Raw genomic sequence first — 72,089 nt, forward strand, 5'->3', positions numbered from 1 at the left:
TATACTCTACACCATTTTCTTCTCAACAGCTTTTAACAGTGCTCAAGTCTGTCCCATTCAAAATATAATTCTCCTTAAACTAATCTCCCCTCCAACTTCCATCTCTCCCTCCTGTCTGTTTCAAAGAAAGAATTATTTACATTTGCCTCCATAGACGTTGGAGAGTCTCCAACTATTCAAGTGGTACTAGCATCCTGTTTTGAAGATCACAGACTTACCCATGCTAATTTGGTTTTCTTGACAACTTTACTGAAATTATTCTTATATCAGGAATGGCCTACTTGAGCACAAATCCAATAATTCTAATACCTCATAAAATATAATGCTGAATCTATATAATGCTGCACCTATATAATGCTGTTGACTGTTACTTCCTTCTTCAAATACTATCCTCCTTACACTTTTCTGAGTTTTCACTTCTTCAGATTCTCCTTTTTTGACTTCATTGCAGGTTCATTCACTTTTTATGAATCAGGAAATACAGTGGTCCGCAAGGCTCTAGCCTATTTCACTTTAGTCTTACTCAAGCTTTACACTCACAGTTTCAATAACTATCTACAAGTAAGTAACTCACAGAGTTTTAGCCCCACCTCAGGTCACCTCTCTGACCCCAAATCTAAATATGCAAGCATCTTCCTCCCTCTTTGTCTGCACACCTGAATATCTCCAAATCTCCTCAAATTCTAAAATCTTTGAGAATTTTGTCTTAGCCAAGTCAGTTAAATCAAATAATATACAGAAAAAGTAGAAGTGCCTAATCCTTCTCAGAGTACACTAAAACTTGCCTACAAAATATAGCATATGCTTTCAGGCAGATTACATACCAGCAATTATGGAAAATTGAACCGATATTAGCAGGATTGCTAAATTAATGTTAACAGGTTTCTTGGTAACAAGGAAGATGCCACTGACATCAAGTTTTGGAAATATCTCCATCAGGAGCATGGAAAAGTCCATGGAAATCTATGCAACCCTCCCTATGTTTTACCATTGCCAAGTTCAATAGCTTGCTCTACTTCCATCAGCTCACTGTTCCTCAGATGTACTGTATATAACTCACTTCTCTCAGTCACAAAAATTGAAGGACCCTGACTCACTCTTCAAGTTCCCACCATATCAACAAATCTAGAAGCAAAGAGGTCCACGATTCCTGCATTCCTTTCTGTTACTTATGGATGGTATTTCTCCTACTCTTATCTGTGGGAAACTCTCTGCTTGTTCACTGGGTGCCCATAATTTTCACTCTCTCTCCTGTATCCTACTTTTCCTTTCCTCTATTGAATTGTTCTCCTGAGTAGTCAAATGTGTTGTAATTTCTCCTACCTTAAACACCTTTCCTTGGTCCCATTTCTCCCTTCAGGTAGCCTTTCAGTTTTGTTCCCCTTTACAGCAAAACTTTGTAAAGAAATTGTCTACTCTTCCTTTATACTGCTTCCCGTTTCTCTTTTCTTTCTTGAACCATCAGAATTACACACTCGCCATCAGAACTGGAAACTGGTATTATAAAAGTCACCTCTAATGTAAAGTTTAGAAAGCAGAGCAACATCTAGCAAAGGGAAATTTTCGAAAAGGACATGCCAATGAAAGAGGAGAAAACCCAGGACCATGTTATGTCCTAAAAACCAAAGAAATATAGCAAATCAAAAGGAAGAAAACAATGACGATTCAACAGTTAGTGAGAGAGAGAAATGACCTTTGGATTGCACAACTTTGAAGTCATGGGGACTTTGACAAGAGTGGATTCCATAGAGACTGGAATGACAACCTTAATGGAGATGGCGTAAAAGAGAATGAGAAGTGAGGAGAGTGACAAAGAGTCCCCAAGACCACACCCGGGTTCAACAATTTGCTGAGAGTACTCACAGAACTCAGCACAGTTGTGCCCACATCTATAATTTATTGAAGTGAAAGGATACCAAAACTCAAAGAAGGAAAAAGGTGCAAGGGGTGAAGTCTGGGTGAAACCAGGCATGAGCTTCCAAGAGTCTTTTTCCAGTGGAGTCATAAAGAACATACTTAATTCCTCCAGCAACCAGTTGTGACATGGATAAAATTATACCAACCAGAGCAGCTCATTAGTGACTCAAAACCCAAGGTTTTTATTAGAGGCTGGTCATGTAGCAGTCTCTACTTGGCATGGCCCAAAATTCCAGATTCCCAGAGTAAAAGATGTTCAGCATGAACCATATTGTTTATGCAAAGTTTAGACACAGTCAGCCACAGTAACCCTCTAAAAACCAAACTTCCTTGTAAACAGGGCTTTTAAAGTTAGACCTGCGATTTTAACACTTTTCTTCACAAGAAGAAAGAGTAAGCAAGTAGAGACTGTTCTTTCCATGATTTTGCTGAAAAGAGGATAAGAGAAATCAGATGGCAGCTAGAAGGAACATAGGATATCAACGGTTTTTATTTTATCTTTAATAGGTGAGATTACTGGATGTTTGAATGATATGCTAAAGGGAATGATAAAGAGAGAAAATTTAATGATGCAGAAGAGAGAGGGATACTTAAGTGTGAAAAAAGAATGAGATTCAGTACAGAATTGAAACATAAGCCTTATAATGGAACATGGGAAGTTCACCCATCATATAATTATTTTTGTTGACTGACATAATATGTCTGTCTTAGTTATAAATTTTATTAACGAAAGAGTTCGGTATGATGACAATTTACATAATTAAATATACAAAATCAATAGCTGTCCTATTTTGGAAATTTAATAAAGAAAGCTATCATTCTCAGTACCAATAGGAAAAATACATATAGATAGAAATAGACACAATATATGAAGGACTTTTTGAAATACACTATAAAATGTTACTTAGGGGCATAAAAATAGATAAGAACTGAAGAGACACATCAATGATATTGGAAAGACTAAATATTATAATAGTACATTTTCTCCTCAACTTAATCAAATTTATCCACTCAAATCAAAACCAATTTCAGAAGGAATTTAAAAGAATAATTTTAAAACTTTTTACTAACTGAATTATTCTCAAGTTATCTGAATCAAATTAATTTTGATACACATTAAAACCTAATTGGATTTTATTGAAGTAAAAATTAAGTACTACATTTTTCCTAATAATGTTTATTTTTAAATTACACAAATAATACACAGCAGACCCTTGAACAGCATGGGGGTTAGGGGCACTGCCTCCAATGCAATTGAAAATCCGCATATAACTTTTGATTCCCTAAAACTTAAGTTGTACCTCAGTACCCTCATGGGGGTTGGTTCCAGCACCCCCTCTGGATACAAAAAAGTGCAGATGCTCAAGTCCCCTATAAAAAATGGGGTAGATCAATGCATACAGTAGGGCCTCTGCACCCACAGACTCTCAACCTCAGATCAAAAGCAGTACAGGTGTTTATCGAAAAAGACCTGTGTATAAGTGGACCCATGAAGTTCACACTCATGTTGTTTAAGGGTCAACTGTATAGCAATTACAGAAATATTCAGAATACACATAAGGACATATTTTTTAATAAAATAAAACCATCTGCAAATATAAGAGCCAGAGATAGCCACTCTTAATATTTTATTGCCTGCTCTTCAAAACTTTTTCTGTTTGCAATTCTTGATCTTCATGGTACTTATATGCAAAACTCTCAGCTACTATGTATCACTTAATAAATATGGTTCATATTTCACTTTCTATATTATATTAACATAGTATAGTAATTGCATAATGTACAAACTTTGCTTCTAGCTCTTTGGTCCACCAATCACTTTATGAAAAACAGCTATACATCATGATCAGCAACCAATGGTATTACAAACTCTGTCAGTGATTGGTCACTGCACATTTGTTATTCTATTCACACACAAGCTGCAAAGCTTGTAGCTGTGTTGCCTCCTTGTTCCCCAGTGATAAAACCAAGTGACATTTTAGAAAAATGAATAATTCAAAGAGGAAATTAGCCAACAAAATGAAAGTTCAGCAAACAAAAAAGTAATGTGAGAAGTAAAATTAAATAGCATGTAAATAAGTTTACAGAAGAAAGAGCTGACTTTTGCAATGTTGACACTGCTACCACTGAAGAGGATCCTACTGAAGGCAAACTTGTAGACATGAACAAGGGATGTAGTTGTGATGAAAGGATGAAGAGAAAGTGATGCCATCAAAAATCTTCCCATTAAAGTAACTCAGAGGTATTTTATGACTTTGGTGGTGTTAAGGATAAAACGTTAGAAGATAACCTAAATTTAAAAAGGAATATGACAGTTTGCTAAGGTATAGAAAAGAAGCTTACTCTATATCATAAGTTATACGACAAGAAGAAGGCAAGCACTATTCAAACTACTGTTGAAAATCTCTTTTTTAAGGTGAGGCAACCCTTGGTTGACCTCAGAGACTGCAAGGACCTTGTCAGCTCACAATCCCTTATTTTATTTATCTAGTTGTTTGTTTATTCATTCTTATGCCTACAGTACCTAGTCTTTCTAGGTGGTCTCCCATCCAAGTACTAACCCTGCTTAGCTTCCAAGATCAGACAGGATAGGGCTTGTTCAGGGTAGCATGGCCATAGACTGTTGAGAATTTTTTATTGAGAAATGAAACACTTTAATTCCCAATGCTTCTAATGTTTTATTTTAGAGTGCACTAAATAAATATTGATTTACTATTTTTTTCATTGTTGTACACACTTATAATAGATAGTAAGAAACAACTTGCATTCAGTTTTACAGTTCCATACTAGCATGTAAAGCAAGGGCTAACTGTATTTCTCTCTCTCTCGTTCATTCTCCTTTCCTTATCTCTTTAACATCATTTGCACTTTAACAAAAATGGTACCATAAGAGAAACATTGTTTTGAATCTTTTTTTGCTTCAAATATGACATATTATTTCCATGTCAACAAACATAAATATACATCATTCTGCATTTAGTGAATGCAAAATATTCCACTGACTGGCTGTATCAACATTTATACAATGATCTGTAATTAAAAAAACTTTTAAGTTGTTGATTTTACTTTATGGTTATGAACAATTCTACAATGCATTTCCTAACAGTAGAACTGCTAAATCAAAGAGCGGGTGTGTGAATTTTTTAATTTGGTAACATATTACCTAACTGAATATCTAAAGTTACAATTTACACTTCCTCCTAGAGTAAAGGAGAACTCAATACTCAAACTCCAAATCAAAAGTGACGATTTTTAATCTATCATTTGTTAATCCGATAACAAAATACTTCTTTGCATTTTTTATTAAATTGTTGAACTGAATTTAATTTGTATAGGCGTAAGATAAGAAGCAAATATCTATTTTATATTAGAAAGTATAAATTTCTTAGGTCAGAAAATTTAGAGATAATCATATCAAAAGAGGCTTTTTGTAGTTCTCCAAAGCTTTTAACTGTTTTGTTTTTTTTTTTATGGTAACCAATGTTACCTCCATCTTCATGGACTAGAAAATAGAGGTTTCATAGAATCAGAATACAAGTTTTAGATTCTGTTTATTGTTCTTTTCACTGGCCTATTGGCCACAGATGTTTAGATCTTCATAGAAGTTCACATGGACACCTCTGTATGTTAAGGGCGCTGCTAACATTGGCATCCCCAGAAAACAAAACAAAGCAGGGGTTAACAGATATCGGTTAAGGGATAAGTTTTATACCAAGAGTATAAACCTAACACTAAGAATGGACAGAGATGAGAAATAAAAATCAATATGTTAAAACTAAGCAATAAATCAATTTATTTCAATATCAAAAGGTTGATTATAAATTTTAATGTAATAACTTCAAAGTTAAGCAATAACTTCCTAGTTTATCCTGTTGAAAAATGTCCTTGCTATCCATGAAATTTGACTAACATATTTAATAACTGACATTTTAATACTGCAAGTGTTCAAAGTTCCAAGTTTTCTTGATCTTCAGAAGGTCTGATAACATAAAACCTTTCATTCCCACATGGTAACTATAGACAGGGACTGCTTCCTTTATAAAGGGGTAAATTTCATAGTCTCTAGCTCACCTTCTTTATTTGTTTACATTATCTGCCTACCTTTTGCTCAAGACAGTAAATCAAATCTTGAATTTCTCTATAAATTTATAGTAATAGGGAAAAGAAATGAAAACTTACAGGCTCTGATTAGCATATCAGTTGTACTTGAGAAGGACAGCAAATAAGTTTATCATTCTCTTTGGACATTTTATTTCAGGAAATAATTTTTTTTTCTTTAATAATGTTCTCTTAAGTTCTTTCTGACTACCTACCAACATGACCTAATGCTGAAATGCAACAGGTTAATACACCATGTAATGTAAATCAGTAAATTGCCACTGAATTTTCTGTGGTCCTAATGCAAGCACTAATCTGACTTGATTCCAGTATGATCTGTTTTGTAGCCAAAAAACCGAGTCCTTTCATTTATTTCTACCAATTCCAGTCTACCAGTCCACTTTTCTCTTTTTAAAAAAGTATGTAATCTGTCTGAAGTCACTCTCAGTATTTTGTGGGCAAATTTCAATGTCCTCTTAGAAGGGTTATGCTCTTCTACTCTTAATGACTTGCTTGAGAATTGACTTGGCTACAAAACTGTAAAAATATATGTTTTAGATAGATCCTTCAAAACAACCATCACCAAGCGAAGATGGGCACTGTGCTGGCTCAGTCGTTTCTGTGGAAAAAAAAAAAAAAATCTAGAACTCTACTTTTGAATCTTATACATTTTCAAACATTAGAAAGAATGAAAGGCATTTAGCTGGTTTTCCATTAAAGGAACAGAATTAATTATGGCAATGAATAGATATGGGAATAATCTAGTGTTAGAATGATACTTCTCATCTCGCTAAAATAAAAGCTGATTAATGGGGGTCATTCACCCCTTTCTTGACAGTCTCATAGCAAACTATTCCTTGATAAAAGCTCATTTTCTATTCTGTAACTGACTATAGCTTCTTGTTTAGTAATTGTCAAAAGGTCTGTATCTTCATCATCATTATAAATGAGCCACAGTGACTAGCTCTTTAGTCTGCCCAAAGCAAGCACTCAGTAAATGCTGATTTGTTGATTGACTCACACAGTGCCTGATGAATATTTTTCATGCTCCTATTGCGGGTAAGTTTATTTCTTTCATGTATCAAGTTGACCACAGTGTTTCATTAGCTTCAGCGACTTTATTACATCCACCTTTCTTTCTTCCTCCCTCCATCCATGGCCCAGGATCAGGGATGAGTCATCTCTCAATTGGACTCTTACATATCATCCCTATTGTCCTCCCTGATGCTGTGTCTAATACTAAAGTCTGAGCATGTCACTTTCCTTTAAACTCTCCAGTGCCCTCCCCTTCCTAATATGAAAAGCCCTTCAGGAACATTCTAACATCTGCCCACCTGTCTAACTTTACTTCCCATTACATCTATGATTTTATTATAAATTGCAGTGTCACCAAGCAGTGTCCAAACATGCCACCTCTTTCAGACTCTGTCTTTATATAAGGTGTTTCCTTGGCCTGGAATGTGCACCATGGCCCTGAGCAACTCCCTGTCATCCACCTCAGTTCCAAACAGCCTTCTGGGAGATCTTCCCTCACTTCTCTCTGAAAACTCACTTCTTCTGGCACATACCTCCTATAGAATACTCTTTGCATTGTAATAAAATTTTTTCTTGAAAAATTTAGCGTGTCCCCAGTGGCCAGGCTCATTCTGTGCCTTCTCCTTCCCTTTACTCCTAACTCTCCCTGTGCTCTGCTCTGCCATGCCCTCCCCTGAAGAGATACCTGCCATCTCCCCCAGCAAGCGGCACCGTATGGCTCTGCTTTATCTGGCTGTTGGAGCATGCCACTGCCCTGACCAAGGGGTCTGCACAGGCTGCAGGCTATAACCTATAGAGTGCCTATGATTACACAGTACCATCTACAGAGAAAATACTCATAAAAACTGACATCCAGATAGTTCTTCCTTCTGGGTGCTATGGAAGAGTAGCTCCATGTTCTGGCTTGGCTGCAAAACACTTCATAGATGCAGGAGCTGGTGTCGTAGATGAAGATTATAGAAGACATATTGGCATTGAACTCTTTAATGTTGGCAAAGTTTGAAGTCAAAAATGGTGACCAATTGCACAGCTCATTTGTGAATGAACTTTTCATCCAGAAATAGAAGTTCAAGTGTTAGATAACACTGAAAGGGGTTCAGGAGGTTTTGGTTCTACTGAAAAGAATTAAAATTTATGCTAAGAATAGAAAATAAAAAATTTTTGGAAGTATTTCTCACTCCTAAACTGTAAATTCTAGGAATTCTTACTTACATGCCTAGTAATTGTTACTAAAAGGTTGAGGGAGCTGTACACAGAGAAGGGACTCAAGTCATTTTTATTCAATGAAAGAAAGAACAGGCGTTGACTCGTCCATTTTTAAAAAACTTCATTTATCCAACATCCATTCAAATATGCATCCACTATTGGGTGCTTCCTAAAACTAGGTAGACCATTGTAATGGAAGCCTCTGGGAGGTTTAGCAAAAATGAGGCTGTTGTGGAAAAATCCCAAAAGCTCCAAAAATCAAACCAGTGAAAAACCAAGCAGCAACTCAGAAAAAAATCACAGTCCCAGATGCGCTAGTGCTCTGAAGATCTGGGCAGGGGCTCAGTTGAAACATCTCCTTATAGGAAAAATTTTATTTAACCCGATTGGTCAGTTTGAACATAAACTGTTACATACAGCAAGAGTTGCTTTGCAGATTTCAAGTAGTAACAAACAGAAGGGTGGGAGTTGCTATGGGTAACCAGTAAACACAAATTGTTAGAGGAAGTCGGAGCTGCTGGAGTACAATTGCATTTGTAAGTCAGTAAGGTGCAAGGGAGCTCTTGCATGCTGCAAACAGTTACAGAAAGCAAGCGTATTTACAAAAGCAGAAGGCTGATTAGTTTTTAATGAAAGCCCCCAAATTTCCTCATCATTCCCCCCTTTTGATGTCCATTTAAATTATTTTTAGGGTATTACCTTTCTGATCTCCTTCTTGATTTCCCTGGACTAGAAACTGATAATTACATAAAAATGTTTACCGTTTTTTTACCTGCCCCCCCCCATGGCCTTAAACATTTGTACATAAAAGATCTTCTCTTTGACTCTTGCTGTCTTATCTTTCACTCCTGATGATGACAGCCTATTCTTTAAATTTATTTAACATGTGTTATCTCAAATTCTTCTAAGCTGTGATCTGTATTTTCTCCCTTTTTCTCTTTTGTGTACACCTTTCTGAGGGAGTTTTCTTTATCTTATTTATATGCTTTCCTATACCTAGGTTCCCATTTGGGTGCTACTTGCTGTGTCCAGCAAGTGGTAAATCCTCCCATGTCCGGCATGGCTCTGTAAAATATACCCTTACTACCTCTAAGCTAGTGCATCACCTCCAAAAGTAAAGATCTAACCTTTAAAGAGGTTATCGAGGTACTATCTGTGTTATACCTATATGGGCATATGTGCTAGTTCTATTATCTGTTCAGTAAGGTCCCTAACTGCCTGGCCCTAGTCATATACCTGTATAGGATAGTTAATGAGACTGACTCTCATATACGTCTCCCTCTGCTGCTAATAGATACTCTAGTGCTAATCTATTCTGATAGGTGACATTTCTCATCTGAGTCTGCTGATGTGCAAGGAGGGTCAGGGCTTTCCTGGTTTCATCCTAAAACTGTTTATAGTTGGATAATTCAATTGAACAAATGGGGGTACAGTATCTTCAATACCTATCTTCTGCCTAAGTGGCAGGCCCACAGTACTGGATTATTCGTTCTGGGGGCTAAATATTATATACTATCTGGTGGTATTTCTTTAACTTGTCTTTTTACCTAAATCTTTATCTTGCCTTTTATCTTTGTCATTACTTCCAGAGCACAAACTTCCTGGCTTAATTTGTTATTTTTGCATCCTTTATTGGTGAGCCTAATAATTATATTTGGCCTTCGACACTTTTTCAGACTACTTCATTATAGTTTCCCCTATTTGAATTTCTCTTGTTACCTATTGTAAGAGTTGTGGGACCAGGTGATTAAGCTGTTCCCATTTTCAGAGGTAAGAGGATAAGATTTTATCATGCCATTTACATATTTTTCCTTTTTAATTCCTGGGGAGGCAGATCTAGGCTATGCTTCTACAAATCTAATAAAACTTATGTGGGACTGTTCAGTCTCAGACTCTGCCTGGGTTCTGCTATACCCTAATTAGCTCTGAAAATCTGGCTAACGAATTTCTTTTCTCTTTTACCTTTACCTTTTACTGCATGCTTCATTTATTTTGACCAACCTTGTGAGTTCTACCTGTAGCTAGGCCATATTGTTCTACATAATATGTCTTAAAATTTATCGATCATTACTAAAGGTAATGGGTGGGAATCAGTTTTGTAGTTTCCTAAGGCTACCTGCTCCTTACTAGAGTTCCCCCATATACATAGCAGGAAGTGACATTTAGGGAGTGAGCTATTCCTTCAACTATTCTCAGGAATGAATTTTTGTTTGGTTGTAACACTGGGGGCTGGGTCTGGTTATTTCTTTGAAAAAGACTTATGAACCTGGTAAACTTGAGTTATACCCTTCCACAGTAGACCTCTCCTGCAAATATGAATTTGAACATAGGGACCTGATCCTGTCCTGTCAATATCAAGCATTACTACTTCCCCAAAACTCCAAAGGGAATTATAGAGATCAGTTATTCTTAACTCTACTGGGTTACACATATGTATGGCGCAATTTGATAAGGCTACTCTTTTTCCTAGATACACCCCTTTCTTATTAGTGTTGTCCTCCTAAGTATTCCATAAAATACATGACCAATAGGCACTACTTCTTTTGCAAGAAGTGTTATGGGGATGTATACACTTCTCTTTTGTCATATAGCTTTCTTCCCAGCTGAGGGATCCACAAGATCCCCCTTCTTGCCCTTGGCCCTGGCTTATAGTAACACAAGCATCAAATTTTAGAGTTATCTGAATGTTTCCAAAATAAGGTGCCAGATACTAATTCAGTGTTAGTTGAGTTTTGATAATGTTCTTATAAATCTGTTTTAATATACTAATTCCTTTCCTATGTCCTCCCACCTTACACTTTCAAAACTTCGACTTTAGCCTTTTTTTTTTTTTTTTTTTTTTTAAAGAAAGAACTTATGTACTATAATGTGCCTTACAATCTGAAGTTTGGCCAAGCAAATCGTATGGGAAACTGAATTCTGACAGTACCCGAGTTTAAATATTTCCAAATGTACTTCAAAAGATTACCTGAAAATTTTCATTTCTATTTACAGACTATTCAATACTTTATTCCTGTATTTCCTTGATTGTTTCTTTTATTTGCCCTTTTCCTTTCCTACTTGGCAAGATTTGGCTTTGTGTCTAAGGATCCTTTCATGGTCTATGTCTGGCTTTAGTTTAGTAATAACTACCTTGCTGGGGTGAATGCCCACATGAACAGTTAAGTCATTAGCCTTCTCCCGTTGCACTGGTTCAATGTAGATGCTGTATTTCTTCCTGTAAACCTGAACTACCTTGCTAATTTGCTGCCCTGAACTTCATCACCTTTTCCAATGGGTAGGGATCGAACATTGTACTTCTGTCTCGGCTCTTTGGAAAGAGGAAAAGACATCATTGAGCTGCCCTGTGATTTAATTAAAACTCTAGAAGTTACCTATTTTATCAAGCAGACAAATCAAGAATTGCCCTTACATTTTTTTCCTAGATAAGAATTCGTATCTAATTTGGATTTTACTCTATTCTGGGATAATATAGTCCTGCCTGTCTATCCTCTCCTACGTTCCCTCAAGACTTCCCTTATTTCAGAACTGTTTTAAGTGAGGGAGGTTCATCTGAGTTATAACATACATAAGGCTGATTACCTATTGAGTCTAGTTATAGGTACAGGTCCCTTTTTGAGTTGACATTTATAGTGGCCATAGAAAATTCTCTGACCCCCCCCCCCCCCCCGCTTTTAGTGACATGAATACACAACTCACAGTTTTTTGCTCTAATTTCCCTCCTTCCCTAGTGTCCAATTATAAGGACTCCCATGATGAAATTCCTCAGGCTTTGGCCATGCATAGACCAGCCAGCTTCCAGTTTGTGGCTGAAGCAGGGTATGTGCCCTTACAGGAACCAGTGAAATCCATCTGTGCCGTCTATATAGGGTGTTTCCACAGGAGTCAGTGGTTGATGAGCATCTGAACAGTCCAGACGGCTGATCCTTACGCTTAACTACACTGACGAACCTGGCAAAACTGAGACTCTAACTGAATTAGTAGTATTTTAGTTGATTTTACAGACAAATGTACCTGAATTGATACAGCAGTACATAATTCGATGACAATTACCATATAGAATCTGTGTCACATTAGGCTAATAAACCCTATATAAAATTCAACAATCTTATATTCTAATGACACCTATTATGATAGACCACTGAACATTTCGGCTAAACCAAATTATGAAACACATTTGAGCAGCTATTTCGCACAGTATTTTCAGTTTCTGACCCTAGGTGGCTTTAATTTAGGGTAATACACTGAATTAAAATTTATAGTACTCTTTCTTGTTTCCAATATTTTTCAGCATAGGATTACCTGTATAGCTTGGTTGGAGTGGCTTCTTCTTTCAATCTTTAACCTGTACCTTTTCTTTTGGCTGACAGGGGTGTACGTAATTCCTCAAGAGGGTAGGGGCTCTTCCTCAAGTTTCTCTAGTGATGTGGCAGGGCATTTTCAAGGCTTACTATTAATCTAGGACTTTCTTTCTCCTAACTTCCTTACCCTTGGAGGTTTTTGTAGGCCCTTCTAAGATAGGATGACCTTGGTATCTTTACAGATAGACATAGAAACCCCTCCTTTAACTAATTTTCCTGCCTAATTCTTTTCTATGAGTTAACCCCTTGTTATTACTCATATGAATGTTGAGGGATCGGAGGTCTCTTCTTCCACATCTGCTTCTTGCTGAGAATGGTTGCAGTCTCTCCCTTTTCTGCCTTGACTAGGGTGGGGTCTGATAAAGCTAGCTATACTGGTTCCGTTAGTCTAGTTCATGTATTCAACTTTCCCTGAACTCCGCGAAGTATAGGCCCTGTGGAGCTTCCATTTGATTCCTAGAGCTTTGGACAAAGCCTAGACAATTTCAGACACAAAGGCAGGTCCATTGTCTGATCCTATAAAAAGGGGTAGCCCATATCTTGGCACAATTTCCTTCAGTAAGGCTCTGACTACTTGTGTCCATTTGGTGCATGTAGGAAAGGCTTCAACCCATCCAGACTAAGTGCAAACTAATACAAGCAAATAATGGTGGTCTCTACAGGGCTTGACCTCAGTAAAGTCTACTTTCAGGGCTTTGGACAGCATAGTTCCAATCGACTGCATCCCTGGACAAGGCCTTGGTCTCTGGCCAGTGTCATTTCGCGCACAAGTCACATACCTGGCACTGATTTCGGTGCATAGATGCGGGAGCTTACATATGAAGTAGTAGCAGCTTAACAAACTCTCTAGAGAAGTATTCCCAGGGGAAGTTAATTCATAGCATTGCTTTACCAGTTGAAAAGCCAGTGTGACTGAAACAAAGAGTCTCCAATCTGGAAGCTCCCATAAGACTTTCTTTCTCTTTATCCCCGTTCACTGGAAGCATATAGATTCTCCTCCTTAGTATATCTTGGGGTGAAAGGCAATTCTGGTGCTAGGAGAAACTTGGAGATTTGTTTAGAATCTGTCACAGTGCTCGATTGGTTGGCAGCATGTCTAGCTGCTTGATCTGCGAGGAGATTTCCTCTACTAACAGGGTCAGTTCTACCCTGGTGGCCCTTGCAATATATGACTGCTATTTAGAAGGCATCCATACTGCTCTAGCAGTTGGAGTATTTCTTCTTTATTTTTTATTTCTTTTCCTCCTGCAGTCAGTAAGCCTCTCTCTCTATAGATGGCCCTACGTATATGCAAGGTGGCAAAAGCATACCTTGAATCCATATAGAAATTAGCCCGCTTCCCCTCGGCCTTCTGGTTGCAGTTCTCCAGTACCTCATTCGCGACCTTTAGTGATTGGGTAAAGTTGTCTCGTTGTTGTTGAAGTTGGTGGCAGATGTCAGTGGAGGACTGGGCCACGAATGCTGTGTTGACTGTGTGCTGGCTGTCTTGTGCTTCGGGGTCAAAGGGAGTATACTTACTTTGCATAGTCTCTCATACAACTCTATGGGCGACTTCCCTAGCCAGTCTTTTACTGAAGGGAATGGGAACCATCCCAACCTGGCAGTTCTTTTTCCAGGCACTCCACCACTGTTCATTAGGCTTCTTTATTATCAGAATTTCACTCTTCTCAAAACACAGGTCATTAGCATCAATCCCAGAAAAATCGTAGAGTCTGTGCGTGTTCTAATGCACTTAGAAATCTGGGCACGACTCCATTAGGGTGGTGGTGTTCAGGCAGTGAGTTTTATAAAACTCCAACAGGGCTGGCAAGTAGTCAAATTCTAGGTCCTTGATCTTAAAACTATGGCTGGGCAGCGAATTGATGATGTACGGGAGAGTCACACATTCTTGGACACGGACACTACATAGTCCTCAGGACAGGTGGGGGAGTTGTGGACTAGGAACATGCTGTGGAGTCGGCCTTGGAGTCGGGTTTGTGCCTCCTCATGAGACACTGGCCCCAAGTGCATAGATCTAAGGAGTTGAACTTGAACCTGCTGGAGGATAGAGCGCCAGACTGGGTCTCTAGGGCGGGAAGGGGCAGCAAAGGCACTGATGGTAGAAGTTTGTCTGGCGATGAATAATAAAGTGGCCTTGAGACTGGCGGTGCTACTGGGGTGTACGGCTGTTGGAAGACAGTTTCTTCCTTGAGGCCCCCTTGGCAGATTGATTTTCCTCCTTGTCCTTTTGCTTAGCCGATTGGGCCATAAATTTCTTATTCTGTCCTTGCCTATTTGTGCCAAACCGAACCCACGATAGCACCATAATAGCAGTTTGCAACCATGGTAGCACCATAGTAGCAGTTTGCAACTACATGTCTATGTACGGCCACTGGTCTGGATATCCAGGGGTCCCTGTCACTACCTGATACACTGCCTTTACTGTGGGGAGGTCTAGAGTCCCTTCTGGGGGCCGCCCTACCCTGAATGTGGGCCATTTGAGTTCATAAAGAGTATGAAGCTTTTCTAGATACAGCCTGATCCCGTAATTTTCTGATAAACCTTCCTTAAATTTTTCCAACACACAGTCCAACACAGCTGGCTTAAAGTAAACACCCTAAATATTTTCAGGAAGCTCCCTTTGAAAACTGGGCACAAAGGCTAATGTTAACATGTTCCCTGAAGCTCCAGGGACCTGGATATGGCAACACAAAACAACAAAATTAATTTAACATACAGAATTCTAGTTCTCTATTCAGAAAACCTTTTCACAACATTTGCAGCAGAGTAACAGTCTTGGAAAAATTAAGTTAGCTTAATTACATAAAATTTCTCCTCAAGGTTTCTTCCAAAACCTTCCTCTACATCTCCTCCTCTCAGAAAATTTCTCTCAGAATTTCCCTTCGTAAACCTTCTACTTCCACAAACCACCTTCTTTTACACTTTTTTATTCCCTCAATTTGCCTCTTTCACTCTTTCAGCAACCACCTCTGAGGCAAATATTTTCTTTTACCTTCAAGTCAAGTCTTTATACTTTCTATTACCGATACTCTTCTTTCTACTTACTCAAACCTTCATTGTCATGCCTTTTTCCTTCAGAGATCTGACGTTCCTCCTGTTCTTCTCATGACAGACAACAATTGCGCCATGTGATGGTAAGGGGAGAGAGGGTCGGGGGAAATGGAGGGGATGTCACTTGCTTCACCCCCTCTCTGGCCCCTTTCTTCGTGGGAATTTAAGGTGCCTCTTAGCATTGATGTGTCGGTATAAAACCCCGACCCAGACCACTGGAGTAGACGCCTCACGGAGATCCTGTGGGGCCATCGTAAGCCATTTGAGGATCATCACAGAACCGCGGATGGGGGCTCAGCTCTTGCTTCATTGATGCGTCATGTCTCAGTCAGTCAACACTCACTTTTTTGCATACCTCCCACCATTCCTTAACATGTGTGTTAGTGAAAAAGCAGCTGCTTCTCCTTAATTTGTAGAGGGTGAATTCCCTCTTTTACTTAATGTCGATCCACTTATTCTGCCCTGCAACAGTGATGCAAAGACAAACAAAGGTGGGAAGCCCCCTCTAAAGAGGAGGCCATTCAAGTGCTCATCTGGTCGTGTCTCCTCTCAGGAAGCTTAGAACGCTTAGCCGTTGCGGACTCAGCTTTGTGACTCATGATCGGTCGCTAGTCCGATGCCGTCATAAACCATGTGCCGTTTACCCACGGACCTGCAGAATGAGCCCAAATAAACTCCGTGGCCTTCAGGGGACCTTAAGGGTGTCCAGCTCTGGTCAAGCCTCTCATTCACTCACCCAACCACACATCAGGTTAAAACATCACTCCTCCCCCACCAGTATACACACAGGTTTTACTGTAGGCTAGTGTGTCCGTGCCTTAACCTAACGCCTCTGGCAATAAGGAGACTCCTAGCCTCTGCCACTGTAGAGACTCCTGATGAACTTGGATATTAACCCTCAGGTTCTGAACCTGGCTATTATACTACAGGTTCCCTGAAAATAAGGTGTTCCTACTCCTCTTCCCTCTGACAGAGGGGTCTGATTTGGGGGCTGTCCCAGGATGTCAGACTGACATAGTGCTCTGACCTTACTCTCCTACCCTTTTCTCAGCCAGCTTATTCCCCTTAATATCAAATCTTACCTTGGTAACTTTTCTTTTTTTTGCGGCCGTTCCTGATGAGTTGGTCTTTCTCTCTTGTAAATCCAGTTGGTAGCTCAGCCGTTCCATGGAGTCAGGGCGCCAATCTGAAAGAGAGCCCACACACATCAAGTGGCGCGCCTCCTCTGTCAGCCCAGCTCTCCTCCGCATCACCCAGGCCAAGCCACCAGCCCAGTGGCTCAAGGGGCCTGCATGGTTGGAATGTCGCTGGGGCCTCCAAAAATATTGCAGAAAAATCCCAAAAGCTCCAAAAATCAGACCAGCGAAAAACCAAGCTGAAACTCAGAGAAAAAGAAAACTGTTTTATTATGCTACAATACCAGGGTGCCAGAAGAACTAGTGCTCTGAAGATCTGGGCAGTGGGCGCAGTTGAAACATCTCTTTATATAGGAAAAATTTTATATAACCTGATTGGTCAGTTTGAACATAAACTGTTACATACAGCAGGAGTTGCTATGCCCATTTCAAATAGTTACATAGAGAAGGGCAGGAGTTGCTATGGGTAACCAGTAAATACAAATAGTTACAAGAAGCAGGAGCTGCTGAAGTACAAATAGTTACATTTATAAGTCGAGCAAGGTGCAAGGGAGCTCTTGTAGGAGCTCTTGCATGCTGCAAAAATAGTTACAGAAAGCAAGCACATTTACAAAAGCAGAAAGCTGATTAGTTTTTAATGAAATTCCCTAAATTTCCACATCAAGGCCACTTCACTTGTCAATGCCAAGGTATCGAAAGCCAAGCTAACCCACCTTAGATTCCTGCTTAGGGCCAACGGATGCCAATTATTAGGGCCCATATGTAAATATAATAAAGAGAATAATGGAAATAATAATAATTGTAATTGTAATGGCACCTTACATGTATATACCACTTAACAGTTTGTAAAACACTTAGGTGTTTGCAACCTATTTATTATACTTTAAATCATTAGCAATGTTTGGGAAGGGGTAATCATCTCCAATTTACTAATAACACAGCTTAGGCTTAGGAAGATTGAGTGAGTTGTCGAAGTTTACTTTGTGTGACAGACTGCAAAAATAGTGCAGTTGCTCACACTTCCATGCACTCATGCCTTTAGCCATCAAACTTGGCTGTACCTTCCGCTCTGGCTCTAGCCACATGACTTGCTTTGGCCAATGGGATATCAGCAAGCATAATGCCAGAAAAGGCTTGAAAAGCCCATGTGCAACTGGACTTTCTGGCTCTTGCCTTCTGCCATCACCATAGGAAGCACCTGCCAGGCTGGCCTGCTAGCCCCAGAGGAAGGAGGAAAAACACAGCAGAGACCAGTCACTTCCATCATCCAAACTATGGTTATACTGACAGCTAAGTAAGAATCTAGACACGTGAGTGAACTCAGTCAAGGCTAGAAGAACTGCCCAGCCCTGCCTGGACTAAACTGCAAGCCTCAAACATATGAATTAATTATATGCTTATTGTCTTAAGCCACTGAATTTTGGAGTGTTTTTTTTTTTTAGAAAGCATTCATTGTGACAATCCACACAGTTAATAAGATAAAAACTAGGACTAGAAAAGATAATGGCAAAATATTCTTATTGTAGGCACTCTTTATGGATACTGCCAACCCTGTTAGGCATTAGTAAGCTCAGTATTGAAGGCTGAACACATCCAGTTTAAAGAGTCCAAATTCCTCTCCATTTTCTGGGGCTTATCCATCTTGAGTAGTTCTGACACTTTTCATTGAGAGAGCGCAGAGATATTTCTTTATATCATGGACAGCTCATGATTTTCTAACTTCCAAAGTATCCCTCTTAGGAGAAAAAATATTTTTATAACACATTATCCCAGGGGAGGCTAAATCGTGATTTGTAGACCAGTTGTAACCAGTGAACTGTTAGATAAGGTTACCCATTCATGAGAGGCAGAGGGTGTATCAGATGGAAGTTGTATATATAAGTCCCTGGGTCAGAAATGGGAGGACTGAAGAGATGAATAGAGAGGTCAGTGGGGGATGATTCTTTCAAGCCTCCTCTAACAATTAAGCATATAAATGGCCCAGTGAAAGAGAGAGGAAGATCATGAGACCTGGAATGTGAGATTTGGATGGGATTTGGCCAGTTGGATCAAGGACAGGGAATGGAGGCAGAGGCAGAGACAATGCTTTGGGGTCCACATAACAAAGACTTTTATAGTGGAATATAACTCTCGTTTAGAGAGAATAGAATGCGACATAGCATATGCTCTCAGTAGTCCTGAACTTTAGCAGGATTTGAAATGCAGGGCAAAAATCTCTGCTGGTGGAGATACAGTACTCACTTAGGGAACTTGCCATCCATAGCTCTGATTAAACGATTTGCCACATGCCTTGCAGACACCAAACACTAACAAGGGGTAAAAGTCAAAATCTAGAAGGTTCCTCTGGGCTAAATGGACAATCAGAAATAAATAGGAGGCTCTGAGGTGGGTGATAAGGCCCTGCATTTTACATAGGTAGGGAGTAGGGACAACAAAATAAATTTTAGTGTTAAAAATCAATGCTTAACCTACAGGCTGGCAATGCCAAGGGACTGCTTCTAACTATTACAGTTAAAATTAAAAATTAATCTCCATGATGTGATACAACATTTAACAGAATGAATAAGATAAAAAGACAGAGAATGTAGGTGTTGGCAAGGATAAGAAACAAGAACTCTCACACTATATGGGTGGGAGTGCAAATCTGTATACCCACTGTTGGGCAATGTCACTAATCCTCTGACCCAGTAATCCTACTTCTAGGTATAAATCCTACTTCTAGGTACCTATGTTCACCAAAAGCATGTATAAGGAAATCTGTAGCACCATGGAGTGATAAAAATTTGGTTGTTTCATAAATAGTAGACACTCTGTCTTCATAGCTCAATCAGGGAATTATGATCTCTGTGTTTTAGCGTCTTCATTTTAAAAATGAGGAAAATGATATCTGCTCTGTCTATTCATAGGGTTGATTTGAAAATCAAGTGAGTTAATGGGTATGAAAAAAAAACCTTTGCAAACCATAAAAATTTGTACACATGGAAAGTATTCTTGCTGAAACAAAGCAAACAGGGGTTTTAATTTTAATTTTTAAATGATTTTGCACTGTTAAGGAGTATCTCCATTTGGCAAATGATAGTAATTGTGTTTTGAATCAACTTTTAAAATGCAGGTTTGTCAATTATATAATGGTCTTTAATGTACCCAGATTGTTGCTTTTGTTTCAGAAAACAGAAAATTACATGATAGCTTGTAAATGGCACATTCAATTTCACACACAGAGAAATGCTTGAAAAGCGGAAGGTCCACATATAATACAGGAACTCGAATTTAATGGCATCAAATGATACATAATTTGATTCATTCAACCACATTTCCAGAAATTAATCATCAAGTGTCAGTATCCCACTGTTCTTCATGACTTAGTTTGTCAAAAGAAACCTGCCCTTTTTGCCATAGCACTACTAATCAGTGATAGTTGGTTCTTTGGATTTAGCATTTCAATCCAGTGTTCAGCATCTGGAAACATTTTAAAAGGTCAGACTGCTACTTCCTTATTCAATTTAGTAAAGTTTCACAAAACATATTGAGCTTCCTTTTTGTGCCTCCCACATGCTTAGAAACACCTTTAGAAATCAATGTAAACTTTGTTAGAGTAAAAATTGAGAATAAAGATGAAAAGAGGAAATTGGAATGCACCACTGTAGCTTCTTTCTTTCTCAGTGATGTTATTTCTCTAGATCAGAGTGTCTGAACAGTGTGACAACTGAACTTTTAGGATGGCTAATTCTTCAGAGTGTGGTAAGATGATGTTCTGTGCATTATAAAAGATGTAACAGCAGACCTGACGTCTAACCACCTAATACCAATAGCTCTCTCTCTCCAAGGTGTGACACCCAAAAATGTCTCTAGCCATTGCCAAATATCTCTGAAGAGGAGAGAGAGGGTCAAAATTTCCTCCAGTAGAGAACAACTGTTCTAATGGAAATCTGCTAACACCTTTATGTCAGATCTTCTCCAAGACGTACACCTTGGTACAAGTTCTTCCAAACTTTCTGGAAACAGTCTGGATGTAAGGTGTTCTGCTCAGAGGGTGTACAAGTAGCCTGGTAGTTTCACAAGCCCGTTTACCTGTGGGCATAGCGGTCACTGCTGCATACATCTTTAGAGCATATCTCTATTAGGAGTATGAAATTTTGAGGATCAGAGAGAACAAGAAAAGAAAACATGAGAAAAGAGGCAAGCATTGACGGGAATGCAGGTAATATTTAGGTCTGCCTGAGAAGGGACTTGTTGTGTCCCTATGTACGTAGTGCTGCCCTGTCCATATTCCCTTATACTTATTGATATAAGATGTCTGACTTCCAATTGCCAGAAATTGAGATTCTTTGCCTTTTTTTTTTTTTTTCCCCCCTTGAGGCCACAGAAATACATGCAGCTCAGGAGCTAGGACTAAATGCTTGTGAAGGGAAATTAGTTTTCCTTAGGAGCAGCCAACAGTCGTTGATAGACTAGGCAGGAATTGGTGGATGATTCCAGCTCTCTTTCCCCTTCTCTCTTTCCCCTTGATGAACAGGAATACATGGATAATGACCCCAGCTTCTTGGAAACTCCACTGGGATATCTCTGAGGTGTGTGTTCCACACTGGTTCCCAGAGGTCCCCTGCAAGACTAAGCTCCAGCTAGTTACTTGGCTGCCTCTCCTTCATTGTTTCATTTCCCCATTTCACCATCAGTGTTATCTCGGATCACTTCCAAATAAACTACTTGCACTTGAATTCTGTTTGGAGATTTGATCCAATTAAAGCAGGAGGGTCTGGGCAGATCCAGCTTTATGCTGTCGCAGTAGGTTCCAGAATGTTTCAAACTCACAAAGCTCACCTTGGGAGAATTAGAACTCCCAGGGCCTCTCCTGGTCCAAGTTATTTGAACAGAAATAATACCTTCTCCAGCTTTCCGGGGAGTTATACAGTAATAACCCTTTTTAAAAGAGCAAACACCATAACAAAAGTAAGTAGTGTTTCTTAGTCTATTTTTTGTCATTTACTCACGTAGGCACAAAATGTTGCATGGTAATTCAAAGTTCTATGACCTGTAATTTACTCTTATAAGGTTATAATCTAGTAACAAACAATTTACAGTGCCTGTTTAAAGGGGAAGAAAAAAGGTTTATATAGGACTCTGAGCCTTTACGGACGCCAAATCAGTAATCTCAGAGAAGGAAATGTACTTGTTTTATTTCTTAAAACATAGCTTAGTCATATACCCAACTGATAAAATATAATGCCATTTACTTTAATGTCTGTCTAGATTTAAAAATCTCTCTATATGTAACTTTTTGTATGTTTTCCTCAAAATTCAGCTGGGAATGGTTTTACATGATGAATTGAGCCATCAATGTGAAGGAATGCAGTGAAAAGTGCACACATGAACTTCAAATGTTAAATGGACAATGGACAATGGACAAGCAGGAAATGAGTATTTATCAATATTGTATGCGTATAAGTACTTACTTAATTTTTTTTAAATCAAATTTGAATTTTGACAAAACATATAGCATTTAAAACCTTTTTGGAACTCAAGACAATGCAGTCTTTTAAACACTTTGTATCTGTTTCCTGATCATTTAGTTGATCACAGATTATATTTTTATTATTTATCCATAAAATGAAAGCTAAAAAGAAGTTTTAAAAGTATAAAATGACTAAACCACAAAGAAACAGGATACTAATAAAGCTTAGATTCCCATTTATAACAGGAAGAAATATTCAACACAATAATAGTTAAAATAGATAAAAATCATGGCAAAGTAAAAACAACTGGAAATGAATAGAATAAAACACGATAGGATAAGTTAAAAAAAACACTGTGCATGGCAGACTGAATGCACTCATGCCTACATCCATGCCCTCCTGCCCTGACTCTGGGCTTGCCTAAATGGCTTGCTTTGCCAATGAAATAGTGTCAACGTGATGCACTCAGAAACTTGAAAATGTGCTTTCGTATTTTTACACCGTTTCTGGGATGACACTACTGTTCTGAGAATAAACCTGGGCTAGCCTGCTAGAGGTTAAAAGACCACGACTAGCAGAGTTGAGTCGTTTCTGTTGAAACTATCCTAAACCAACCAGCCTCCAGACACCCCACCAGCTAGATGTGGATGCTTGACAGAGATCGGGCAAAATTAACCAAGTCTGTCCCAGAAACAAAACTACACAGCAGACCCATCGATTTGATGGAAGTAATAAAGATTATTACTTTTAAAGTCACTAAAAATTAGAGTAGTTTGTTACTGAGAAATATTAGATATATATCTGTACCAATATATTAGGTACAGATAACCAACGATCACTGGAGCAGAAAACGAGATGGGAACTGTCATGAATGTAGGATATTGGTCATTAGAATTAAACATACCAAATAATTGTATATATCACAGAAAGGTTTCATGACCCCATTGTTAGAGGTGATTTCTCTATTAGCAGATTTGCTAAACAAACATAAAGTAAAAAATCCAGAGATCATATAGAAATGCCACTATTCGACAGTTCTCACCACATAACAAGATTAAATCCTCACCTAGAATTGTCCAAGTTACATTTGAACTCATGGCCAGATTAACCAAAAATACTAGTAACATAATATGCCATGTTATGCTTTATATGCTACATTAGTATGTTTCAGCATGATTTTTAAATGCTATTGGTTTCAAGTAAAGAACAATTGCCACTGATTTCATAATATTAAAGTTTTGAGAATGCTTTTTTTTTTTAATGTAAATAAGTGAGACTAGTGATTCTCAAACTTTGTTACATATTTGAATCACCTGAAGAGTTTTTTGTTTGTTTAATCCCAATGCCCAGGTGACACTCTGACGCAAATACACAAGAATCATAGACCATGACCCAGGGATCAAAATTTTTTCAAGTTTAAGAACCAATGACCAAGTCCTAGATCTCTACTGGCCAATATGATAGCCATTAGTCGCATGTGACTACTAACTGTATTTGAAATTTGGCTAGTTCAAATTCAGATGAGCTGAAAAATACCATAACAATTATAAAATATGTCATTAATTCTTTGTATTTACTACATGTTGCAATGATAATATTTTGGATATCTGGATTAAATAAAAAACATTATTAAAGTTAATTTCACCTGTTTTACTTTTTAATATGCGACCACTGAAAAATTTAAAATTGCAAATGTTTCCTGCATTTGTGGCTAACATTTCTTTCTATTAGACAGCACTGACCTAGACTGTCTCACTAAACTAGAATATAAGGTATGGAAATAATTATTTTAATAATTATGTGACTTTACAAAACCATGCTTAATGAAGTATGTGTTTACATTCTAGAAAACTGGATGTCATGTTCTGTAAGAGGTTCATTTTAAAAGAAAAAAACCTTCTGTGACCCAATATTGGGTTTGTTGTACTATTTTCACCATTGTTTATGCAAAATAATTTATATGCATTTCATTTTTATTATTATACTCTACTATTTTAAATGTCATACTGATGTAAAGTTTATTTAGGATTCAAAAATATAGGTATAATTAAAATGTACAAAAGTCACCTTATTGAAAAGTTGTGTCAATCAATCACATTTTATCAGTAGGATAAAATATTAAAGGGAAGAGGGAGGTAGAACCTGTAAAGAATAACCAATATTGTGCCTGCTCACCATTTTATTAAATTTTCATTTTTCATTATCAAATATTCTTATAGTAAGAAATACTTATATTGTCATTCTCTTTACTGAGTAGGCAACAACATTCTACTTGTGATACTGATCATGTTGAATTCTTTAAAATAGCATTAATAATAAAAACAATGGAAAGGAAGGTGCTGCATATAGTGTAAAACTAATTGTGTTGTAAGTCTTATTTTAAACTATTTAATGCTAGCACATTGGTTAAATTTACAAGGCACCATTCCAAGGTTTGTAATTTAAAAAAATAAAAACACCTGGTTTAAGATGTATTTTAATTTATTTCACATCTAATATCATCATTATTATTCATCAGATGATAATTAACATCCATGGCTGTAGGCCATTCCTTTTGATTTTATTAAAACTCTTCCTTTTTCACTATAGGGTTTCCTTTAACTCCAGATTAATTTATTTCCTATTCACTGTGGCAAAGCTCCTGAAATGAATATCTTCACAAATTCTCATAATAAAATAATATCCTGATTATGTAAAGATTACTAAAGAGCTATGTATTTTCCCAAATCACTTGTTTTTGTCAATGCCGGAAATGTGCTCCTAATCACGATGAAATATTTCATTCTCAGCCAAAAGAAAAAAGGAGGTTACGTTATGACACAGATGGTTATAGAGCAAACTTGATGGTCATCTTTGTTCTCCTGGTTAATGGTTTCCTACTCAATCATTCCTTGTCCTTTTATACACCTAACTCCCACCTTTTGTTATTTTCATGTTAGTTTTTATGTATTTTCCTTACAAACCTCCATTAGGTCAGGAAATTTTTCTTTAACTCTTAAGTTAACTTTTCATTAAAAAAAAAAACAACAACCAAAACAAACAAACAAACAAACAAACAAAAAAAACCCCAGCCAGGATAATAAAGAGAAAACAAAGAAAAGAGGAGCTTTTATATCTAAATGGTTTGTAAATGCCTCTCCTGTCATTCTTACTATATAACCTCTACAGCAAGAGAGTCAGTAGAATGGTAGAATGAAATTTTTTTTTTGATATTTATCAACTCTGCTCAAAACATTTTTAAAAGATGCTGCTCAGCCCTGCTGTCTTGTACTATATCAAACTGTGCAAAGCTGGAGTCACAATGGAGGCCGAATTAGGAGAGTAAGCCCCCAGCATCAACTTCCCAAACAAGGTACAACTAGCCAAATCATTTATGTGCCTCCTAAGGCACTTGCCGCATTCTGCCTTAAATTATAGTATGGTTATTCATTTTTTTCCAGGCCATTTGATAAATTCCCAGAGGTCAGGGAATTGCCTAGGACATAATAAATAGCAATACTTGTATATTAAATGGAATATTTTACATGTTCCCAATAGCTATATGCATGCCCCAGAAGGAATTCAATAAACACATTGAATACTATATCATTCACCTACTCTGAAAATGGGAATTATTACAAAAGTCATAAGTAAAAAAGTAAAAAGTAAGCTCTTCTTAGGTTTTTCCTAGTAACAAGTAGAGTGAATTGAATTGGAACCTGAATTGGAATAAAATGCTCCAATGTGAATACATATCTCTGCTTTGCACGTTCCTTGTTTTAAGAATACAGCTACAGCCTGTTTTTCTTTACTTAATAGCTAGCTCATTTGGCATTGATTTGTAAATACTTAAAATGTTAACACATATCACCTTTTTAGCATGTCAGACCTAGGGAGACCAAAATTTTCTATCTCTTAAATCTGTCTTCTCAAATTTAATACTATTATCCACTGAACTGAGAAAATGCTCTCACAGTGCTAATGTCTACTTTCTCTCCTCTTCTGTTTTTGCCTCTGGTATTCATTCACACATAATAGTAGTTGTCATTTAGTCACACCCTAGTACATGCTGGGTCCTTTACCCACTTCTATTTAATTTTTCATAACCTCCCATGTTAAAGATTATAATCCTCATTTCCAGATTCAGATGATAATTAACTTATATAACTTTGCAAGGTTATGAAGATTATATAAGTTAGTGTGAGTTCTCCGTAGACATGGAATCAGCATTCAGCCACCTATCCATCCATCCATCTATTCATCCATCCATTTATCCAACCATCGATATATAGAGAGAGACACTTATTTTAAGGAATTGACTCACATGATTATGGAGGCTGGCAAGTCCAAAATATGCAAGATGGGCAGGCAGACTGGAAACCCAGGGAAGAATTGCAGTTCAAGTCCAAAGAAAGTCTTTTGGCAGAATTCCTTTTTACTCACAGTTAGTGAGTCTTTTTCTATTAGGGCCTTCAACTGACTGGATGAAGCTCACCTACATTATGGAGGGTAATCTGCTTCACCCAAAGTCTACTGATTTAAATGTTAATTCACCTTAAAAAAAAAAAATACCTTCACAGTAACATCCAAAATATATTCAACCAAATATCTGAGTACTATAGCTGACCAAATTGACTTATAAAATTAACCGTCAGCAAGGTAAATATGATTCCATGTTACAGATGAACACTGTAAGATTCAGAGACATTAAGTAATTTGCACAACATCAAAATTTGTTTTGGAGCATCTGGACTTTATAAAAGGGGTTTTCCAAAGCCCATGTGTCTTTTACTATATATACTGCCTTTCAAATTAAGTTTTTTGATTGAGAAGAAATAAGTTCCTCCAGGCCCAAATTCATGTTAAAAGAATCATTTAGTGACTATAGTTGTATATTTTAGAGGTCTAATTTATCCACTAATAAATATTTACCAAGGATGATGATCTAATCTAATGAAGTAGGAATTCTGTCCTTCACAATTACTGAAAAATTTTCCATACTTCCCGTTCCTACTGCCAACACTTGAATTCAGGACCCTTCTACTTCTTATCTAGAGTATATACTACAGATTTCATGTCTCTAGTCTTTATATTCATAAATTCTGCATTTAATCAGACCATCACCAGCCCCTCTCCACTCAACTTGAGTATTTCTGTTACCCACTGAAAAGAGCTAAAATTTTTAGGTTAAACATTAAAAAATAATTTTCAGATGAGCTTCAATTACACTTGTAGTTGTCGTTTTGAACAATACGCTCAGATTAAACTTGTCTCCATTAGGGTTCATAGCTCACATATTATTTGATTTTTCTGCCGCTTATGCTTTTGTATTCACCTTTCTCAATTTCGGACTGTAACTCTTATTCTTCCAGGCTTCTCAAAGTTTTTCTTTTCACCCCAGCCAGCAGCAACGCCCATTCTCTAAAGTGCTTAAGAGTGTAGTTAAGGTTTGCAGTTTTAGGTAATAGGCAATATTTATGCACTCTCCTTATCGGTTCAGAGAGGGCTGGAATCAATTTCAGAAATGGGATCCCAAACCCAAAAATCTGTTTCCTATTATCAGAGGATGCCCTGTATCCTGCACAGAGGCACTGCCAAAGTAGGTGCTCAGTAAATGTTTAACATGTTAATTTATAAATGAACCATATTAGAAAACTTCAGTTTGTTAGGTGAGGGCAAACTTGCCTCTCAGCAAGGAAAACTCCTGCCTCGCTTCCACTTTCCTCCCTCTCTCTCACCGGTCCAGGGTCACCGCCCACTCTGCTAGCAAACTCTAGAAAGGACAGGCAGTGCGCATGCCCTGTATCCGCAGCCGCCTCGGGCGCACCGCCCGCTTGGCCCCGCCCCCCGGCGCCGGCCGCGCGCGCGCGGCCCCGTGGAGCGTGCCCTGCGTGCGGGTGCCCGCCGAGCCCGCCGGGCACAAGATCCCGGAGTGCCCGGGCCGGGGCCTCAGGAGTGGGCACCGGGCCGTGTGGTAAGCAGCAAGCAGAGCAGGCGGTGGCGGCGCCTGAGGCGACGAGGAACACGGGCGGTGAGTGAGGGCGCCGCGAGCGAGCACCTCCGCGCGTGCGCAACGCCGGACCGCCCTGGCCAGGGGCGCGCTCCCGGCTGCGGGTCGGAGGGATTGAGCGTTACCGGGCCGGGACGGGGCCGCAGGCGGGCATCGGGTCCGAGTATGCAGAGGGTGCTTGGCACCCTGGCCCGAGCTTGAGAGGTGCTGGCCGCGTGCGCGGGATCCCGAGGGCGTCCAGGCGGGACGGTACCGGGCCCGCGCGGGAGTCCTGGCGCCCAACCCCAGGGGCCACGCCAGCTCAGCCGAGGGACCCCAGGGAGGGAAGAGGCGAGCCCTTCCCCGCCCCCCCCCCGCCCCCGGTGCAGCCGGCCGTACCGGGACCCGCAGAGTGCACGATCTCCGGAGATGGCGGAGGTCCAGCGAGGGGGCGCGGCCGGGGAGCCTTGGCGCGGAGCAGGTGGGCGGGGGGGCGCTCTCGTCCCCTGGGGAGGCGCACGGTTGGAAACGGGAGCAAACTTCCCTCAAGTAACTTTATTGAGGAGGCTCCAGAGACTGACAAACCGGCCTTGCTCATCCCTGGTTGCTTCAGGACCCCGGCGAATGATGGGCTCCTGGGGGCTTCAGTTTCCTTCTGGTTTTGGAACTCGTCTGCCAGGTTCTCAGCGGCATTCGTTGCCCATTCGCTGTTGAAATAGATATATAAGTTTGACATTTTTGTAAGAAGGACGTTTGCTGTCCTGGGAAGAAAAGACTTATACTGCCTGTTCTTTTAATCTCAAAGAAAGTATTGTTAGGATATGCTGGGGATTCCTATTTATGAATCAACCTATTGTCCTGTGTGTGCTTGGAAAAAGCTAGTTAATTCTATTATTAGCCTTAAAAAGACAAAGAGGTAATTGTGCATTTTCTTTTCTTTTTTAAAATACTCTCCGACACCTCTCCAAGTCGTGGAATACAGTAGTTCCAATCCTGGCTGCACAGGAAAATCACTAGGGAGTTTTAAAACACTGCTCAAATCACACCCCAGATTTAAAACTCAATGTGTATTTTAAACAGTCCTAAGTGATTTCAATGTGCGGTAGAATTTGGGAACTACTGGTTTAATATAAGAAAGTCAAAATTAGTTTTTCGAACTATCATTCGATTTATAATTGATGAGATGAAACTGTAGCTTCATTTTTCCATACACAGGAACTCACAAAGGGTGGTTTGTTTCCTACCAGGGACAGAGGGAAGAGTCTAATGATTCAAACTTCAGTAAAACTATAGTTTAACCCCAGAGTTCCGAACGTTGTTCTAACTGGTGTTATAAATTTCTGTTGGAGTTACTAAACCCACTTCCTCCGACCCCTACCAAAGCCCAGGGATTGCATTCTCTTTTAACCCGCTCCCAACCCCTTTGTCTCTTCACATTCCCCCCACTCCCCTCTTAACCTTCCCCCAGCTTCTGGGTGGATCCTCCTCAACCTGATAAGTACTGGCTGAAGGGTTACTATCGGTTCCCATAACAACCGGTCCTCCGGGGCAGTGGGCGGGTTTCTGACTAGCACATTCCTTTCTGAAGATTTTGAATCATACTTTTCAGTTCTTACCTTCAGCGCAGGTACGGGTGAGCTCTTACCATACAATTCTAGTTTAGTGCTAAGTAATTACAAAACTATTAATACTGTTGTATGGGGATGATACTGCTAGCGGCTTTGGTGTTCCCTAAATATTTATTCTTTCTCAGTCTTTGCTATGAAAACTTGTTTAACAAAGTTCCAAAATGTGGAAGCAATTTTTTTTTTTAAGAGCACTTTTCCTTCCGTGCACACAAACCTAAGATTATATGCATTATTTCTCTAAAGTCCTAAGACCTGATGTTTAAGAAATTTTAAAACTGAAATGTAATCCTATAGCCATGCAAAAAACCTTTGATAACTTGTGGCCAAAAAGAAAAAGTCATCAGCTTTCAAGTTGTTCTGTTCCTAGAAAGTACTTTGCCATGATTCTTTACAAAAAGTTAAACCGGTTGTGATGTTCCATTTTAAAGTAACAAAAGGAAAGGCACAGTTTGTCAACAAATTTGCCCACTCCTTCCCTTCCCCAACACTCACATTCAAACAAAGATACTTTTTAAAAATGTTAATGCTTTTATTCTCAAAACATTCAAAGGCTATCTAATTCCAGTTTGCCTTGCAAGGAATTGTTAAAACTGTTCTGAACAAAATAGTACAGAAATACATCGTTTGTCTGTCTCAGACTTGTTTTTTGAAACCTTTCAAATTTTTCTGGGTAAATAATAATAGGAATTCAATCAGTTAATTCCAAAATGCTTTTTAGTAGTCCAGTGATTAAGAGGATGTATTGGGTGTTGAAGGTTTTCTCTTGCTAATTTTACCCATTTTACTCTGTGAAAAGAATAATAATGGGAAACCCTCTAATTTGATAGACTCTCTAGTAGTTCAGCAGGAAAGCCCTGTTGCTAAGATAGTAACCTCTCACCTAATCTTTCTTGTTTTGTTGTATGTTTAAAAACTGAGGCCTTCTTAGTGACTACGGCTGAGAATTCCTGTTGTTTCTATGGTTTTTAAATATTTTAAAATAAGTATATAATGAAGTTTTTCTATTTGTCCCTTTTTGTCTGCATAGACTTGTTTTTAAACAAAATTGGCATTTTCATTTGTAGTTTTAAATACTGCCTTTTCACTTAATATATCACGGACATTTCCTATGCCCTTAAATATTCCTTAGAAATAAGATCTTTAATCTGGATATGCCCAAGTTTAATAGTTTTCTATTGTATGACATATTTCCATTTTTAGTGATTGAGAATATGGTTTTAAATGCTGGTTGGAAATCCTAGTTTCTCAACTTCTCCATCTAAGTAACCTTACTTAATTTTTTTAGTGTGTTTCCTTATGATAGTGTAGAATAAGGCTAAGAATGGTGGCTGCAGGATAGAGTTTTGGAGATATGGAATGAACCAAATAAAGGAAGGTCCTCAACAGAGTATGGCAAAAAAAAGTCAGAAAGTAATAGGCACGCAGGCAGAGTTGGGGTAAATGCCCTTGTCTGAAAGTCTCAGTATCTCTGACTGACTTGGGGTAGCTTTATAGAAGAATTCCTGGAGCAGAGGTGAACTCTTTTATGACTCTAGAGGGATATTGTCAAATTGCTTATACCAAGACATTCCTTTAAGCATTGAGTGGTCTCTGCATGGTGTCAGCACTCCAATGTTTAATCTTTCCTAAACTTCTATAAATAATGTGTCCTTAATTTGATTTTTTTTTTTTTAGTAACCAGCTTTTTGCTTACCTTTTGTTAGTTTATTCAGGTATTTTGCTCACCTTACTCTTAATTGATAGTTTTAAAAAAATGATTTTAAATACCTGTGATATATAGAGAGTATTGTGCTCATAGTGATTTTCCTGCCACAGCTCATTATTTGTCTTGTAATTTACTTTATGATGTTTTCCAAACAAAATATTTTCACTTTTATATAGTCAGCTCTTTCTATCTCTTGTTATGATTTTTCCTTGTAAGCATTTATGTTTAGAAAGCCCAGAGGTGAAGTAAATGAAACAAAATCTGAAAATATGTTAGATTTTTACATCTAATTATATATTAGCGTATGGATATGAATTTGTCTTACACCACCTTCTTCTTTCCAACTAGCCAATTCTACTAGCCCCATTTGTTAAATAGTCCATCCTGTCTTCATTGGTTAGTGGTTTTTCCTTTATTGTATTTTAAGATCTTAACTAGTTTTGGTTCTGTTTTAGGTCTTACTCATCTATACATTGATCTCTAATCTTAATCAATGCCAGATCTTTTTAATTGTAGATTTAAAGAAAATAGATATAACCTGGTAGAGCAAGTCACACTGTCCTTTTACAAACTCATAATTACATGCATCTGTCCTTTCAGATGAAGATTATCTTTAATACATGCACAAAATTTAAGAGTACTGAAAAGCTTATTGTAAAATATGTGGTCCCCTACTCACCCCACTCACCCCAGTCCTCTTAGTCTCCCTCCCCAGCGGCAGCTTTAGTGATTATCACTGTTCTGAGTTTTTTACTGGGGCCATTTGTAGGATCTTTCCTCTTGGGCTGGTCAGGTAGTGGCCTTCCAGAGCCCTCCGGCAAGCAAAAGGTATAGCTGCCAGTGTTGGAGGAGGCATTTAGCTGGAGTCGTAGTATCGTCTTTTGTATGGTCACTTTGGTGAAGGTCCCTGTGCTCTTACAGTTCGAAGACTTTCTCTCCCAAGAATCAATCTCCAGTCTTGCTAGGCTCTGGAGACTGTCAGCCAGAGCTCTACGTGAGGAGGTGGGAAGGACATGCAGGGATGTAGGTAGGGCTTCTCAAACAGCTTTTACTAACTATATTAGACTGCCACCCTTTCACCTCCAGGTTTTTATTAAACTGGAGTGCTTCTCTCTGCTTTCCTCACTGACAGTGTAGGATTTCACTCTTTTAGCTCTTAGTTTCTACTTGTATATCTTCTTTCTAATTAACATGATTTCGTCATAGTTTCCACTCTGGTTCTTTAAGTCCTTGTGTCTGTGTCTTCTAGAAAGATTTCTTTACTGCCATTTTAGTGGAGTTTAGAGAGGGGATGTACTTGAGTTTTTTGTCAAACTTGTCATCTTCATCTGGAATACTCTGCAGATGGATCCTTAGAAGTAAGAAATATCCAATTATGTTGCATTTTATTCTTTGGCAAGGATTGTCATCTACATGTAGTCAATGTTTAAGGGAAATGAAAAGTTTTTTCAGATCTCTCTCTCCTAGCAGAGGTTTGTCGGTTTGTCTTAGTTTTTAATCTTCATGTAAATCCTAATATTTCTCATTAAGGTTCTTAGGTATTTATGTTTTTGTTGCTGGTGTTATGGGTTCTTCAAATTGGCTCTTACCAGTATAAGATGGTTGTTGGCTGTTGTAGATTTATTTTATCGTTAGTTCTCATTCTAAGAGCTTTTCAGTTTATTCTCTTGGGTTTCCTAGTTATATCATCAATTGCAGATAATGACACTTCATGTCTACTTCTCTTAATTATACCTTTTGTTTTGGTTTTATGGCAGGCTGCACTAGCGTTAGCATTTTGGAAACTTATCAAATAATGCAATAATTGCAAAATTGTGTTCTTTATTTTAATAGGAAAAACAGTGGTATGATATTAGCATTTGGTTTATCATAATTCCTCAAGAGGACAAAAGAAATCTACCCTTTTATTTCCAATTTACCTAGAAGTCTTTATCCTTTTTTAAGGGACAGGAATCGAATATTAGCAAATTATTGTTGGCATCTGAAATTTATCACTGGTATTTCTTAACAAACTACTGATTTGCGTCCCAGATATTAAACTGGAGTAAATCCTTCCTTTTGGATAATTCTTTAGAAAAAGAAATTGAATTCATGAGATAATTGAAAAATAACATCATATTCACTGCATACTCTTGTCTCCTGAGGTGGGGGTTAGGTGAGATACAGTTACCAGGCTTCAAAAAAAAAAAAAAAAATTCCAATTGCTAAATCCAACAGTCAGTTCTCTATGGTGCCTGTTAGCAGCATGGGGTATAATTCATCATTCCCCCTTTTTCTGATAGGCTTTCTTGATTTAATTTTGAAGACACCATACTCCTACATTTCCCCCTATTCCATTGGCCCACTGGTTTCTTTTTCGTTGTTTTTTAAAATTTGTATTGTTTTTTTTTTTTCTCACCAGCCTATTAATTGGGAATGTTTCAGGAGTTCAATTTTGTGGCGCTCTTGTCACTATTATAATACTTTCATAAAATGAAAGTATATTTCCATCTGGGGTAGCTCTCTTAAAAACTGCACACATACCCAGCTACTTTTTTTTCAACTTCTGCCCTTGAGTGTGTAAAAGATACCTCAATTTTAACGGGACTAAAACTGAATTTCTGATCTTCCCATGCAAATCTGCTCTCCCTGCAATCTGCTCTGTTCTGGCTCCATTTTTTCAGTTTATTCAACCAAAAACCTTAAGATTATCCTGATTCTTCTCTTTCTCTTCTGCTCTATATCCAGGCTGTCATCAAATCCTGTTTCTTTATATTCTTCAAAATGTATCTAGAATCCTGTCTTCCAAATAAATCTAGGAGTTCAACCCCTTTTCCCACCTCTACTGCTAGCAGCTTTGTCCAGGTCTCCAGGACCTCTTACCTGGATTATTGCAGTGGATTCTCCTTTCTTCTTCCTTGACTTCCCTTTAATTTTTTATCAACATAACAACCAGAGTGAACCAGAATGGTCTTTTATTCTTTTCTTTTTTTCTTTTTCTTTTCTTTTTTCTTTCTTTTTTTTTTTTAAACATAAATCGGATCACTTAAATCCCCCTCCACTGGCTTTCTCTCTCACTCAGACTAACAGGCAGGTTCCTCCTAAAGGTTCACAAAGCCCTACACAATCTGGTTACGATTAACTGACCTCTTTCCTACTTTTAGGTATTGGTGCTATGTTTTCCCTCTGTAATATTTTCTCAGATTCATTGATGGCCAACTTTCTCACCTGCTTTGAGCATTCACTAAAATATCACGTCATTGAGGTCTATCCTCTTTAAAATTGCAAGCTCTACCCTGTATCCCTCTTAAAATACTTTTCCCATAGCATCTATTACCTTCTAAACAACTGTATGACTTGTTTGTTTTTGGTAAAGTATCTCTTTCCCACACTTCACCTAGATTATAAATTCCATGTTGTCAAGTATTTTATGTCCACTCATTAATGTGTCCCAAGTATCTGGTACATAGAAGGTTCTCAATAGGTACTTTTTGAATAAATAAATGTAGTCTGCCTTCTTCCCTCACCTCCAGTGCATAGACCTTTGGCATCTGTGGATCCAACATTGATTATCATCTCAGCAGCAAGGGAAAAGTTTCAGAACATGTAAAATGTAAAATTTATAATGAATACAATACATAGAACAGTTATAAGGATTAAATAGGATACTGTCTATAAAGTGCTAAACTGCACCAGTGTGTACTTAACTATCAAAAAAGCCTAACCAGTTGCCTTGATTCTTGCCTTGATTCACATCTAAATGCTGTGAATTGTGTTCTAGAACTTGCTCTCTTTGGATCCCAATTTTCCAACCAAGGGTGGTCAGTGGCCTCACCTTGGGAACTTTTCTGATTCATGCTTGAGCTCCCTGGTAAATGTCAGTGATGTACTGTTACTGTATTTATTTAACCAATCTGTTAAAGTGGAATATAAGTTGTTTTCTCTTGTGCTTTCTTGCTGTTCAGGACATTTCTCCATTTCTAATGTCCCTTATAAACCTTTTTTCCTCTGAGGTTCTAGCTGAAATAAGTTTTTTTATAAAGTGATTTTGAAACCCTTCAGAGCCACAGAGAAGCATATAATTGAACATGATACTAAATCCACAAAATTAAAGATTCCCAGTCCTTTACCTTCAGTTTCACAGACAGGAGTACGTTGCAGTGATCCCCATTGCAATCATTAATAGCAGTCATTTTACAGTTTCACTTACAGTGTTTCTAGAGTCTCCTTTTGTGTCCTTCAAATCTGATAATACCTTAAAAACATTAGACTTCCTTTTCTTTGTTAATTAAGCAAGAAATATTTGTATGGTTTATTCTGTTGCAGTTGCTGTGCAAATAAGTGGTGGCACGTGCAAGGAAAAGATGATTATTAGAAACGGTGTAAGCAAAGAATAGACAATAAACCAAAACCTTGATGTTTCTATCTCTAGAAATGCATAAACCCAACAGCTGTTAACCTAAGCACAAAAATGTGAAAATTTCCTTCAGTTTCTATTTTTTTTCCTCAAGTCATATCTAGTTTATTTTTAAAATCTACTTAATTTTTCTGTAATAATGTATGAGCAAGAGCAGTCTTCACATTCATTTAGTCATGATTATCATACGTATTAAAAATTAAATTTCACAAGCACCACTGTTCTGAATGCATTCACACCGTGAGTTTGCCTTGCCTTTGCAACTGATGAGCATTATATCTGGGTTTTGTTATTGTTGAGACAAATTCTTTTGCAAATATCACTGTTACAATCTATTTTATTTTGAATGCTAAACAGTATTATTGGCCAAGGCTGAATGGAAAGCACTGACCTAACCTTTCTACAGCACTTCATTTGGCAACCTGTGTATTTGTTTTTTGTGTAGATTATTTTGTTTTAATTGCCACCTTTTCTCATGTTCATCTTGGTTTTGGTAATGGTAATCTTGCCAATCCAGCACCAGCAAACATACTTACTCTATAGTGAAGGACTAATTTTGGCCTTCATGTTATACCTTAGGTCTCTGGATAGACCAGGGCTTACATATAGATTGCCACATATTTTCATACCTTTGTTCATGGAAAATGTAGTGAGTAGTCAAGTGTAATAGTCAAACAACATTTAGATATGTTATTGGGAGGCTTATTCAGGAATGATCTACATTCCTCAGACGTCTATAAAATGATAAAATTCTTAACTAAGGTTACAGCAGGCATCTCTTCCTAAATAATATTTTTATTATCAACATTAGATATGGTGAGAAGCTACCCAGACATACGTTCTGCTCAAGATGCAGGTTCAGGCTCCAAACTGATGTTGATAGCTACATACACTCCCCCCCCCCCTTTCTCTTGCATAGCCCTCCATCCATGCCCTATGTAAGACACTCATTCTAGCGGGGGTACATCCCATAGTGCTCCCTCCCTCACCCTCTCCTATGGGCTTAGGAGGTAGAGTAAGTGCTGGAAGCTGGCACACATCTGTTGGTGAGGGGCAGCAGCAGTGGAGAGAAAGTGTACAAGTACAGTCAGTTCTGGTGTCTGCATAGTCAGTCTCATGGCAGACTTCCCACTCCTCCTCCAAATGCTTTCAGCACATTTTAATAATAATATAGAACTTCTTTTTGTGAATTAGTAGATTTAATAGGATAATAGTAGTTTTAATACCATTAATGAGTATTCTCGGGGGACCTATGGGATTAGTGTATGCTTACCTGAAATTCTGGGTTACTTTATTATTTACTTTCTCTTGTCAGTGCCTGTGAAAGACTCCTCAAGGTGCCAAAATTAATCCTGAACTCTTGGCTAGCATATAGCTCCTGGCATGTACTCAGAATCAGCATCAGGAAGTGATATACTCTTACCAGGTGGGTGTTGGTTAGGGATGTCAGTATATAATGGTGTTTGGGTTGGGTTATAGGAAAATCAGATGCTTGAGATCAGAAAAACCTGTATTTTTATTTTATAGTCTTTCTATAATATACAATTATCGAGTGTAAAGTAATGTTGAGGATGATGATCCTACTAACATGTACAGCCTCTAAAATCTTTTTAAAAATGAAACTGAGAATGTGTTGGACACCAGCTCTTTAGTGAAAGGCTATTTTTAAAAAGTTACTGCTGGTAACTTAAATATTTATTTTGTCTGGACTTCAGCAAAGTCCTCATCTGAACTTTATTTCCACCAAACTCTTTTCTACTAGTAAGATTTACTATCAAACGCTGTACCATATAGAAAAAGTGTATAGGGAGGTATTAAAATGGTGCAGAGGAAGGCAGGCTCTACCTCATGTGTCTCTTAAATGGAAAAAAGGGAACAAGTTCTCTTAAATGTTGGCAGACATGTTTGGAGGAATAGCAGAAGTTGCTATGGGACTGTGATACAAGAAAAAGTAAATTATCAGAGAGAGATTTACTTCTTTTTTGCTGGTGTTTTGAAGTTTCTAGAAACAGTTGTCTACTCAAAAAGCCCATTTAAATTTTTCTCTTAAGGTCTGGTCTTTAAAGAAGGTGTCATCAGATGATATATCTTGTATCTTGTATTCTATGAATTTTCTGAGGTTAGGGCAAAGCTAATATATTAATGCCATAGAACAAATAAAATTTAATTTTTGAGGCAGAGATGCTCATATTTTTCTTGTATCCTCCATTCTGTCTACATAATGTACAAAAAATGTTTTCTGGAGTGAATGACAATTATGAGAATTATGCTTTTGAGAATTAGTGGTTGTTTTCTAAATTAATAAAACCAAGAAGTATCTATATGTAGAAACCTGACCCTGATTACATACTTTTTTTTAAAGGCTCTTTGTTGAAAACCTCTCATGGCTTACCACCAATCACACCAAATCCAAACTTATGATGTACATGCTTCTCATACTTTTTGGTCTTAGGGCTCTTAAATATTTTGAGAAGCCCAGAGAGCTTTTGTTTATATGGATTATATCTATTAATATTTACTGGAATAGAAATGAAAACAAAAACTAAATATTTATATATCGTTTAAAAATAAATATTTTGGTTGAAGCTTATGAAGAAAATCCAGCCTCAGACAGATATGTAGCTGGAAAAGGAAGGAGTATTTTGTAGCTTTTTCAGTTAATTGTGGATATTATTTGATATCTTATCAAAACTTGAAAGATGGTTTCTTAAAGGTTAATTGCCATGTGGATTCTAAAACCATCAGTGAACTTTTGGTGCTCCTGTTTACTAAAATACATTGGTCTATCTTGAACTTTGAATGGACTTTTTACCCATGCACGATTCTGTAATGTAATTGCATTATTATTAGAAAACATTGGTTCATTGAGTTATGCAACTCTTTCAAATGTTGATATGTTTCATTATGTAATATCAAAGAATTACATTTACTTCATATCATCACCAGTCTCACCAGAAACAGTCTATTGGGGAGCCGTCAAGCTCATTGTGGCATAACCAAGATTTCCAAAGTTCTGATTTTCACTTGAAGGTTCGAATGTTATCATTGGCAATCGTTTTCCTTGAAGTGACAGGCTTACTTCATTCATTTTTTAAGAAAATGTCTGCTAAATACATAAGTGTGAATAAGCACACTTTGTATATTTTTCTCAAGTATAATCATGTTCCATTAAAAAAAGTGACTGGTTCATCTCTAACACAAACAATTGCACAAATATATTTTCTCAAGGCAATCATTCTATTTCAGTTTCACTAGAAATGCTTTAAGTATACACACCATTTCATCACAGAATGTTAAAAAGATGTGTACTCAAGAGTCAAGGTTTAATAAAATCCACAATTTTTACTGCTGCATGACCCAGAGATTCCTCAAGAAACAGTACATTAATTATGGCAGAATGCACAGTAGCTATTCTGCATTTACCCTTACTATTTCACTACTGTTCCTCAACCCCCCAAACTCCCAGGTATGGAGAAGGAAAGGCAACGTGACTGGCCCTTCATTGCCTATTCCATTTGGCTGCTTGGGGTCCACTGGAGTGACTGTCAACTGGCTTAGGAACCAGTAGTGTCAATAGTGAAAAAAACAGACACATAGCCAGGCTATGGACCAGTCCTTATATTTTGGGGCTCCTGAAGAAAACCCACCCTTTTCTGTTTGGAGTGGATGGCTCCTCCCATGAGGCTTTTTGGTTATGCTTTACCAATATCAGATGTCATTGGGAGGTTTCAGAGGGCTTCAGTCACTTGTACCAGCTCCAAATACTTAACCAGTGCTATTCAAAACTGCTTAAAATACCTAATATGTAAAAATCATTCACACTTTAAAAACACGAAGCAATGTATTTACCTCATCCCACCTTCCAAAAAATACTTTTATTTTAAAAAAAAAGTTGAACTTACTTATAAGTTCAAGTTATCTTTTATTTTCTGCCACCATACAATTCAAGCCATTACTTTACAAAGTTTGTTTACATTATCAACCCTACTAAAAATTTTTAAAGTCATTGCTCCTGGTACAAGTTTTCTTTCATAAGCACGCCAAGCCCAGCAAGAAACTTTTTAGCCATGGTTAGGGGTTTCAGCTCTTCCACTATTGATGTTACCATATCCACTTACTCTTATTCTAATATTACAAGAGAATACATAGAAGTTGAGAATTCCTTGTTTGGAAAAAGCACACTTGATGACACTCTGATTCTTAGTGAAGTGGGACTCGGAGACACACACGTGGAAGTGTGCTTTTCTATTTGTGCTCATTCTTTGCAGTAATTCTGAAATTCGACGTTGCCCATCCCTTCAGTGTGGTTTGTTTTGGGGTAGGCATGAGTTTTCTAGACTGTTTATATACTCAGCACTGTACACACAAGCCTGTTATATTACTTTGTTTGAAGATTGGGTGTGTCTAATGTAGTGGAAATTCATCCCTTCAGTGTTAAGTGCAGACAAAACACATTTCAAAGCCACATATGAAAGTCTCTTTAATTATCCATTTTTTAAAGATTATTCATATGACTACTTTCCTCCTTTTATGTGATTTGCTGAGAATTGATTATACTTTCCAGTTCATTAAATCACTAAAATTCTCTACTAGTGTCATAAATAAATATGCCAGACCATGAATAGAGACTAGTTGATAAAGGCAGCTTTGTCCTGGTAACTGAATCTTGCTCCTCGTTAACCCACACCTCTCTTTGAATATGTGAATGTATTACATTAAATTTTAGACTTAATAAAGCATAGCCTTGCTTTGAGCACATGTGGGGACTTGCTTTATGTCGAGCTTTAGTATTTTCAGCTGGCCTAGTAGCTGCAGGATGAGTGCAATATTATAAAACCACATTTGTGTTTAAACATGTTCAGGAGAGCCTCGGGGCACATTTAATAGATGTCTGGGTTCTTTACCACTGTACCTTGTGTAGACCTGCATCTCAGACAGCTGGAAACATCATAGACCTGATTGCACACCATTTTAGCCCAGGATCAGTTGCACTCCACAAATGCAGTCTAGGGTTCTAGATGGACTTCGAGTTGTTGGACTTGATCCTTTCTGTTACATAATTATTGAAAGCTAGGTGAGTGTGGTACTGTTAGCTCTAGTTGGGAGATAGGGAAATGCAGCCCTTAGAGAACTCTGAAATAATTAAGACTACTTAAGGCAAGATGGACTGTGAGAAAGTGCTGCAGGAAGAGTGGGGTGTCTTTGGGATGCATTGTGAAGGATGGATAAGCTTTAATAGGATCTGTAGGGAAGAAAGGGCAGTGAGGATGGCAGAAAGCAATAGACTCACTTTCAGAACGGGAATACAGTTGACTCTTGAGGTTAGGGGTGCCAACTCCTGTCTAGCCAAAAATCCATATATTGTTTTTGACCCCCAGAACTTAACTACTAATAGCCTAGTGTTTACTGAATATCGTAAACTGGCAATTAGCACATTTTGTATGTTATATATACTGTATTCTTAAAGTAAGCTAGAGAAAATGTTATTAAGAAAATGATTAAGAGAAAATAATTTGCTGTATTTATTGAAAAAAATCCATGGATAAGTGGACCGACACCGTTCAAAGCTGTGTTGTTCAAGGGTCACCTCTAGGCTTATTTGCACTGTGAGTGAATGAAGAGGGCTAGTAAAAGAGCTCAATGCCAGAGCATGGAGATCCAAAATGCATCGCTTCCTCTTACTGAGAAAGGTGAAGCAGAATTTCTTCTTCCTGGATAGAAATTTGATCTGCAGTTCTAACATGCTGCTGATACAATGAGAGTGCCATCCTCACTTCACATGGTAACCTCTTCAGGAAGAGCAGCACAGAGTAGTTGGTTAAGGTTTGGCCACATGCCACTTAATAAATATCCCTTGTAATTTCCTTTTTGATGTGATATTTTAAATTTAATGAAAGAATGTTACCTTAAGAAATTCTGACATCAACCAGGTCTCCTATATGAACTTTTTTAGTGGGTTGTGGCATCCCTGTTGCTGGCTTGTAAAATGCTAATGCAGACCTGACTGGTGCACATTTCGATCACCGTTTTGAGAAACTACTCTTGTATGAGTCTTTGTAGCTCTTACTTATGGTGAAATGGTTGATTCTCTGTGATTAAAAAATAAAGTACTAACAGTTGAGTTGCTCCTATTGGAGATATATTTTGACTTGAATGTTTTAAATCTCATAGTTAAAGTATACATGTAAATACTATAAACCTATTATGTGATGCAGAGGTTGGAGAAACCTAAATTTAAGGACATATTTCTATGAATAATCTTGACTTGCTAAGTGAGGCTTATTTGAGCATTATTTTATAAGCAATTAAATTATTCTATACCTCAGGGGAGTTCAGTTGCTCACCTACTTATAGTAGCTCTTAATTTAAAAATCTTGCTGAATATAGTATTAGAATTGACTTTTTGTTTGAAATACCTGATTTTCTTAGTTTTGACACATGAATGAAACTAGGTATAGAATCCTCCTCCCCCCTCAACTTTTATTCCGATAACACCAGCAGGAGAGATGGAAGCTACAAGGGAGTACTTTATCAGTGCCAAATTATTTGCTGTAGCAAATGGAGGCAGTTTCTTAATGTTACTTGGTATTGATATATTTAAGGTTATATCAACACTTACAGGACAGTGCGCCTTTACATTGTGTCCTTCACGACAGTCCTGAGGCTTATATACTTTAAAGCTAATTAAAAGTAACATAAAACATATTTTTTAATTTAGACTTAGAACAGATTTTGAGTTTTTGCCAGAAGTTGGTTTCTATAATAACCCTCTATCACAGGCTTCTAATTCTTGTTGAATTTTTTGGTAGACAATATGTTTGTGACTCAGTTTAGAAATAAATTCATGTACTTATTTCATTTTTATTTGGTAGTCTCTATTCTAGAAAAAGATGTTTAAAATTGGATGTAAAGGTGCCTTGTAACTTCGTATGTGTTTGTGTTTTCTGAATGTAGCAGTCCTCTTTATTTTTAGATCTTGTAGTGTTTGTTTAAAATAGCTATATTTTATTTTAGTCACATACATTATAAAAATGAAGGAAGGCTTTTCATTAAATAGTAATTAATTAAGGCCCTGTGTGCATGTGTGTATTATGATGGTCAAATTGTAAAATATGTGGTTTTGCTAAATAATGCTCAGATAAGCCTCACTTAGCAAGTCAAGATTATTCATAGAAGTATGTCCTTAAATTTGGGTTTCTCCAACCTCTGCATCACATAATAGGTTTTTTTTTTTCTTTCTGACTTTACCTTTTCCAAACCTATTCTGTTTTTCTACAGTGACAAAAAATTTTAATAGAAAATAATTTATATCAGTTCTTCAAGTGTTTTAGGGCAGTGGTCCTCAACCTTTTTGGCACTAGGGACCAGTGCTCCTACGAGAATCTAATGCCTGATGATCTGAGGTGGAGCTGAGGTGGTGATGCTAGCTCTGGGGAGCGGCTGCAAATATAGCGGAACCTTAGCTCTCTTGCCTACTGCTCACTTCCTGCTGTGCAGCTCAGTTCCTAACAGGCTACAGACTGGTATCAAGTCAGTGGCCCAAGGATTGGGACCTCTTTTATGGGGTGGTAGTAAATTAAGTGATAGGAGAATACTATTCATTTCTAAGGAGTGACTAAGGGCACAACACACATTTAGATGACATGTATTTAGGAATTGTTTTTTATCTTGTTGAGCTTTGTTCACTAAGAGTTGTAGATATTAGAGGAATTGGGCTGAAATCCCATAAACAACCAGGATTGATATGGAATATCTGGTGGTTTGAGGGTTGTCTTAATTTTTTTTCCCGTTCTGTGTGCTCATTGGAGAAGTGTGACTTTCCCAAAGCTAAATATTTTGGGGGGTAAGTATGTAAATGAAGAGGGGCTTTGAATTTTAATGATCTGATTATGGAGATGTTTTTGAGTATAATCTTACTATTATCAGAAAAAAATATCACCAGCTAACGTAAAAAATACCTATGAAAAAAATTTTTTTCTTTGACTGAAACACATTATTTTCCTATATCAGCTAAAACCAACAACCTGGAGAAACCCACAGCAGTGGTAGGGTGAGGTTCCAGTCTAGCATTTCCAATAGGAAAAATGTCCCTTGTTGGATCGGAACAGTGTCCCTTCACGCCTTCTCAGCACAGACCTCCTGAGGCATGATTTTACTTTTCATTGAATAAATTGTTTTTAAGTATCTAGAAGAAAGTCATGATTATAACGGGACCATTGTAACATAATGATAATGTTTCTCTCTTTTAAACATTTTAATATTCTATTTGTTTGAAAATAATAATTTCTGAGGAGCCATTTAGCTCCAGGTTTAACTTATATGTAATGTTGTAAGTTAATACATCTTAGATTGGTTGATAAAATATCTTTAGCAGATATTACCTAGAGAGTTAATAGGCTTCCATTAACCAGTTTTACTACATGTGTATTGTATTTTTGCTAGAACACTTTACCAGCCCTGGCAATGGAAATTCTCATTTTGGATTTTTCACCTAGATTTTCTACCATATCATCTGTTGTCATAGTAGCAGTCTCAATTGAGAATTGTGATTATATACTTTATCAAATGACTACTTGATGAAAGCACAATTATTCTAATGGAGTTCATTCAGAATTCTGAGCCATCATTTTGCCTGGTTAGAGGAATAATTAACCAATCTATCTGTTGGATTATATATATTTTACTTTATTTCAGTGACAACTGACTGTGAGGAGTCATCAGTTGTAAGACATGCCATTATTTTATGTACCAACACGAAAGAAAAAAAGGCCTACTAGTTATTAGATGCCATCAATTGTGAAGTACAACCTAATTTTAGAGATGTTAAAATCGGGGGGTGGGAGGGTAGTGGGTCCTAAAATCAATAAAATATGGCACATTTATACATATAAGAGTTTTAGTTGGGTATTGGTCATAATCATAATATTAAAGTGTAAAGAAAACTATTAGTTATTTCTGTCCAACATTATACAGATTCATTAATCCTGGAGATCTAAAGTTGGAAAATATAAGAGATTATGTAGTCAGTTCTTTTACATATGAGGGAATTTACTATGAGAGCCTCTAGAACAGTGGTCCCCAACCTTTTTGGCACCAGGGACCAAAGCTCCTCTGAGAATCTAATGCCCTATGATCTGAGGCGGAGCTGAGGTGGTCGTGCTAGCACTGGAGAGTGGCTGAAAATACAGATGAAGCTTGACTCACTTGGCTGCTGCTCACCTCCTACTATGTGACCCAGTTCCTAACAGGACAGAGACCGATACTGGTCTGAGACCCAGGATTGGGAACCCCTGCTCTAGAGTATATAAAAATTTGCAATTGATTACCTTGTTTATGAGTGTATATTAAACTTTACAAAAGAGTTCATAGTAGCATTCCTTTATATAGCTATCTTTAGAGTTTCTCTGATATATTCCTTTTCAAGATAATCTCATTTAACATATGATAGAGAATGATTTGGGATTTAGATGAGTCGCTTGGTATTGTAAACAAGGTACACAGACAGCTGTGATAATCAAATATCATCTTAACTAGCATAAAGAATTTTAAAAAGAATTGTTGCTGCTTTCAAAGAATTGTCACATTCTACCTTTGGCATTTCTGCCCCCCAGATTTAAATTACAGTTCAAGGTTAACTGGAGCTCTGTATGGTAAAAAGGAAATGGCCTAGTGGAACTATCATGAGCCTCATCCAGCCAGCCAGCACTGGGGTATGCTTTGACCAAATGCTTCTTAATTATCACTCTTGGTGCTAAAATTCAAACTGGTTCATCGCTGAGAGAGACCAAATTGAGTTACTAGTATAGACATTGCTGGGTGGCTAGACCAACTCACAGCTCAGATTTCCCTGAGGAGTTGGGTACAGGTACAGCAGAGCATCCGCCAACAGGTGATCTCATGGAGGTTTGAAGTCCAGTGGCCCACCCAGCCTCTGGGGAGTGTGAGTTCAGGTGAAAATTCGGGCATTGGGTGGGGATTTGACTATGTACAACACAAATCTTGATTATTGAACCTTACCTGCAAAATCCTAGCAACCTGGGACCTACTTGGCCTATGGGTAGGGCTGGAACAAGCCTGCAAATCGGATCAAATGTCAGTAGCTGTGAAGCTTGGAAAGATATCAAGGGCAGGGAGCCAGATTAATCTTTGGGTTTTTGTGTTTTGGAAGATTGTATCACAAATGTTTCCTGCTTTGAGTACAATTATTACTAATAGTGAATGATTACCTTTGTAGAGTGTTTTCAACTTTTATCAAAGTGCTTTCACAGACATGTAATCTTGCTTTCACAGTAAACCTGAGAGGAATGAACTGGGTACAATTACCCCATTTGGCAGATGAGGAAAATGAGGCTCACAGATACTAAGTAACTAACCTTAAGGTCTCTTGTTATTGGTTCTTGCTTTTTTTCACTGTACTACGCTGCCGGTACTTGACTCCATGTTTATTTCCAAATTTAGAAAGCATATAGTCTGCTTTCCAGCAGCTGCTGCTATCTTTAGGGACTGCCAACATTTCTTCGCTTATCTTTTTTACTTCCCAAATCACAGGCATAACTTTTGCTCAGTACTGAAGAGCAAAATAAGCAAAAACAAAACATGATTCTATCATGACTTAGGTTAAATTACTTGCCTCTGTTATGTTCTGTTAATAATTTGTGGGCTACTCATTTCTTCAGTTCTACCTTATTTTGTTTAAACCTCAGTTAATGACACTGCTGTAGCTGTGTAGGTGTCTTGTAGTAAACCAAATACAAGTCCAGACAAGGTGTCCAGAGTTAACGCAATTTAAACAAGAGTTGCCAGCATTGTTACTTGTTGACATAGCATTTGTTGGTGTCAGCCATGAATGGCTGGTTTTTTAACTTTCATTTTACCCGGGGAGCCCCTTTTGATTTGGGGCAGCTTCCTCATATGCCTTTTTGTTCCTTCTTGTTATAGTTCTCCATTTCTTTACAGAAAATGTCTTTCTAGAATTCTTCCTATTATATGCCTCCTGCAGGGTGTGGATGTATATATTCATGGTTTTCATTTGTGTAAGTTTTGCACATATATTTTTCTTCTAAAGATAAAACATTGTATAAAGAAGTAGGGTAATTATTGTTAGTGAACATTAGAATGAGTGGAATGGATAAAATTAGACAAGCAGTCAGGAAATCTGCATTCTAGTCCAGACATTGCCCCATTACTTAACTGTGGACTTTTCACAAATCTTTTAATCATTTGGACACCTAGTTACCTTATCTGTGTGGCAGAGTCGTATTAAATGATTTCTAGAGACCCTTTTAGTTCCAAACCTCATTCGAGTTCCCAAACTGAACATAAGAGATTCCGGATAAAGGTAGGATATCTGGCAAAGCTTCCAGTGGTGAAGAGGATGACCTAAGCTTAAATTTTGTTGATAATTTTGTTATTATTGGTAATTGAATGAAAAGAGATAAAGGCGATTGAACTTTCTGACAATTATAAAAGTCATCTGAAACCCACTCTTATTGGTTAATAATCTTTTAAGCTTGTTTCCTAGTTTTGCTCACCATTGTATGCCCAACACCGAATACACCGCATGATCAGCATGCTGTATTTTGAGAATACTTTCATAAAACATTGATGGGCTTCTTGACCTATTTACTTCATTAGGGCAGATTAACCATGTTTCATAACAGCTTTAAAATTCAGGAGGTGGGGGTGTCTCTATGGTGTCATGGTTAGCTCATCTGCTTTTACACGCAGAAGGTCCTGGGTTTGTGTCTCAGGTGGAGCCAGAGACCATACCCCAGGTGTGCCAGGCCCCCTGAGTGTGCAGGGAGGAGGAGGGCAGCAGGCCAGGGGTGAATGCCAGAAGCGTGTGGGAGGAGATGCCCCACCTTCAGCTGGTTCTTAAGGTGAAATGGCGGCATCTATAGGTTGGGGGTGGAAGTGGGGCGGGGAGCGGGGGACAAGGGTGAATTAAAGAGGGGAAAAAAATTTTCAGGAGGTATAGGAACAAAAAACAAGCTCATTATTCAGATGAATGTTGTATAACAAGCAGGCTTGTGGTCATGAAGGATACATTAGCTTGGGAGTAGCAATTGGCTGCTGCACTGAGAACAAATAGAGTAATCCAAGTGGGGGTGAAATTAAATGTCCTCATTAGTCCCCCTTTAGAATAAAAAAAAGCAAGTGTAGAAACCTTCAGCAGGTGTTTTTAATTTTTCCTTACTAAAGCTAGAATTTGTTGGAGGATTCATATCTGTAAAAACCACATAGAGGTTTGTATTCTGATTCAAAGTAGAGGGAACCTGTTTGCATTTTAATTAGGTAGCATAAGAACATTTATCATTTTAGATAGCATTATTATTGGTTTTGTGTTAGAAGTTGTGGATTATATTCTTTAAAATTATGACAAGGGTAAATGTAGCCCTAATTTTTAGGTTGGATTTTGATCCTAAACAGGGCCCCATCTGATGTATTTTTAGGGAATTAACAACCTTTAAACACTAATTACCAGGTTTAGATTTGTCTATTTAAACCTTATTTTTACATGTAGAATTTGTCATATGTTTAAGTACATCCCAGCTTACTGGTATAATCTTAGTTTAATTAAGCAGTATTTTGTGATCTGGGACTCCTGTCAAAAATCATTATAGGAGCTAGAAAACACTGGGAGGTAAAATGAGTACATGACCTCATCTCTTATTTTGCACTAGACTATAACTTGCATTCAAGGAGACTGAAAAAAAAAAAACACGTTCTTTTTCCATTAAGCTGTGATAAATGAGTTTAGTATGCTTTTGCTATTAATTCTTCTTAGCTGTTAGAATGGAAGGTTTTGTTTGAAGTTTCTAAAACTAAATGCTGCCAGGATAAAGATTTCACTAGAAATATAGAGTAGAGACCAGTTTCTGCCCTTTGTTATTTGATCCTGCTTGTTTAACCAAGAGAATAAAAAATGTACATCTACTGAAGAGAAATTTGTGGGCATAAGTTCTTTTCCTGTTTTCAAACATATTTCATAGGTTGTTTATCTTATTTAAATACACAATAATACAGTAGACAGAATGCAACTGCTGTTCCTTTAATATCAGAACTGTGCACGTTACAATAGGTGTCACTGTTTTGCTTGGTCCAATCATGATTGGTGACTTCAGCTATTGGCTCTGAGCACTGGCTGTCTGACTCCATCTGCAGGGCTGTAATACCTACTCTCCTCCGATCCATTCACCACACACAACTTCAGCTGGCTGAACGGACTCGCGCGGCTCCAGCACATCTTGCTAACCTAATTCAGAAAACAAGTGCTACGACTCTTTGCCTGTCATCTTTGCTCACTGTAGCATTTTCAGGTGATCTAGGAAACTGGGTTATTTTTATGAGCACGTCAGAGAAACAGGAATCATGATGGGGATGTATTTAACAGACCCAGTACTGGATAAAACTTAAAGCCAGTTTCTATTCAATATAGTAAAAAGGTCACCTTGCCTGACTGAGAAAAGAAGCAAAATATCAGCTTGTTCATTTCTGTTAACATCTTAGCTCATACTAGCCTCTTTTCTTTGATGTTTGCACCAATTTGGGAGCAATATCTAGCTCTAAAGAGAGATATAGTGTACTCATGGTAGATGACAAGGAAAAGAACATGAAATGTCTCACCTTCTTCTTGATGCTTCCAGAGACAGTAAAGAACAGGTCCAAGAAAAACTCGAAGAAAACAAACACCAGCAGTAGCAGCAGCAGCAGCAACAGCAACAGCAACAGCAACAGCAGCAAGTTGCCCCCAGTTTGTTATGAAATAATTACCTTGAAAACTAAAAAGAAGAAGAAGATGGCTGCTGATATATTCCCCCGCAAAAAGCCAGCCAACTCCAGCAGCACCACTGTCCAGCAGTACCACCAGCAGAACCTCAGTAACAACAACCTTATTCCGGCCCCGAATTGGCAGGGTCTTTATCCTACCATCAGAGAAAGGTAAGTGCCCAGCCAGCATGTTTACTTTAAAAGTTTTCCTGTGTTGAAGTTTCTGCTTTTATAAAATCCATACTATATTTGAACATAAATCTGTATTTCCTCTTTTCCCAGCAGCTTTATTGGTAATGGAAAACTGCCTTGTACCTTTTCCAAAACAGTACAGCTGTTTTCCTCTTAGATAAAAATGTTTTTGCAAGCTGTAACATTTAAGTGACAGGGGTGTGTCTATGGGCCATAGAAGATAGAAACCTTTTATTTGTCCTTAGTCCTGTGAAAAGTTTGGATAACTTTTTTTAACTTTAATTACTTCTCATGTGTTTGTAATGATTACACACAGTTGTTTAGTTGGAACCTTTATTTGTAGTGTTACACTGAAGTTATTAAACTGTTGCTTAGCTTGAGAATCTTTTGTGGGTTTTGTATGTTGGTGGGGGTGCGTATTAGAAACGCTAGCTGATGTGAATTAATGAATTGTCTCTGTTTATAGAAATGCGGTGATGTTCAATAATGATTTGATGGCAGATGTACATTTTGTGGTTGGGCCACCAGGTGGGACTCAGCGGTTGCCAGGACACAAAGTAAGCAACAGCTGCAATACTGTTTTAGTCCTGAGGTTTACAAAGAGGGACCCTGTCCATAAGCCTGGAACTTGGGGTGGGCAGCTTGCCGATGGCAGACAGTGCATGTTTCACCCAGTCACGAAGAAGGCGTAGCCTCTCCAAAGGGCTTTGGCTATGCTTAATTTTTTTCTTTGTTCCTTCTACCCTGCTTTATATCCCGCACAAAAACATGCCCTCTTAACTCTCCAGTCATGGGAAGTTGTTGTGACTGGTTGGAAAAGTCATATGTTTACTTTTCCCCTAGAAATCAAGTAGATAAGCTTTTTTGTTAATTTATTTCGTAATGAGGAAACTTGAGCATTATTCTGTTAAATCTTTTAGATAATTAGCAGCATAGAGATTGATTTGCATGAACATCTATTTTATGCTCTCACAGCAAGATACATTGTCCTCTGGCTTTGACAAAAAAAGCTGGTATAGGTGCTCTGCGTCCACTAAACCTTATTGTTTAGAGTTGTTTCTCTGGATGGATTTGCTAAAAATGCTTCGATTTAGAGCATGAAATAAGATTTCCCTTTCTCTACAGTATGTTTTAGCTGTTGGGAGCTCTGTGTTCCATGCAATGTTTTACGGAGAACTTGCTGAGGACAAAGATGAAATCCGTATACCAGATGTCGAACCTGCTGCTTTTCTCGCTATGCTGAAGTAAGCATCATTCATATGTTTGGAAAGAGTTTGTTTATGCTGTATTTTTATTCTGCTGGTTTCACAGTTAAATATAAGTTCTGTGTAACAGAAAAGGGAGACCGATGAAGAAAGAGGGTGCTGCTTACCTTGGAAATGTTTTTGGAGAAAACCGCATCTTTCAGTGGAAAGCATGTGGAATGATGCAGGCATTTATAATCATACCTTGGCATGGGATTTTGGTGGCAAGTGGCATATAGAGTGATTTGATTTTTAACAACTTAGAATTAATGCCTACACCAGAAAGTTATTTTTCTTTATCTAATGGAGGATGTTCTCTTTGAAAGCATTGTGTGGGAAGGAGTCTTTAAAGACATGTTATATTTTTGCTTCACAATTCTGGAAATTATATACTTGTTTAAGTACCACCAGTTAGGAGATTTCTAAGTTTTCTAGGAGTTGTTTTGTTTCTTGTCAGCAAATGTAAAACTTATTATCTGTTGAAATAATCTGATCTTTGTGTACCCACACATACACATAATTAATTAGACACTGCCACTCAAGAATAAGAAGCATTTGCTTTTGATAGTAGAGGAGAAATTTTTGAGAGCTGTGAATAGTTTCCTATAGCTTTATATGGATTTATACAGAAAACTTTGGTAATATAGAAATGTAAAGCTGTAAAATATATATCAAAAAATAGTTTTTTATCTCATGGTTCTTCCAGAATCTAATACATGTTAACAAGGTAAATATAACCTACTTATTTGACATGTACTAGTGCAAGACAGTGATAGTTTACCATGTGATTAAAATCCAATGATTATTCCAAATCATTGATATAATTTTTGTTAAATCCTTATTCTAGCATTAGAATTCAAGGTTATCTGCTGCTGTAAGAATTTTGGTTCATTAGAATAAATACGGTGTTTGTTGAAAAAAATGATTCATCGGGCCAGTAAGTTGTACAGTAATCCCATAAATGGTTAACGTGTTGCTATATATTGTCTGCTGCCTACTGAAAAATAGGTGGTATAGTTAGTTCTGTAACCAAGTCTAGGCTCATACCACTCACTGCACCACAGCCAGTGAGTTGAATGACAAGGTATTGAGGCAAGGAAACCCAGCAAGCCAAGAAGATGGCAGACTAGTGTCTTAAAGAACCATCTTAAAGTATGTAACTCAGGCTTCTTTTATGTCAAAGGAAGGGAGAAATGGAAGGGTCAAGAGGTCATTGATGACTGTAGACATCTGGGCACCAGCAGGGTTTGGAGGAAGATTGTGAAACTTTTTTATTTATTCTTGGTCTGTTGACTGCAGTTGGTGTGAGTCCAGTCACAAGGTTCCTGTAAATCTGTAATAAACAATAGTTATTTTGTACGTGCCCTTTATCTCCTCAGGTGAGGTAGTTTCTAGTAAGGGGCTGTTTTTGTAAAACTCAAGTTGCAAGCAGAATTTCTCTAATGATTAGCATGTCCATATGCAAGACTAAGCAGAAGCTGTTAACCTAAAAGTAATGGGAATAAAGCAGGATTGAACAAGATGGAGTCAGAGAAGCTGAGCATGTCACTCTGTTATAGTTCGAGAACTTAAAAGTATTTAATTCTTTACTTGTATTACAATTTTGAAATCTAATTGCTGCTGAATTAAACTTTCACAGTGGAAGATAGGAAAATTAAAGGCAAGTGAGTGTGAGAAGTACCAAAATGTCAACTAATCCACCACTTTTTAACCAACCAATACTTCATGACCTTTGTCATCTTTTAGAAACCAATATAATAGCAAGGCTTTTTTAAAAAAATTTTTATTATTATTTTTTTAAATTCCAGTCAAGCCAGCTTTGTATATTTCACATTATCTATTGAGGAGGAGGATGCTTACCCTAGTTCAGCGTTTTGACTTCACTGCAGTCGAGTAGAATGTTGTGTCATTCCAGATATTATTTAAGAGTCACAGAGTTACATTCACCTGAGTCATTTGACTGGTCATTTGACAACTATCTTTTCTCACAAATGTATTGCCTAGAATATATATTGGTACAGCTTTTTAAAATTAGATGTGTCATCTATGTAAAGTGGTAAGAAACAAAAACGTACTAAAGTGCCATTTGCTGTTATGCTACAGTTGATCAGCACCTTGTTATAGCCAGGGATAGGCCAGGTTTTCGTCACACCTGCATTGTGCGTGAGTAGCCAGTATTCCTGGAAAGGGGGTTGTCAAGAAAAAGGAAAGACTGCTCATTTGACAGTTCCAGAATAAGAGCTAGAGTGCTGATTGTGCTTCAGAATCCTCCCTACAGTCCTGATTCTCTGGTTAGAGCATCACTAAGCTGCAAATGTTTTCTCAAGCAGTCTTGCCACCGGTAGATGGCTTAGAGAAGAGAAAAGGCTTCCTGGGAGCAAAAATGCAAGTTCCATTGTGCTTGTAGGATTTACTGTTATCATGGCGGGATTTTTAAAATTTGTACTTTCTTATAGAAGCCATTACTCATTTCTTTTTATGTGTACTTCACTAAGTTGAAATTTAATAACTAAAGGAAAGTTTTACCCAAGTAGCCAAACACCTTAGCTAGAAAGATTAAAAAATTAAGTGTTATCAGCGTGTATTTTTCACTATATGTAGTTCTCACTGACTCTTGGTGCACCATAGCAATCTAAAAGAAGCAGATGATTGCTACATTTACATATCATTCTGAAAAACTGCCAGTATCCCCCAAAACACCAAGAAGTGTTTTATCTCCTAACAAAGGGTTATTTTATAGAATCGTAGAAATAATGCACATTTAGGCTTTGTTATTTTGTCTTTTAATTACATATACCTGAAAACAATATATTCCTTAATTCTGAAATGGAAAAAAATGTGTGAAGGAAAAGAGAGAGTGAAGAGTTTTTTTTTAAAGAAGCCTATATTGGATTCTATGTAAAGGTAACTGGAAGGTAGCATTGTAGTCCATTTTTGATAACCCATTAAACTTGGAATTATTGAAAAATGTATTCAGTCTCAGATTTTATTCTGTGTTTAGGAGAAATTTAAATCATACTTAGTTAAAAGTATCAAGATATAATTATTGCTAACATAGTATTATAGGCATTTGTTTCTGACTGTATGGAAGACCTGTCACTTATATAGAAGCTACAATGGTAACACAAAGTTAATGTCTAATTATACAAATTCACTGCTGAGTTGAAATATTAATTTATGATCATATTTCAGATGTTTCTTTAATCCCTAATCATTTTTGTAATAAATGTCACCTAAGATGATTTTCTTGGAACTAACTTGAAAAATAGTTGCATCTTGCTGAACACACTTATTTTTCGTTTTGTGAAAATTTCTTTTACATACTGTATATTTTCTTTCAGATATATCTATTGTGATGAAATTGACTTGGCTGCTGACACAGTGCTGGCTACTCTTTATGCTGCCAAAAAGTACATTGTCCCTCACCTCGCTAGAGCCTGTGTTAATTTCCTGGAGACCAGCTTGAGTGCCAAGAACGCCTGTGTGCTCCTCTCCCAGAGCTGCCTGTTTGAGGAGCCAGACCTGACCCAGCGTTGCTGGGAGGTGATCGATGCCCAGGCTGAGTTAGCCCTCAAGTCTGAGGGATTCTGCGATATCGACTTCCAGACACTAGAAAGTATCCTCCGCAGGGAAACTCTGAATGCCAAAGAAATTGTGGTTTTTGAGGCAGCTCTCAACTGGGCTGAAGTAGAATGCCAGCGACAAGAGTTAGCTCTGAGCATTGAAAATAAACGCAAGGTCCTCGGAAAGGCACTTTACTTGATCCGCATACCTACAATGGCCCTGGATGATTTTGCAAATGGTGCTGCACAGTCCGGAGTTCTAACTCTGAATGAGACCAACGACATCTTCCTCTGGTACACTGCGGCCAAAAAACCTGAGCTGCAGTTTGTGAGTAAAGCCCGCAAGGGCCTTGTCCCCCAGCGCTGTCACCGTTTCCAGTCGTGTGCCTATCGGAGCAACCAGTGGCGCTATCGGGGCCGCTGTGACAGCATCCAGTTTGCAGTGGATAAAAGAGTGTTCATTGCTGGCTTCGGGCTGTACGGCTCCAGCTGTGGCTCTGCGGAGTACAGCGCCAAGATTGAACTCAAGCGGCAGGGCGTTGTCCTGGGGCAGAACTTGAGCAAATACTTCTCAGATGGTTCCAGCAATACCTTTCCTGTGTGGTTTGAGTACCCAGTGCAGATCGAGCCAGACACCTTCTACACAGCCAGCGTGATCCTGGATGGCAATGAACTCAGCTACTTTGGACAGGAAGGCATGACAGAGGTTCAGTGTGGCAAAGTGACTGTCCAATTTCAGTGCTCCTCAGATAGCACCAATGGCACTGGGGTACAGGGAGGGCAGATCCCCGAACTTATATTCTATGCTTGAAAACATTTCCTGAAGCAGTGTGAGCTCTCAGATGCACATCTGGTTCCTACTTGCTTGATGCTTAGCTCATCTGCAGATATGTGATCAGCGCAGATAATTTGTAATGAAGCTGTAGGCAGTTTCTAATTTCTTTCAACCTTTTAATTATGTACAGGCAAAAATACAGCATTCCGCTTTTAACTATATGCTTAAAAGAGCCAATTTCTTATTAGGGCTTTGTGGTTTTTAGAATTGTGTCCATCTATACAGCTGGGGAGGATTTGTGTTTTTTTCCAACTGCCCCATTGACTTCTCAGCTTTGTCCCTCTTAAGAAAATTTTTGGATCACCTCAAATTTCTTTTAGGGCTTTATTTTGACAAATAGAAATAAATAATTTAAAAGAATAATGACGAGTTATTTTTAAACAGAACCCTTCCCCCCCCAAAAAAAAAAATAACATAAATCTCAGTGTATAATTTTGAAAGAAGTTTTGCTTCATAATAAGTAATAATTTAGAAAGTAGACAGTAGTCATATTTAGCTCTTATTTCCTTTTAAATATTTTCTGGGCATTGCTTTTTCTTAAATCCTAAATTCATAAGATTATTAAATATCAAATACTACAAAGTATCAGTGTAAAATGAGAAAATAAGAAATTGGATGTTTGTTTAGGCCATGACTTCTGCTACAAACAAATTTATATTCTTTTAGTTTAGAAGCCAAAGTATTATAGTACAGACACTTCTTTTAGAAGTAACTAAATTTTAAAATTTTATTGTCATTAGAAAAAGTTTTAGGTCTATTATTCAAACTAAAACAGTTTTAAAAAGAAAACTAAAAAAAATCCTATACTACAAATGTGTTAATCGATGGCATAATAGAATGCACAGTTTGAAAAAGCCCAACTCTTTTCTCCCCACTTAGCTTCTGATCCTCACCATTTGCTTGTTTTCATTAGTCATGTTGTATAAAATTTCTATTCCCTTTTTCCTATGAGAAGAGGACCAAATAGTTCTTTAGATGAATGGAAAAATAGTTTTTTAGCACTACATGTTAATGTAATATACTTTTATTCATTGATTTCTTTTTTAATCTGAAAAATACTTTACCTGTTCTACTTTGATTGCATACTATTTTCTTAGTTATTTATAATTACGTCTTTTTCCTGGGCTGCTAGAATCTGGCCTCTGGCCATCTTAAAGTGCCAACATATGCCTGCACGGTTTTTTTAAAAAAATGATCTGAAATGATATACACCTTATTATACCTAATATTTATTGCATCAGCATGTCCAGCTCTCTTACTAATTTGTCCATGGATAATATAAACAAAGGAGGGAAAAGCTCATCAAAAATTCTCCTTCAGTGATGGCTCGTGATGGTTTAGTGCCTGTGACCCTGGTAGTGTCGAGTGTGTTCACTTCCAGTTGAAGTATCCATGTGTTTCTGGGCAGCTTTTCTGCTCAGTGTGATCCTGAGATGGCTTTCCTTGCCACCCAGAGTGTGGTCCCTGGCCACCTCCTTCTCCTGCTCTGCAAGCCTGAAGCTGGCTTTTCTGGAGCCAGGGGTTAGTCCTGGGGTGGGTGTGTGTATGTGGGCACCCATGTGCACACGGGTGTGTTTGCCGACTCAGGAATTGTCTCCTCCCTGCCTGGCCAGTGAGATGTGGGACAGAAATGTACCCCCCACTGGCCCCAGCAAGGCCCCATGAGTGACTGCCCTTAATCATGTTCACTGTGCTTCTGGGTCACTTCTTCCCTGGAGACAAGGGCTTGTTGCTTTTGGCTGGCTTCCTTGATAGAGGAGAACACTGGATTATGGGAAATGTTTTAATCGTCTTTGCCATTACCTATGTTTGTTAGCATAGATGATCAAAAGCTGTTACTGGTGATTATAAATGGCTACTCCCAGGACAACTTTTCAAAATTATCTCACATTTATTTCTTATTAGGGAAATGACAGATAGTAGTTTTGGCAAAGCATCTATAAAATAAAAATACATTTCAATTTAAAAATTTCAACAAAGGGTTTTGTTTTTAAATTATGGTTAAGCATTTCAGTAATTCATAGCTACCATACAAATTGGTAGACTATATACCTGATTAGAAGGCACTCATTTTTAAGCCAGAGGAGAAGAAACTTTAGTGTGCTTCTGTTAGCCAGCTGCCCTCCATATGGCCAGGGACCTGCTGGGTGAAAGCTGTGTGAGATCTTGTGCCCTGGTGTGGAAGAACTCAATTTTATGTTAATTACTATTACTTAAAAAAAAAAAAAAAAAAAAGACACATCTACCACCTGATTGGCTGGTGCCAAGAGCTGTGGGTTAAATTTGAAATTGCACTTATAAAAAATTTTGGATTTTAAATCTTGTTCTCCCTTCTGTATTTTCAACAACATGGAATAAAGGCTAATGTGCTTGCTTTATTTTCTTTGATAATCTCAAGTTTTATAGCTTTTAAAACTAGAAACTATTGTTCTGACAAGGCAGGTAACTAGTGTATAAACACAACTTTATTAAACAGAATATTCTGTAGATGCTTTTCCCAATGTAGCTGGCAGTCTTTGTTGCAATTCATACTGGAACTAGGCTAGCAGTCCTAATGTTACATTCTTTAAGCATATCTTAATATAGTATTTAAGTAAATGATCTAATTTCTATATAATTATTGCACTGAACTGTCTTTTTTGTTCTTTAAGGTGTTGAAATAAGCCCAGCTAATTCAAGACACTAGCCACTTGTGCATCAGAGTGCTTGAATTTAGCAGCTTACAGCATTATTTATGAAGGAAAAATATATAAATATGAAGTACCTCATGTTGAATGTTATTGTACTGTATTTTTAATGTAACAGTGCAGACCTTGTTAGACACATGAATGTGTATAATCATGTTAAATGCCAATAAAAAGAAAATTGATTCATAGATTTGTTTTTCTTAGCATTTTCCGTAGGTCCTTGAAATAGTAAGAAACTCATTCTGGCACTTTTGGTGCCACACATTTTAGAGATGGTTTTGCAGGAGCATTTGTTTGCTAAGTATTCAGATATCTCTGATCCCTAAAGAAATAACAATTTGAGGCAGAAGCATAAGAGAACAATGAATATGTTAATCAATTGCATTGTTCAAAGCCTGACTGTTAAGTTAATGAGAGGGAATGAATAGATGCATTGATATTCCCTTTATGGAATTTATAATTGGCTGGCATTCTGATGCTATAGTTTCTCAAATATCTGTGAATCTATCTGGCTGTACTAAGGAGGGGTAATAGTGAATACATCTAGCTTTAGATGTAACCAGAGCTGTTTGTTCCTGCTGGTTTATAATAGCTTAAGTCTAGGAATAAAAACAAATAAATGTCATATGAGGATTTTCAGTATAATCATTATGTGCTCAACTAGTTTCCCATTATATTTCCCTATATCAAGTACATGTATACACACATTTATACATGATATATACGCACAAACATGTATTCCTCTGCAGGTTTCTGTTGCTTTTGTGGTAGTTTATTATGAAATCCTGTATAAATGCTTAACTATTTCATCTACTCAGGATTTATTTTATAGTATACCTCAAAAGATTTTTGGAATTTTTCCAAAGAGTAAGGGAACTAGAGGTTCACATTCTCATCAGCTTAATTACAGATACAACCTGAATTGTAGAAATCTTTAATCCAGGAAAGTCTTAGCCATTCTTTCTTGAATGTTGCTGTTTAAATTTAATCCACTATATTTGTTTTCAAAATCCCAAGACAATTGGAAATTATCTTTCTCCTTTTTTGGCACTTAGGGTCAACCTGTCATTGAAATAACACGTTCTTCCCAGTTGACTCTATGGCTAACCTACAAAGCTGTGGACTTAAACTTGGGGAAAAAAATCAAAGGAGAAAAGGTATTCCTGGGGAACTAAACAGTTAAGAAACCCAGAGGCTGAAAAAAGCAAGTAGCCCTGAAGTCCTATAGCTGTGAGTGTCTCTTAGAGTAGGCCCTTGTCTGCCTTTGAAATGCTTCACTAGAAGATGACTACACTTTTGATTTCTAATTAATACAGTTCAACATTTTTCTGAGCCATTTATATTTATTGACCTTTGCTCAACACTTCTTTTTTAGAATATATTTTTTCACAAAACCAAAACAGGCAAACTTTCAAAAATCGAATTTTCTCATTTAACCATAACACATTAGCAAAACAACTTTTTACAACCAAGACATTGTCAGGTCAATGAGCTGAAAATATTTGTGAGGAAGAGATAAACATAATGGTTGACTCTGTCATATACCAAGCAGTTAATGTAAGTCACTAGCAGCTGCAGACCCATCTCAGAAGAATCTTCGGGCACATTTTCCCAACTTGGGCATCTCGTCTCTATTGTATCTTCTGAAACTTTTTTTAAGGTAGGGTGGTGGGGACGGTGTAATTCTGTTTATTCAGACCTTAACTATACTTATAGCCATCATTTTCTATTTTCCTGTTTACTTGAATGTCCATTGGCCAGCAATTTCACTAGGAGATGATTACATTTTATATTCTGAGATCTAAAAAATTCCTAACCTCGAGATACATACTTCGACAAAACACCCACTCTTTACTTTGTCAAATCTGTACTTTAATCTGTGTACAGTATGTAATTAAAGTTACCTATTAGACTACCAGTACTTAAATGTTAGTTTATTCCTACTGACCTCTCCTTAAGCTGTTCTTGTTCTTGGTAATAATCAGCCTAAGTGATACAGAAGAGAGTCTGTGTGTTAGATTTCCAAGGATGATGTCCTTTTTTACTTCAAAGTTAAGGCATACTTTTTTTGTTGTTTTTATGACTTTGGTGACTAGTTTTACAGACTATCCTAGTTTGTTTTAGAGGAGTGAAATACCTGAAAAAAAAAATTTAGATAGGCCATACTAGTGGCCTGATTAATTTTAACTTGAAGTGCTGCAAAAAAATTTTATGAGCAGCATATAGCATAAAGACTTATATAAGAAACCAGAAAAGTCTATGAGATAATATTTTGATATGTAGCAGTCTTTACTGTGGCTACACAATTTGCATTTTCCTCCCTAAACTACTATATTCAAAATATAGTCAAAAGAAAATGACTTTTAAAGAAACTAAATAATCTTTCAAAGCCTGAAGCAAAGGTATCACTTTTTTCTGTGTACTAGAATACATAAAATTGTACTTTTGAGAGATGTTCTGTGTATCTTATGGAATTTTCATATTTGTACTTGTCTTATAAATATATCTAAACTTTATTCTAGCATTCCTTATAATAGCACTAAAACAAACAGTATACTTGTGTCTTAACCAATTCAAAATAAAAATTCAAATTCTGAGAATATTTGGAGGCATGAATAAGCTAAAGAATATTTAATATTTTTTGAATAATTTAGCTCCCCAGAAAGGGGGGGAATAAAAAAAAGTGGTCTACTGAACCATTCAAAGGCTTAACCCAATGTTTTTTCATTGATCACTTATTGATCTTTGCTTTATCCAGATCATAAGAGACATGCTCCAGGGAGTCAGACCAATAAGACATGGTGTGCGCTTCCAGAAGCTTAGGGTCCAGTGCAGTGCTGCTCTGCTTTTAGCATACAGGATTATGGATTTCTAGCTTCTACCCCCAGAAATTCTGATTTGGTAGGTCTTGGATCATGCCTGAGAAATTATCTACCATATGAGCTTCCACATGATGCTGATGCTGTCATCCGCAGATCATACTTTAGTAGCGCTGATCTGAGTGGTGTGTAGGGGAGTTAGGCTGTACAGAAATAGGTCAGTATTGCTAAGGGATAATAAGAAATGCCTTGGCTACTTACTACAGGAGCTTGGATAAGGGGCTTCTAGATCAGTCTTGGGGTGGAAGTTTTGAGCTGGGTTTTGAAGGATGCATTGGAATTATTGAGTGAAGATTGGTAATGCAAGTTGGAGGGAGGGGGCGGGGATGAAAGGAGTTCCAGAGGAGAGAGCAGTGGAGATAGAATGGCAAACAGCTTGATATGGCTCAAATAAAGGGTAAATGTGGAAGAACAAGGCCACCTACTGTGTGCCAGGTATGGAGTGAGGTAATGAACTGGACAGGACCATGAAGTGCTTCATCTGTTAGGCTAAATTACCTGGCTTTTATCCATAAAATAAAGCAGTGACATTGAAGAGATTTGAGACAGACAAGACAACAGTTCATGTATTTGAATTATCTTTCCAAACTCTAAGAAGGATAGACTAGATCAGACTAGAGGCAGGAGGGGAGAGGTTAGGGCTGTGAGTAATGCAAACAAAGACCAAAGAGACCAGGGAATGGAAAGAAGAATGATTCTCGAAACGAGGAGATACCCGGGGTGCGATGGCTGGAGCATCCAGTTAAAAGAGGGCTTGCTAAAATTGGAATGAAACCTCTTGTCTTACATTTATCCTTAAAGAGAGGGAAAGAAATAGTTTTTACTCTACATTTCTCTATAGGTGATTATTGGTTTAGAGGCACCCACCCTTGATTCCAAAATTCTTTTAGGAAGAATGAAAAGCGAGAGTTGACATAGTGTACTGGTTAATAACAGACTCTGGAGCAAGACTGCTCTTTGAAGCTCAGCGTAGCTGCAGTGACTTCAGGCAGGTTACTTAATCTCTCTGGGCCTCAGTTCCCTCAAAAGAGCAGTAACAACTGCCTTCTTCACAGGGTTATTATGACGATTAAATAAATTAATATTTCTAAAGCACTTGTCACAGTACCTGACAAACAGGAAGTGCCATATAAGTGTTGATTAAATGAAACAAAGTATGAAAGGCCACAAATATACTTTCCTCATATCTGTCCTTATGGAAAACCAGGTTACTTTTAGTTTACACATACTTTTAGCAAGTTATTAATGCAGACAATTAAAGAGGCGTTTTGTTGCTGTTTTAAATCACTATGATTGATAGGTAGGGAGTATATAAAGCTACTAAGAGCCGTATTGTTGAGAAATTCTCATATTTTAAACAGATTTCTAGGAAGTACTTCAATGCTGTCATGTTAATGAGAGACAAATGATGTAAATGGAGTCTAGCATATCAGTGCCTTCTATGCCAGGAAATTAATCTAGAACAGGGGTCCCCAATGTCCAGGCCACTGACCGGTACCTGTCCGTGGCCCATTAGGAACTGGGCTGCACAGCAGGAGGTGAGCAGCAGCAGGCCATAGAGCGAAGCTTCATCTTCATTTGCATTTGCAGCCTCTCCCCAGTGCTAGCATCACCACCTCAGCTCCACCTCAGATCATCAGGCATTAGATTCTCATAGGAGCATGGGTCCCTGGTGCCAAAAAGGTTGGCAACTACCAATCTAGAATTTCTTAGAAAATCACTCTGTAAAAGCTCACCAAGAAAGCACCTAAGTGATTGAGAGACATTTTGAAGACATTTTCTAAGAAGAGTCTACTAGTTCTCCTGGAGTCAAAATATACTTTTTTTCCCAGCCTATGGTCTTGGACTATGTTGAATATAACCCTCCAAAATATTTTGAGATTAAAATCAGTTTGGGAATGAAAAGTAAGTTTGACCTTTATTACAAGTGATTTGATTATTACAGAAAATATTTGAATAGCTAATTTTTTTTTTATTCAAGTAAACACAGGTGTGCCAAAAGTGTGGCAACTCTGTGAATTCGTGTGCCCCGACTCTTTTTGGCACTTCACCTCCCCTCAACCGTCCTCCATCTGCAGACCTAACTTGTCCTGAGGTCCTGAGCCAGTGCTGGGGCCTCCTTTGAGGAGGGCCCTGATTTCGTGGAAGTTAATTTCTATTGAAAAATAAGCTTTCAGAAGCCTTGCGCCCCATAGATTCTCATTCAGGGACCCGTCACCTTCACATGAAGCTCAAATAACACATAGCAAACACATTAACCTCAGTAGCACACAGCAGTATCTTTAAGCTCCCAAGCTATGGGTCGTCTTGGCAGCTCTGTGAACTTGACTGAGCTCTGTGAACTTGACTGGGCTCTGTGAACTTGACTGAGCATGAGGGTTGGTTGCTTTCAGCTGGGGTGACTGCTCTGATGGTATCTCAAACCTCCAGCAAGCTAGCCTGGGCATGGTGTCATGGTGATGACGAAGACACAAGAAAATCACCTGGAACAGGAAGAAATATGTAAGTCCTGAGGTTTGGGCTTAGAAGTTATACACTACCATTCATGGGGTGTTCTGTTGGCCAAAACAGAAGTCATAGGCCACTCAGATGCAAGGAATCAGGAATTAGACTCAGCCTCTTTACTCAGAAGTACTGCAAAGCCACATGGCAAGGTCTGTGGATAAAGAGAGGGTTGTCATATTGGGCCACAGCATTTAACCTCAGTTTGGAGGGATCTACATATAGACACTGTGCTCCTTCTGAACCTGGACCCCAGACTCAATGCCTCTTGAAGTTCCCCATGGAGGATCTACTTGCCCCAAAAGCACAGTGAGCATGAAAATTTTACTAAAGATTTTATGGGGAGAGGAGGAGGAATCTCATACTCAAGAGCTTTAACTACTCAAATATCCTTTAGGTGCATCTCCTCCCCACGTAAGTAGTTGGTTCTGCTAACAAGAGTTGCTTTTTGGCCCCAAACCCACGGGCACAGGGGGTTTATCTTCTGAAAATAAGCCATCTATTATCCCTTAGCTTCAGCTTCTCAAACTGGAGCCTTCACCTGCAGTTAGTAAATACCTTGTTAGTGTAGTATTTGTCTTGTTATTTACATCATTTTCATTCTTGTGCGCAGGTTAGCATTGCTGTACAGTTTTACTCAGGAAACTAGGCCCTAGTTAAACAAGAAAAGATTGTGGACGTGGATAGAAAGGAGCCTTTCCCCTCTGTTTTTCTTCATCATCATTAAAGGCAACAGTCCTAGGAAACCTAAGGTGGCTCATGAGCTTCTTCCAGGTAAGGAAAGTAGGGAGAGAATAAGTGTTGGCCCTCAGAGCATCAGGAGGGAAAAAGACAAGTTGGACTTTGATATAACAGCTCGTTGGAGCCAGAGGGAACTGAAGATATAGTTGGCCAAAGCAAGGAGAAATAATGGGGTCTCAGGTTAGCAGGAAACCTCACACAGTTGCTCTATTGGGAGCTTCCCTCTCATGTTTTCATCTCCAGAATTCCTAACCTGGGACCTGCCGCAGTATTTGACTTGAGGAAGAAGCGCAGTAGGTGGAAAACTTTAGGGTGAGTCTACCAGCTGATGGCCCAGGCACATCAGCTGTGCTCCTAAGGTCCACTTGGCAAGAACTTGCTTCATCTGCTCTAGATTTTGTGACCGCGTCACCAAGCCCGCATCAACAGAACAGTTTTCTCATGTGGCCTTTCCATCACTGCTTTGTCACCTCACACATGCTTTTGTAAGTCGGCTCTTTACCCTCTGGTCTTTTGGGAAATATGACAATACCCTTGATCCCGCTTTTCTCTCTGTCCTTCTCCCACAGTACAGAAAGTTTTAATTGGTGAAGTGTCCCAGATCTCTAAATTCCTTACTGAGGAATCATACTTGCTTACAGTTAGTAACCAGCCAGGATCCTGACTGCTGAAAGAGTTGCTTAATCACTCCATTCCTTCCCCAAATTTTAAGTTTATTTGCCATATGGGTTTATGAGAAATCAAGAGAGAAACAGTTCAAGCCATTTCATATGTTTAGGCTTCCAAAATTTATTTTCCTTAAGTAAAGAAATTCCAAAATAGAACAACTATGATATGCTTTAAATATTTCCATATTCACCAATTAGTGTTGTTACCCCTTAGAAAAATTCCATGATGGTAAGTATAGTTTGGGTTGAGGTAACACCCAGGGTGAATGGGAGCCATGTGACATAGTGACTTCCCAGATATTGGCTCTGTCATCCACCCCAATCAGAAAACCGGGGCTGAATGTAAGTATCTCCCAAACCAAACTTCTTAACAGCTGCAAAATGTTAAAGCTTCTCATACCCCTTTCCCCCACCTCCCACTGCAGTCTGGAGGAAGGCACCTCCCTATAAAGACAACTCCCCAGGAGAGCATAATCAAACACAGTGAATGGCATCTCTTTCTAATAAGAGTCCACTGTACAGAATGACTATATGTGCAAGATAACTATTTGGGTGTGTTGTTTGCATGTTTGTGGTGGGTTATTGCTATTCTTAAATGTTTCATTTACTCAGATACAGTTCCAAAGTCAGAAAGGAAGTGAACTGAGTTCTTGCCTATAATTGCAAAGAAACACCCATATTCTTTTCATGTTCAATTATTAGATTGATAAAACCAAATTTCCATATAGACAAGTCACCTTGGCCTCAAACTCAAGAAGACTTCAGAAATGAGCATGGAGGTGACTAGAAGCAGGATGGTGCAGACAAAATAAATCAGGGAAGGAAAGGGGGCGGGCAGGGAAAGAGAGAGCGAGCACGCAAGAGGGGGGATGGAGAGAGAGAGCACGCTCCTGCCTCACCATTTCCCCTGATGGGCAAAGTCGGAAAGAAGGACGAAGGAAAGAAGTGGACTTCCTTTGGGTAAAGAAGTGATGTTCAATAGTGACAAGCCGTGGTAGGGGTGGTGGCTCTCTTAGACTTCCCTGGTCTGCCACCCACACTCTTTAAGGAGCCTTTGTAGGTTTGTCAAGTATTTTGCTTGAGACCCATGAATGACCTCCTCAAGTCTCTTCCTTAAAGGTTTTTCAGCTGCCGGGCCTCCACATAGATCCCAGAGTGCAGGCCAGATCCACCAGCCATTCAGGGTTGAGAAGTGATGTGGGAAACCAGGCCATCCTAGACTCCTCTCTCTGAAGTACTGCCCTTACGCTTATAGCAACTGAAAAGATGAATGGGCTTTGTCCTTTGCCAGAAACACAGTCACGCTCATGGTGGCCTCAGATATACCTGGTGTCCGGAGAATGGTGTCAAAGTTCCCTTACTGCTCTGCTATGCCACCTCTCAGGCTGAGTGAAGTCAGATTCACATGGAGAGCCAGAAATTTTCTTGGCTTACATGCATCCCTCTTTCTTCCATGGATTCATTCTACTGCTGCTCGCTGGCCTCCAGGTATAGCCCGTGAACTTGAGCAATCCATTTATTTCCTGCCCAACACCCATCCCTACATTCATCAGCAAAAATGTTGAAAGCAAGGAGGCTTTCCCCTCACAGGCTGCATTCACCTCACAACTCAAAGACCACTTCATAACAGGTAGGAAAATAGGGAGGGACAAAGCAGGTGGAAGAGCCTGTGGACACCATGTTGTCACAGTGATGAAAGTGGGTGGGAACAAACTGGGGAATATAACCAGGTACCTGATCCTTGACCTGTAGACAAGAAAAGAAAGTGGCTTCTTAAGCCTAAGTATATAAAATGAGCCATTTGGGGGCTTTTCCATGTGACTGCCATTTACACAGGGGTCATTCAGTCTTTCTAAACTCCTGCTAAGACATCTTGGTTAGAAAAACAAATGACCATGTGTGGCTAGAATGCAGTCTTTCCTAGGTCGTTATCAGAGCTGGTCTCTCTTCAATACCATGTTTGATTGGGAGCAGCTCTCAGAATCACTTAGTTTCTCTTGTCAGAGAAGCTTTTTAACTGCTTCCCGTCATTTTGTGCTAACCCCAAAAGGCAGTGTTAAATGGATGCCATCTTTCCAATTTTTTCCCAGAATCATTTTCCATTCTGGTTAACAATGGAAACATTGGCACAATAATTGAAGTAGAAGAGTGGCCAAACATGAATGCTGTGAACCCCCCTAACTGGGATGAATGCATTCATTTACCTGCAGGTCCCCATCATTCTGGATGACACAAGGAAGAAGGAGGAATCACTTTCTGGTATCAAGATAAATTAAAATAAAATAATAAAAGCAAGCCCCAAAGAAGAAGAACCCCATTGTCTTTAGAGAAGAAAAAGATTCGATTTGACACCATTATAGAATTACCACCAAACACAAAATTGAAGAGAATCTTGATAATTATTCAACTGGATGAGGAATACATGGGTCTCCTTGTACAACCTACATTTGTGTATATTTGATAATTTTCATAGTAAAAAATTATTTTATTTTGTGGTAGGAATTGGATCAAAGAACTCATCCATGTCATGTCGTTTCTAGGCAGAGGCCATTTACCATTTACCCCCTAAATTTAATGTTCAATGCTAGCAGGATCCATTCCAGTAACTTACAGCTGAAAGCATGTTTGAAAATAAACTTGGCTTGTTTTAGACACACATGTGAACAAAGTGTTCTCTGACATCATATAACATAGACTAAGGTTTTCACAAAGTCTGGACTTCTGTGTTTTAATCCTTAAATTATGCATCCCGTTAAATGCAGAGATTGACATTTATGCTTAGCTGCTTAAATGAAGACTCTTACTTCATAAAATTCCTAATTAAATGGGAAAAGCACTCTAAATTCTTAATCTTTGTTAATTATATCTGGGAGAAGCCTGGATGTTTAGATCATGATTTCATTAGGACATTCTTGCAGTTCCCCTGGTGGCAACATAATCTAATTTTAGCACATTTTAATTGCCAGTGCAGCAAGAGTTTATGTGGACTAGAGTTGAGTCTGAGATATTCTGGCTTCTGGAAGTAGCACCACCATCCCCTCCATCTAAGACCCTTCATGTAGACATGCCTGACCCTAACAGGTACAGGGTCCCAGGCAACTGTATAAATGACTTTATACATATTATATGTCTAAATGTGAAAAGTTATAAAGCAAGCTAAAAAACTGCTAAGTAAAATATACCGTAGCATTCTACCTTGACAAAGATGACTTTGTAGCAACTGAGTACACATTTCAAATTCTTGGCTCCCAGAGTTCTGCACCCAGGGAATGTGGTGGCTGAGAAGAAGTGGAGGCTGGCTCCTGGGCCCTTGTCCATAGCTCGTACCCTTTCTCTTATAATCCATGATTTTATGTCTCCTTATCCCATACATCCCACTCTGTTCTTCCCAATCCATCAGGGCCCTAGGGGTGCACACACTGTTGGTGTGGTGTGCCCTCATGAGGAAGTGGGCTTGAGGCCATGAGGACAGAGAATCTCAGGATCTCAGGAACTACATGATGCAGAGATTGAGGCATAGGTTCTAGATAGGCATGTCCTCTTGACTGATGCAAAGGGGTTAAGGGGATCTATGGGAAAGAACTTTGTTCTCTCCTCCTCTATCAGGCCTCAAATGTTGAAGTTTCACCCAGGGCTCCATACTGAACCTGTAATCTTTCCTTACTACTTTCATCCTAAGTGATCTCATCTGGGTCCGTGATTTTATATCCCTCATTCAATCATTCAACTACTCTGACCCTCAAAAACTACATGGGATGATAAATGTTTATCATTTTTAAGAACCTATATTTAGGGTAATTTGTTATGTCCCAAGAGATAAGTAATACATATTTTGGCACCAGAAGCGAGGTCAGACTAAAGATGCTTAAAAGATTTTAAGAATATGTCTTCTTACAGATTCTATGGATACAGTATTCTCATGGGTTCAAACCCTACTAGTCTGAGAGGACTCACTCTGCTTCATGTGACTCCAGCAAGCTAGTCTGGGCTTATAAGTAAGAGGGTAATGGGAATCCAAGAGATAAAGAGAAAACACACTAGCACTTTTTAAGCTTCTATTTGTGTCAGATTTGCTATTGCCCCATTGGCCAAAGAGAATCACATGTCCAAGCAAAAAGTCACCTTATAGGGTAATACTCAGAGGCATCTATATGGGCAGTTGTGATAAATTGGGGCTATTAATACAGTTTATATGCCACAACAATCTACTAATGTCACTTTAAATGTGACCAGTTATAGGAAAATTTTCAGGATGACAAACCCCTTATTCACATGTCCCTGTTTTCCACCACTATTTTATCTAATCCAATTTTCCTTGTTTTAATGAATGATTCCTTAAATGTACACAGAATTTTTCATGTTAAATCCTAAATCGATTTGGCCAGTTTTCATACCAGAATTCCTTAGTTACCTTCTTTCATTGGTTGCCAGCAGCTTCCCCTAAGCTTTGATATGCTGTCTAGTAATAAAAGCCTGACTGCTTACAAATACTATTTTAAAAATGCCATTAAATTGTTTACTTAGGACTGCAGATCACTTCTCCCAGCACACACATTTCTTATCTCTCTCTCTTTCTCTCTCTCTCTTTCTTTCTTTCTTTCTTTCTCTCTCTCTTTAAAGCAGAAGGGATATTCAAAAAGAAAATGCAGAATGTTTGCTAGCAGAAACGCCACGATTATCTTTTCCCCCAATTGGAAAGAAATAGTATTCCCTTAATGGTAGCTTTTTGCCCTTTGAAGTCCAACTGCCTATTTTGTACTAGATGATTCTTTTGAAACATTTATAGCTGTCAGGTTGGCTTATATTGCATAGGCTTTCCTTTTTTTTCTTTCCCCTTTTTTTTTTTAAATTAAGGATGATTTTAATGCCCTCCAGTTGCATTTCAGAACAACTTAGAACATAAAATCTGAAAAGCACATTTAAGCAAAACTTGGTAGTGTTTTAACTGAACTCCAGAGTTATGAAGTTGTTTTATTACACTGATAGGTACTGGGGAAGGAATTCCTTGTTATAGGAGCACCTGGAGAAAACAAATTACAGGTGAGTCACAGGCCTTGAAAGTGTACAGTGGACAGTAGCCGACTCTCTTCTCTGAAGGCTTTCTGATCTTAAATAGCGTGGGATTTGGTCTATCAGTGTTTTTTATGTGGAGTTTGAGAAATCATTAGTACTTAAAACATTGACATTGGTGGATTTGACATTGTGGTTTCAAGAATCTTCAAGCAACTTGAAACTCCAGAGCACTTAGTAATTTGTAATTTTGTTGAGGCAGGACAGTTCATCTGAATGTGTTGTGAATCTGACATTTGGGTAACACTTACTCAACCCAGTAGGGCCACCTCATCATTCTTATCTCATTCCATCTATCATCACCCACTTGGAAGCTCTTTTGAGGTTATGGTAGTTGATAGGTTGTTTGTCCACAATGGTTGTATCCATCCCCACTCCCCACCTTTCTCCTATACCCTTCATAATAATTATTGAAGTTCTTTTAGGGTTCCAGTTCTACCCCCTTTCTAGCTTAAGATGGTCTTGATTAATTAGATCCAAACACAGTGATTGGGTTAGGGTGACTTGTGACTTTAAACAAAGCAATCAAGGCAAACTTAGATCTGTGTATCATTTAGCTATTGTTATGTAAAGGGCCACTCCCAAACTCAGTTGCTTTAAATAATAAGCATTTGTTATAACTCTACAAGCCAGCTGTGGTTCTTCTGATCTTAGCTGGGCTTACCTATGTGTCTGTGGTCCATGGCAAGTCAGGAAGTAGCTCTGCTACTCCAGGCCAGACTCTGTCATGTGTATGGAGAGTAGCTGGCTGCAGCTTGATCTAGGTTGGGCTCAACTGAGATGGCTTGTCTCTGCTCCCTGTGGTCTCGCATTGTCTATCAGACTAGCCAAGACTTGTCATTATAGTAGAGACAGGATTCCAAGTTAGAATGAAAATTTGTAATTCTCTCGAAACCTAGGCTCAGAACTAGCACCTTGTCACTTCCGCCATATCCTATTGGCTAAAGCAAGTCATGAGCCCAGCCCAAATTCAGGGGGTAGAGAAACAGACTCTACTTCACGATGAGAGGAATTATAAGCTCACATCACAAAGGGTGTGGTTTCAGGGAGAGCTGGAGAATTAGGGCTATTTGTACAATCAGTCTACCAGAGTCAGAGTGAAATATTGTGATCAAGAGTGACACTTTCTCTCCATGCTCCCTCTTCCTCCCCTCTTTTTTCTCTCTGTCACATGTCTGGCTATCAAGTAGGAAGTACATGGAAGCCCTTAGAGCTGCTTGCAGCCTAATTGCTATCATGATGGAAGCTAGCCTGAGGACAAGGACAACCCACAAGGGAAGACAGACCCAAAGAATTGCAGAAGAAAAGTGCCACAGCTTTCTTGATCATGTGGACATCTGGATCAAGCCAACACTTCCCCTGGGATTTACAGATACTTGTGCCAGTAAATTCTGATATCATTCCAGCCTGCGTGATTGGAATTTTCTCTTTGAAACAAAAAGACACCTAAGTGATACTGCCATTTAACAAAACAGTAGCTATTTCTTCTCCATTAAAATTGCCTTCCCCTAAGGAATTCAGCTGCTGGTGCTTCTACAGAAGTGAGGGGAATGCAGATCTGCAAAGGACAGCTCTTAGTGAGAAAGTCAAAGTTTCCTATAAAGACTGAAATATCTTTTTCAACAGAAATTCACATCTGTGACTTTAATCCTATATTTATGGAATATTCAAGAGTCTGAAAGGGTCACTTAAAATTTTTAGTTATAATTTACTGTCTCTTATGGAAAAAATTACATGTTTCAGTAGACAGTTACTCAAGTTTTTTTTTTTTAAAATATGTCTTTTGAAATACTTTCTCAGTTTATTTTCTCTCTAGTCCCACTAGTCAAGATTTTGTTGACCTTTGCAGTCTATGGCTTATATTAAAAATAACATTGGTATGTTGAATATGCTTTTTAAAAACTGTACACAATCCTTCGTGATGCCAACAATAATTTCTAAGGGACATTGAACTCACACTCTCCTCACCCAGTTTGAGAATTAT

The 72,089-nt window shown here is 38.2% G+C and overlaps 1 protein-coding gene and 1 pseudogene across 3 annotated transcripts; both read left to right on the forward strand.

Annotated features, from left to right (window-relative positions):
- The first annotated feature begins 7,713 nt into the window (after nucleotides 1-7,713).
- LOC107507107 lies at nucleotides 7,714-8,179 on the forward strand (annotated as a pseudogene).
- A 19,938-nt stretch (nucleotides 8,180-28,117) lies between these two features.
- BTBD3 (BTB domain containing 3) lies at nucleotides 28,118-58,433 on the forward strand. 3 transcript variants are annotated; one of them, XM_016138113.2, is made up of 6 exons: nucleotides 28,149-28,267; nucleotides 37,270-37,380; nucleotides 49,601-49,895; nucleotides 50,383-50,473; nucleotides 51,042-51,160; nucleotides 54,502-58,433. In XM_016138113.2, exons 2-6 carry the CDS (start codon nucleotides 37,338-37,340, stop codon nucleotides 55,532-55,534), a joined length of 1,581 nt encoding a protein of 526 aa, XP_015993599.2. In that variant the 5' UTR covers nucleotides 28,149-28,267; nucleotides 37,270-37,337; the 3' UTR covers nucleotides 55,535-58,433. The 3 variants fall into 3 exon arrangements, with proteins under 3 accessions (XP_015993600.1, XP_015993599.2, XP_015993597.2); XM_016138114.2 differs by lacking the exon at nucleotides 37,270-37,380 and having other exon boundaries at nucleotides 28,118-28,267; XM_016138111.2 differs by lacking the exons at nucleotides 28,149-28,267; nucleotides 37,270-37,380 and having other exon boundaries at nucleotides 47,916-49,895.
- The last annotated feature ends 13,656 nt before the right edge of the window (nucleotides 58,434-72,089 follow it).

The sequence above is a fragment of the Rousettus aegyptiacus genome, unplaced genomic scaffold, assembly GCF_014176215.1.
Source record: "Rousettus aegyptiacus isolate mRouAeg1 unplaced genomic scaffold, mRouAeg1.p scaffold_m13_p_12, whole genome shotgun sequence".
Taxonomy (NCBI): Eukaryota; Metazoa; Chordata; class Mammalia; order Chiroptera; family Pteropodidae; genus Rousettus; species Rousettus aegyptiacus.

Bases quoted from the DNA above. Each gene is read 5' to 3' on its own strand.
- BTBD3 (XM_016138111.2), top strand. From the start codon at position 49,543: ATGGTAGATGACAAGGAAAAGAACATGAAATGTCTCACCTTCTTCTTG. The intron at 50,474-51,041 runs GTAAGCAACAGC...CTTTCTCTACAG, and splicing joins AGCGGTTGCCAGGACACAAA to TATGTTTTAGCTGTTGGGAG. The intron at 51,161-54,501 runs GTAAGCATCATT...ATTTTCTTTCAG, and splicing joins GCTTTTCTCGCTATGCTGAA to ATATATCTATTGTGATGAAA.